This window comes from Bidens hawaiensis, unplaced genomic scaffold (genome assembly GCF_021521415.1).
Source record: "Bidens hawaiensis isolate Kalapana, Puna unplaced genomic scaffold, B.hawaiensis_p1.1 tig00015564_1, whole genome shotgun sequence".
Taxonomy (NCBI): domain Eukaryota; kingdom Viridiplantae; phylum Streptophyta; class Magnoliopsida; order Asterales; family Asteraceae; genus Bidens; species Bidens hawaiensis.
The window spans coordinates 472,764-544,496 of NW_027492395.1; the positions used below are offsets into that span (position 1 = coordinate 472,764).

The 71,733-nt window shown below is 38.5% G+C and overlaps 5 protein-coding genes and 2 pseudogenes across 9 annotated transcripts; all 7 read left to right on the plus strand.

The window, feature by feature from the left end:
* Positions 1 to 855, plus strand: part of LOC143549451 (peroxidase 60 pseudogene) — a 2,512-nt pseudogene extending 1,657 nt beyond the window's left edge.
* A 7,339-nt stretch (positions 856 to 8,194) lies between these two features.
* On the plus strand, positions 8,195 to 8,706 carry LOC143549452 (putative germin-like protein 9-2). Its single transcript, XM_077040348.1, has 2 exons — positions 8,195 to 8,357; positions 8,453 to 8,706. The coding sequence occupies exons 1-2, from the start codon at positions 8,195 to 8,197 to the stop codon at positions 8,704 to 8,706; spliced, it is 417 nt and encodes a 138-aa protein (XP_076896463.1).
* A 2,585-nt stretch (positions 8,707 to 11,291) lies between these two features.
* On the plus strand, positions 11,292 to 12,894 carry LOC143549441 (NAC domain-containing protein 90-like). The gene is made up of 3 exons (XM_077040339.1): positions 11,292 to 11,583; positions 11,833 to 12,128; positions 12,503 to 12,894. Exons 1-3 carry the CDS (start codon positions 11,397 to 11,399, stop codon positions 12,701 to 12,703), a joined length of 684 nt encoding a protein of 227 aa, XP_076896454.1. The 5' UTR covers positions 11,292 to 11,396; the 3' UTR covers positions 12,704 to 12,894.
* Positions 12,895 to 33,570: 20,676 nt separating this feature from the next.
* Positions 33,571 to 35,244, plus strand: LOC143549443 (capsanthin/capsorubin synthase, chromoplastic-like). Its single transcript, XM_077040341.1, has one exon. It carries the CDS (start codon positions 33,750 to 33,752, stop codon positions 35,238 to 35,240), a length of 1,491 nt encoding a protein of 496 aa, XP_076896456.1. The 5' UTR covers positions 33,571 to 33,749; the 3' UTR covers positions 35,241 to 35,244.
* A 1,227-nt stretch (positions 35,245 to 36,471) lies between these two features.
* LOC143549444 (casparian strip membrane protein 1-like) lies at positions 36,472 to 37,467 on the plus strand (annotated as a pseudogene). The gene is made up of 3 exons (XR_013138139.1): positions 36,472 to 36,805; positions 36,886 to 37,009; positions 37,188 to 37,467. The product of XR_013138139.1 is annotated as a casparian strip membrane protein 1-like (transcript).
* A 3,179-nt stretch (positions 37,468 to 40,646) lies between these two features.
* LOC143549459 (OVARIAN TUMOR DOMAIN-containing deubiquitinating enzyme 6-like) lies at positions 40,647 to 45,400 on the plus strand. Of its 4 annotated transcripts, none has more exons than XM_077040359.1 (9): positions 40,647 to 40,771; positions 40,909 to 41,627; positions 41,705 to 41,866; positions 42,938 to 43,015; positions 43,178 to 43,256; positions 43,341 to 43,486; positions 43,570 to 43,635; positions 43,708 to 43,882; positions 45,019 to 45,400. In XM_077040359.1, exons 2-9 carry the CDS (start codon positions 41,073 to 41,075, stop codon positions 45,210 to 45,212), a joined length of 1,455 nt encoding a protein of 484 aa, XP_076896474.1. In that variant the 5' UTR covers positions 40,647 to 40,771; positions 40,909 to 41,072; the 3' UTR covers positions 45,213 to 45,400. The 4 variants fall into 4 exon arrangements, with proteins under 4 accessions (XP_076896474.1, XP_076896475.1, XP_076896476.1 ...); XM_077040360.1 differs by having other exon boundaries at positions 40,657 to 40,771; positions 40,897 to 41,627; XM_077040361.1 differs by having other exon boundaries at positions 40,657 to 40,771; positions 41,044 to 41,627.
* Positions 45,401 to 46,610: 1,210 nt separating this feature from the next.
* Positions 46,611 to 48,821, plus strand: LOC143549445 (aquaporin SIP1-2-like). The gene is made up of 3 exons (XM_077040342.1): positions 46,611 to 47,041; positions 47,849 to 48,121; positions 48,571 to 48,821. The coding sequence occupies exons 1-3, from the start codon at positions 46,751 to 46,753 to the stop codon at positions 48,715 to 48,717; spliced, it is 711 nt and encodes a 236-aa protein (XP_076896457.1). The 5' UTR covers positions 46,611 to 46,750; the 3' UTR covers positions 48,718 to 48,821.
* The last annotated feature ends 22,912 nt before the right edge of the window (positions 48,822 to 71,733 follow it).

Consider the following 71,733-nt stretch of genomic DNA (forward strand, 5'->3'; position numbering starts at 1 on the left):
TGGTAATGAACAAGTATTCATCAATAGTTATTGCTAGATTGGTAATAGTATAAACGGGTTGGATGAGCTGAATAGCTTGTCAAAATGGGGTTGGGTAGAAACATATTATAAACTAAGACGTGTCAAAATAGGTTGGGACGTCGGTTTGGCTGACTTAAAACTCTTTGTTATCTGGTTTTATGTTATTTAAAACCTAAAAAGTTATATATAACGAAAAAACTATATAATTACAATGAAAAAAAATAAAATTTTCAACAAAAAAGATGTAGAAGGCTGTTAAATGGCTCAATAACTTTTCTTGACTCGTTTGAGATGAAACACATACAATTAATGTTGACTTATTTATATATAAACAGATTAACGTTGTCGCCTTTGTTTGTACATAATATTTTGTTAACATTTATTTTCTATATAGGTGGTCACTCAATCGGAGTCGCTCACTGTTCTTTATTTAAAGATCGTCTTTACAACTTCCAGAACACTGGGAAACCAGACCCGACCATGGACTTAGGCCTACTAATATGGCTTAGATTTACATGTGCTAAAAATGCAACCGTTGATCGCACCGCAAACTTGGATCAAAACCCTTTTAGCTCTTCAATTGTGGACAAATCTTTCTATAGTCAGATTTTGTTGCATAGGGGAGTTCTTCAAATTGATCAAGAATTAGCATTAGACAATTTGAGCAAGAACACGGTTGCAACCATCGCACATTCTTACGATTTTAACACCAAGTTTGGTCAAGCCATGGTTAAGATGGGTGCGATCCAAGTTCTCACAGGGACACAAGGGGAGATTAGGAAGTCATGCCGAGCAATTAACCCTAAGCTAACTTTGACTTCTTTAATTAATTGATTAAAAAAGTATTAATTTGGGTTTATTTCTTAATTTTCTTATGTCATTTTTATTTGAGGGTGTGAAGTGTTGTCAATTTGTTGACACATTCCAAATAATCTATTTATTTTTATTAGGTAAAATGTACTTGTTGCAGTTTTGTTTGTAAGGTTTGAAATTTGACAATGAAGAGTTGTTCTTGATGATTTAATAACATCATATGACATTTTTTTTAAAATCAACAATAAGTATTTTAAATAATTCTTACTTATTAGATACAAATGCAGATTATGTATATAGAAAATGGTTCAAATAAGAATAAGAAGTTTCTAAAAATGGTAAAAACCAACAAAATTTTGACATTTGACATTACAAATGATGGTGAAAGAACAATTCTAGGAAACTATGTCGGTTATAATGATAAAAGAGTAATTCTAGGAAACTATGTCGGTTATTGGTAATTTAAATCTCAACCATTTATTAACATGATTTAATGGCTTAGATTTATTCTTACTCTTCCTAGAATATTATTTCTTTTTATTATAACCCATCCCATATATATATATATATATATATATATATATATATATATATATATAGGGTGCAGTTACTGTACGCTAATGCTTAACGTACGGTATGTACGCGAGATGCTCAAAGGCAAAAAACAAAGGCAAAAACCTAAAACGCTCAGAAAACGTTCACAAAATCTTAAACGCTCATTAAACGCTCAAAAACCGTCTTTGTGAAAAAAAGTGAAAAATTGATCGATTAACCATTCAATACTTTTTTTTTCGGTGAAGTAATGATTGATTGGATATGTATTGACGATTCCGAGATGTTTGGATGTGATTTCATGGATCGATTCGTGAAAAACGAAATTTGCGTACGTATTTGTACGATAAGCATTAGTGTATTGGATCTTATATATATATATAAATATATATATATACACTTCAAACAAATTTACATATATGTATGTTATAAATAGGAATACATTCATATTTAAAAAAAAATTCACAAGAGATAATTTAATATTGAATTTCAACTATTTTCTTATAGTTTAGATGTTTTAAAGTTAAAAAAAATAAATAGTTTATTTCATGTCACATATTCTCGCAATATATAACGTTCTACAAAGATTGGCCCCTTATCGGTAATATATACCGTTCTATAAGTTATATGTATGAACGAAACATGTTCATATATTTTTTCACAAGTGATGAATTAATATTGAATTTGAACTATCATCTTATATTTTAAAATTGAAAAAAAAATGACTAATTAATTTTATGTCACGTGTTCTCGCAATATATAACGTTATCGGCTAGGTTCATTACGATACCGAAACCACACTCAAAAAATGAAGGAAAAAAAAGACCACGGCCGTTGCGGAGACGAGTCAATACAAATCAATTACTAATTAGCTTATTCGAGTTTGGGTCGGGTCGGGTTCGGGTATTTTGAACACCCCTAGTTGTACTAGTTATATTACTGAGGATTTATGCTAAAAGCCCAAGTCCACCTGGCACCTACAATACAAATCAATTACTATAATGATCACAGAAACTCCAGATATCCAACCGTTGCCGCTTGCTCAATTTTTAAACTAAGAAAAAGGTAGCCTTGTCTTGCTAATGAAAGATAGTCAGTTTCCAACTGTTTTTGAATGTTTGTCATATATTAATACCGGTTCCTGTTAACACCAAGTGATATTTCACACAACTTGCTAGGTATGAAGTTTGTTGCTGTTTTTATTATACAAACAGTGTCTACTGTCAATATGCAGGGTATTGTATTGACTTATAATATTAGTCAACAATGTGTTTTCTTATTTTAGGTACATTATTCACATAATCACATTTCACACATAGATTGACACACATAGGTTCTGTGTTACATGTGAGCGTGATGAGAAGGTGTTTGAAACAAGTGTACCCTTACCTTGGTGATATCACGGGTCATGAAATACACATATAGATTAAAATACTTGGGTTATCTTAGTTAGGTAGTTGTGTTTATCGAATTAAGCTCAAAATGAAGAATAATCCGACCAACCTGACCAGACTAACCAAAAACTAAAAACCCATTGTTTAAATCCCCGGTTTTCGCATACAATAACATCAAGTAACAGTTTTCGCATAATAAATCGGTTATTTTAAGAAAACTTGTTGGATTTAATCATTAAATTTCATAGTCTAAGGGATTAGTATAAAATGTTTTATTTATTTAAGTTTACTTGTGGGTCATAGTTTATAATTTTTTTAATTAATTTAAAGTTTGCTTTCTTGTCTACAAAACTTCCATGCGGTAGCTAGCCTCAAAAGTTAACACAACTTTCTTTTTCATTTTTATTTTTATTTTGCTTGTTCTTAACAAGTTGAAGTTGTTTACTCTTGATCAAGGTTTTTGATATCTATTAACACTAACAACCATCTAAAGTCGGTAAAAATATATGTTTTAATTAAAAGATAAGAGAGAAAAAATAATCTAAATGAAATTCAAAAACTAATTAAACCACTCAACTATTCATATAATTTTGCTCTAAAAAATATTTATTTGATGTAGTAAAAAAATTGTTCTAAAAAATAAAAAAAACTTTATCCATTTTATTATTTCAAAAGCAATTTTAAAAATTTGGCTTCACAAAACAGATGGTTGTGAATCATGTAGCTGCTGAAGTGTTGAGTGAATCATATGGATATATCGTTATGCCGGACCGTTTTATCAATATACAACAACAAGATGAAGAAAACGCAAAATCACACCAATAATTATTACATAAAATATTTAAGGTTCAAGAACTTCAAAAAAGAAATAACACAACATCACACCATAAATTATTACATGCTAAACTAAAGGTTCTTAAACTTCAAACATGCAGAATAAGACACAAACACACAGATTAACCTAAAACACATAGATCTATGAAACACAACCTTCAGTGGTGCTTCTTATGCATCTTCTTGTGCAGAAAAGTTGCAAGAATATCCACCATAATAATGAGGATTGCGATCACAAAGCCAACAAATGTACCACATGGAGATTTTCACTGTCCCTTGCGGAAGGCACAGATAAACATGATAAAGGAATCCCAAGAAGAGCCAGTCAAGAGTATCCTTGATCAAGAGCCCATCGGCTAACACGAAGATTGGGTATAGGATAAGGGACGTTGCTGCGGTCATACTGACCCTCCTAAAAATAATAAAAAGTGAAAAAATTAGATGAAGATTAAAGATCAGGTTAATTATATTATAATGAGTTATGAAAGATGAAGATTAAAGATCAGGTTAATTATAATGAGTTATGAAACATTATTTTGATTCACCTCAATTATTTCAATTCGCCTCAACTTTCCAGCAAACTGCGTGCTGGGTGAGTTACCTTCGACATTCATTTTTTGTGTTGTGTTGTGTGAACTAAATTTACGTGTCTGTGAACTGTGAATGGTGTTATATCACCAAGCCTATTAATATAGGGAAGTAAGTGTACTTTCTTGGTAAGTTAGAAAATATTTATGGTTTACCTGATTCGATCGGAGTAAGTGTTATTCAAATTGGACTACCCTCATATGACATTCTTCCATACATGTGATCCTTAACAGAGGTCTGCATGCTATGTCTAATTGTCACTATAACTATCCATTTTTATAAACTATATGTAATGGACCCTACATACAGTCACAAAAATGGATCGAGTTACAGTAACAATTAGCCATAACATGCAGACATCTGTTGAGGATCACATGCATGGAAAAGTGTCACATGAGGATAGTCCAATTTAAATAACAACACTCCCTTCGGTCGGGCCGGGTAAACCATATATCTTTTCTAACTTATCAAGAAAGTACACTTACTTTCATATATTAATAGGCAAGGTGGTATAACACAGTTCACACACACACGTAAATTTAGTTCACACAACACAAAAAAATAATGTCGAAAGTAACTCACCCAGCGGGCAGTTTGCTGGAGAGTTGAGGTGAATCAAAATAGTGCTTCATAACTCACTATAATTAACTTGATTTTTAATCTTCATCTAATTTTTTCACTTTTTATTATTTTTAGGATGGTCAGTATGACCGCAGCAAAGTCCCTTATCCTCTACCCAATCTTCGTGTCAGCCGATGGGCTATTGATCAAGGATACTATTGACTGGCTCTTCTTGGGATCCTTTATCGTGTTTATATGTGCCTTCCTAACTGGTGTATTGAGTTTCTACTTGAAAGTGTCCGCAGGGGATAGTGGAAATCTCCGTGTTGGCTTTGTGATAGCAATCCTCGTGATTATGGTGGATGTTCTGGTGACTTTTCTGAACAAGAGGATGCACAAGAAGCACCACTGAAAGTTGTGTTTGATTGATCTGTGGGTTTTAGGTTCATCTGTTTGTTTGTGTCTTACTCTGCATGTTTGAAGTTCAAGAACCTTTAGTTTCTGAAGGTTTACCATACCAAGAAAACGTGGAAGATAAATTGATTCCAAATATAAAATCCCACGAAAATCATATGAGCAGAATAATGCAGTTCGTATAACCTTAGAAGAGGTTACATGTATAACTATGTAAGAGGTTATTGATATAATGTTCGAGTCGAGATAAATGTCCTAAAAGAGACCATTATATTTTTAGAAGTAAATAATAAAACCCCGGAAGAGGTAAATGCCCCAGAAGAGACTAATGTGATTTTCAAAGTTCTAGAAGAACCACCCGTATTGAATTGATATGAGCTCTCTATAAATTATGTACATAATAGTACAAATGGAACCGAAGTTAAACACGCGTATATACAAATATATGCATATGCTATAGAAATAGAGGTAATCGATGAGAAGATTACGTATCTAAAACTCTGTAAGAGTCTATACACAGAGATGACTGCCAAAAATGGCAAAATGCCTTTAAGGCTAAATAAATTGAATATGACAAGCAAAACGTTTTCAGACCTGTATTCCGAACGCCCATAGACGTCAAACCAGCAGGTTATAAATGGGTGTCTTTATATATATAAAAAGAAACGAAAAGAATGAGAGTTGCGGTGTATGGCACGGCTTGTAACACAATGGTTCTTTTCCCAAATCCCGGTAGTAGGTTATGAGGAAACGTATTCCCTTGTAGTGGATGCGATAACCATCAAATGTTTTAATCGGCCTCGCAATCTCAGAAGGATTTCAGATAAAAGTTATGGGTATTGTCACCGTATGGTTGTATGGAACAGTTGAACATTGCATTTACATGAATATCCTTGTATGGATAAAAATGCATGAAGCATTAAAAACAACACCCCGATTTATGTTTTATGAATCTCAAGATTCTTATATGGTACAAACGACTATGTAGACATCATAATAGAGGGTATAAGTTTGGTGAACAAGTCATATGTATTTATCAAAATTTCACTCTTAAAAGTTCATATAATCGCAGTTTACAGTGATGATGTCCTACATCATCGAGAGACTTTGTCGAACTATTTATGAGAAAATATGAAATAACTTGAGGTAACTAAATTATTTCTCGATCAGTAGTTCAAGTAATGTGTAATTGCATATTTGTTCAAATTACATCTAGAAGATGTTAACATAATTTATACGAGAAAATCTGATTTACTAGGCACACTCATTATTGGTTGATCGCTAGATATACATATGGATCCTTACTGCCCCCAAGAAGAGAGTGAAGACGTACTTGGTCCAAAATTACCATGGTTAAACATCAATGCCCTAATGCATCTATAGATATCACGAGATTGAATATTGTTTTATTAATATATGTGCTAGTGAAATTTGATTATATTCAAACATGTAGCACTCTTTTTCCCTTCACAAAGTTTTGTCCTAAGAGGTTTTCTTAGTAAGGTTTTTAATGAGGCAACATAACTTATCCAGTAGCATCAGTTAATCATATAGGTCCCGAAGTACCGATTTAACATCATCCTGAAGCATGTTGTTTATTATTTTAAATACGCGATGCAAGTCTTTTTCCCTTAGCAATGGTTTTGTCCCACCGGATTTTCCTAGCAAGGTTTTTAACGATGCGTCATCATTAAGCGTACAAAATGGTATGTTAATATCTTTAAGGACTCATAACATGGATTTGTTCCATAAAGAAAATGCAGAGTCCCGTGTTATGTTTATGCAGGATATCCATCAAATTTGCACTGAGCTCGACTTCAAATATGTTCACTTATAAAGGTTAATGATCCAACACTTACAAGTGGTAAGCGGTTTTGACCAAATTATGAAGAACCCAAAGGATATACGAAGACAATATAAATTGCATAGTTTTGATTGGAGACGACTACAACAAAATCAAGTCAAGCAACATCGATAGAAGATTAATATCTATAGACTTAGAGATAATGTTCAATTGAGGGGGAGAAATACACACCCTTTACTCTTTTTCTCTAACTAAGTTTTGTCCCACTGGGTTTTCTTAGTAAGGTTTTAACAAGACAGTTGGTAGCATAACTAATCATGTAGTATTAGTTAATATCTGTCTAGAAGAACTGAGCCGACATTATCCAGTAGTATAATGTTGACAGTGTATAATAATTTATCTGAGCGGTGGTGTTATAAACCATATATACAATACCATACATAACTATATATGACGGTTATATTCTTGTATATATATTCTGATGTACTGAACATTTGGGATTGATCTTATTCAATACTATACAAAGTCTCTCTGAATTCTCTGGTTTATTTTACTAATTAATGTTATGTTACGTGTTCTCGCAATATATTTATAATGTTACATTATAAGGATCCCCTTATCGGTTTTATATTATAAAAAAACAATCCCTTTAAACGACTTTATTTCTTTATTTTTAGTAGCGTATGGAACTATTTCAAATATACTTGAGTTAGTCTTTCTTAAATTAGATATCAACTGTTCATACTGATTTTAACATTTCAGGTTTGACTAACCCAAGAACACTGGTCATCGAGAAGGAAACTCAAGTGGTTCAACCATACTGAGTCGGTTTTCATACCTGAAACCATATAAGATCTCAGGTCTTAACTATAACAATAATCATTTATCATTTTTCTAATGATATTTTCTCTACTTACATAAACTCACAACATATTTTGTATGTAAATCAATTTTGATATCAAATACATTAAATAGTCTTAACAATTTTCATCACCTATCGAGCAAAGCCAGACAGCTGGTCGTTAAATCCCATATATTGTTGCCTTTGGTTCTTGTTAATTCGGTAACTTTGAGGCTTATTTATATATTAATTAGAGTTGTCAACTAAGGGCATGTTTTCCTTTCTTCCTTCCTATTAATACTCCTCAACATATTCATCAAACAAATCCAAACTGAAAAAGACATAACAAACTTATAAATTGTATAGGAAACTATGTCAACACAAGTTATATTTTCGGTTGGTGTCATGTTCGCGTTCGCAGGGCTCGTTCAAGCCAGCGATCCGGACATACTCTTCGACTACATTGTCCCCTCTAACGTGACCGTTGCAGACGGGAATTTCTTCACTTACACCAAATTCCAAACTTTCTTTGACGGTCCAAATTTAACCGAGACTTAATCAATGCTACCCAGCATGGCAGAATTCCCCGCTTTAAATGGTCAAAGCGTTTCACTCTCCCTTTTACGCTAGGCCCTGGTGGGGTCAGTGCACCACACGCACGACCCCACGCCACTGGCCTGTTTTTCGTGTTGGGTGGACGATTTGAGGTCGGATTTGTTGACTCGACTAACAAGTTGTACACTCAAACCCTAGAAACCGGAGATATGTTTATTTTTCCTAAAGGACTTGTTCATTATCAGTATAATGCGGATCGTAAGGAACCCGCGGTGGCTATTGCTGCATTCGGTAGTGCGAGTGCTTCTACGGTTAATTTAAAACGGTAGTGCGAGTGCTTGGACTACATTGTCCCTTCTACGGTAGCGCGGTGGCTATTGCTGCATTATCAGTATAATACGGATTGTATGTTGAAAGTGGATTGATTGTACCATATGCTAAAGTAGGAACTTCGTGTTAATTTAAAACTAAAGTCCACGGAATGAATGAAATTCCAGATTTACTTAATTTGAGAAAGTTATTATTATTATTATTATTATTAGAGGCCAAATATCTTGATATCAAAACATGAAAAACCTAGCAAGCTAGTAACTAGGATCCCAACCAAACAAACAAGAGAAGTCCAATAAACACACAAAAACAAAACAAAGAACGTACAAAACCACAATTACACCAACTCTCCCAATCCGCATTTGACCTTTTGCTTTGATGTTTCACCCAAATAAAGTAAGAAGCATTGATTTCACGAACCACGTCTTATATTGTACTTATCCCTCGCCCTGCGAATATTATATAGCATAAAAATCACTGGAAATTGTTTAGCGTTGAGAAAAGAAAATGGGAAAACATATCGAGCTTGGCGGACAGTGGGTGGTGGTGGTGGTGGCGGATGGTGGTGGTGAACAGTGGGTGTTGGTAGGTGGTGGTGTTTAACTCTTTGCAGACATTAAAAGATCTTACAATAGATGAGCCAAGTTTGTACCAAAAATAGTTCGTGCAGACGTTTTTTTAATGAAACGTTTTTGAAAAAACAAACAATCTGCAAATTACAATGTCTGCACGTGGTATGTGCGGCGCAGACAAAAGAGCATGCACATACTTTTTTAGAAAAACAAACAACATCTACGTGTCGATTGCGAAATAGCTAAGATGTAACCCCAAATTTGGATGCTCAAATGGAATTTGAAGCAATTCAAAAACTTGGAGATCCAACTACAAGAATACAAGTTGTCTTATAAAACATTGTATTAAGACTACTAAAAAAAAACTAGCTTCAAATCACTATGAATATATCATTTTGATATCATACTTGATTGGATTCAACTATGTGTCATGTGTGAGTTCTTTACTATTTCTACTGTTATTATTGTTAATTGACTGTCAATTAACCGTTAAACACGACATCCATATCCCAACAATGCTCAATTGCAATTATTGATAAGTACTATGTTAATGTTCATATTCGTGCCTACTTTTCTTAACGACACAAATTGTGTTAAAGAAAATTAAAACATATGACAAGAAGCTAAAAAAAAAGGAGTGCACTCAGAAATAGTTAACTAGTTTAGTTTAGTAAACAATTGTATTCTTTTTCTAGTAAAATGTTTTCCTTCAACGTTTTCATACCTTTAATTTCTGTTTTCTTTTAATTCTTATTTATTTAACTTATCATAACTGTAGCTCATCTATAACTCTATGCGTGTTTACTAATTAATCATATGGATTGTTTATTTTGGATGGTCTATACTAATTTGTCGATATATCAGGTAACGAATACATCCTCGCCAACACCTTCCTATCTCCATATTATTTTAAACTTATATAATTTTTCGAATAACAAATCGTAACACGTAACACGTGTGTATACTAGTTAAAGTAAATAGTTATATTGTATCCATATAATTTTGAACTTATATAAATTTGTTATGTTAAAGGTATAAAATTCCAAAGGCAATTCCCAGAGCCAGACAACAATGTGTAAATTTACGTAAGACCACTCCCATTAGCAAATCACACATGGTTTGTCTTACTATTTGAAATTAAAAAAAATAAAAATTAAAGAAATGGGTCAAACCGGTTCACCACAACAAACTAATTTGTAAACTCACTCACTGCCACATGTCAATATTTTATTGGACTTCTATTTAATTTGTTTTTTTCTTTTCTTTACACACTAATTAGTTTTATTGCTTTTTATAATAACTTTTAATAACTAAGTTTAAAAAAAATCTAAAAACACAGTCTTGTTCAGTTTATTTTTGTTAAAACACCGGTACATATTTTATTAAAAACAGAGTCTATAAAAATTATATATTTTTTAATACAAAGTAAATATTGACCGACAACAAGAAGCTAAAGTAAAGATGAAAAAACATTTCAATATTCTACGCAATAGAGAAGCTCACATTGCTTTAAAAAACGATTTGGTTGAGCATATATATTTTTTAAATTTTTTATAAATATTTTAAATTAAATATATTATACATTTATTAAAAATTTATTTTTATATTTCTAGTCACTTTCAATAAAAAAAGAGTAATTATAAATTATATTTATTTAATAAAAAATAATTAAGGTAGGGTTACTAATGAGTATGACAAGTTGGATAGGTTGAAGTGAGATAAATTAATTTTATAATAAAAATTGAGTTGAATTAGTTGTGAATTTAGCATGTCCTTTAACCAACAGATGTTAAGTGACAACACCAATGAATCACGGATCGACTTGATTGTAACACAATAATTCAAAAGTGTATACAAAGTGCAAAAAAAATAGAATTTTTTTTAAATAATAATAAAAATAAAGTTTCTAAAAGAGGTAGTTCTGTAAATCAATTAGGGTACCAAAAGTCTTGACTACTTCAACATAGCAAGCCATAGTGGACATTGTAGCTTGAAGGTCTGGCAATATGACTTATTCAAGAAACTCGTTTTTCCATTTTCACTCGGAAACCATCTCTTTCACTAGCCTTGATATAAATACACAGTTTTGAATTCATGCTCATATCACCAACAACAATATGGCTGATCATGAATACGAAGACCGCGTCCCCGACAACGTGCACACCGTCTATCGATTCTACCCAACTGAAGAAGAGCTCGTTTCGTTCTATCTCTCGAACAAGCTCCTAAACCATCGAACACATGATCTCCATCGTGTAATCCCGGTTGTTAATGTTTATGAACACAATCCTAGCCATTTTCCTAGTAAGAATCATATTAATGGCAATTAATATCACATTCTTTTTTGCCATTTTAGGGTTTTTTAAGTCATAGGGTTTAAAATTAAAATAATGAGTGTTATACTATTTAATTTCGTAGCAGCTTTATAGAGGAAATGTTTGTCCTCGTCACACAGTCACATCCTGACACCCTCCACAAACTATACTAATGAGATTTTACTGGTTACGTTTGTTTTTTAATTGTATATATATTGTTTATAATTTTTGTGTGTAGAGTTAGCTGGAGAATTATGCCAAAGGGACACTGAACAATGGTTCTTTTTTGTGCCTAGACAAGAAAGGGAGGCACAAGGAGGAAGACCAAGCCGGACTACGTCACTGGGCTACTGGAAAGCAACAGGTTCCCCGACTTATGTCTACTCGTCGGATAATAAAGTGATCGGGGTGAAGAAGACAATGGTGTTTTACGAAGGGAAGTCGCGCATGGTGAAGAAAACCGAATGGAAGATGAATGAATATAGAGCCATTAAACTAGAGGCGGATGGGACCAATACTTTCCCTGTTCCAAAGGTAACATATATATCTACATGCTCATGATCATTAATATATGTTTTATTAAGTTTCCAATATTTATATATATATATATATATATATATTAAGTATGAACAAATCCAGACTATGAACAACTTAGTTTAATATAAACAAGTTAATTTGTTCATATATATAAGCTTCATTAAGTTTCAAATTTATAAATTAAGTATGAATAAATCCAGACTGTGAACAACTTGAAACGATTTTATTGGTTTAATATCGACGTGCTAATTCGTTCATATAAGTTTAATTAAGTTTCAAATGTATAAGTTAAGTATGAACAAATTCAGACTGTGAACAACTCGTATGGATTTCATTAGTTTATTATTTAACTATAGTTTAAATTTCTACAGTTACGACACGAATGGAGCCTATGCAGGGTGTATGTGGTATCGGGAACCACACGAGCATTCGATAGAAGGCCTTTCGGAATAGGACCAACAACTGAAGCGAGTAGAGGTGCGTCATCATCTTCGGGAAACATCATCACTTCCAAGTGTTCATGTCCTCAAAGCTCATGCCCATATGATCATGAAATGCTTAGTGAAGAATGAAGTACTTGTTCCTCAACATGATATGAATGGCAACATATCTTTTTGGTTAGATACAAAGTAACATTACAATAAATAAATTATACAAGTAACACTTTTGGATTACTAGATTGATAATGAGTTAATGACAAATTGTTGTTAGATAAAAAGTTTGTAAATTTAATATTTGTGGTAGTGCTAACCGTACCATGGTTATACATTATAATATGTGCGCATATATGAATTTATGCTTATAATGATGAAAAATAGAGATGGGCATGTCATGTTTGGATGTGACTTAACTAGAATATATCATGATTATTAAAAAATATAATTTATATACGTCAAACTCAATGAATATTAATTATATACAAGTTTTATTAAGTTATTGTTTTGAATTTACCTTTGTATTTGTCAAAAAAGCTTAACACGTGAGCAAATGTATCTATTGTTGGAACATATATTAATGTTCTTATGGAAGATATAAGTCTATAACGACTTCACTTTTTTAATATATGGTAGAGACACTTTTTGATATATGGTCAACAGTAGAAAGACTTTTTGATATATGGTCAACTATAATTTTAAATTAAGTTATAAAAATAGTTTTAGCAATTCTCATAAGTCATAGTTGATATTAAAAGATATATAGCTGGTGTGTTGATGTCTTTCAGAAAATTTTAATCATAGACGAAATGTTTATGTTTTGTGTTTCTGAAGATGGGAGAAAAGATAAAACTAAAATAAACCGGATTTTTAATTCAAACTTGAGGTTTAAGTTTGAAACTCATTTTATTAACTTCTTTTTCGTTAACACGAAAAAATGCGATAGATCTACGATAAATCTTATCCAGTTAGATACGGTAGATTCAAATGAGATAATGGGATACAAAAAAAGTTAGACATGAGTTAAGCTTATCTCCTTAGAATGAAATGTTAAGTTTCATGAACATCTGAGTTTTGCATTTATGAAATATTGAATATTTGAGATTATGGGTATGTTTGGTTGAGAGCTTTTATGAGCTTTTAGGACCTTCTAAATGAGTTTTTTTTTTTAAAAAAAAAAACACATACTTAATTAAAAGTTTTGTTTGGTTCAATGAGCTTTAAGCTTTTAGGTTAGAAGAAAAATATAGCGTTTAGAAAAAACTATAAACTTTTAGTATTTTAAATTACTTAAAAAATCTTCCAAAATAAATATATTTACTATTATCTTTTTTAGTTATGTTCATTTTGGTCAGTGTGTACATTTTATGAAAAGTTTCAGCTACTCTGCCAAACATCTAAATATATTTTAAAAGCTACAGCTACTAGATCAATCTATCAGCCACCAGCTTCCAGCTAGTTTTGCCAAACATACTCTGTATATGCATAATAGCACAAGCAACAATATTATTGAAATTAGTTAATGTCCCAATGGTATTAAAACTATGTCATTTTACTTGAATACAAACAATTAAATACATTTCATAAGTCTATTTTCAACACTCATTTTCGGTATATAAGTTTAATAGAATCCATTGTTTTAGTCACTATTAGATGGTTTTCAAATTGATTTTGTTTTCCATTTCCTATTTAATTGGATTTGAAAAAGGTCGGACTATACAACAAAATCCATGACATAAGTTGGAAAATGGAGGTGTAAGATATTTAATTGAGTTTTAAGTGTTTAATGAATTCAGAAAGTTATAATGTCTGTAGAAAAGAGAATTAATGATTTTTGTTTATAGGTGATCAGTCATTTTTGAATGATAGATTTAAAAGTTGTACATGTGTTGTCAGCTCTTGTTTGGTATCATGGAAACTTTGTATGTGTTTCGTCATTTGAAATGGCAGAAACTAGTTTGAATAGTCCAGGATTCGTCATTTGAAATAACGTATCTTGTATCATACTCGTCAGACGAGTACAGATTTTATGTAACGACTTTTTTCATGTGATCCGCTGTTTCAATATAACAGATCATAATATATTCAAACTAGTTCTGTCATTTGAAATGGCTTAACAGCGACTAAACTTTAATATCACCATATAACCAACACTTGTACAACTTTTATGATCCGTCATTTGAAATGACGGATCGAATTACCTGGAAACATTATTTAGTTATTTACGCAAGAAGTTTTGAGGCACATTATATTAAAAGCTATATTAATACCTAATACCTTGTGTGAAACATTATAAAGTTTAACTAACCATACGTGAAAAAACAAATTAATATCATGTCAACTATGAAAAATATATAACTATATCATTATCTTATTGATTTTTAAATGATTCAATCTCACACGCTACTTAAAAAAATCCAACATATTGTTGATTATTATTCCATGCCGATTAAGAACAAAAAAAGAGTTAGGCCTTAGAAAATGATGGCATGTGTGCAATTAGTCACATTGTTGTTTGTTGAAGACCTATAGCTATTACTATATCTAGACATGAACATTGAACACCATAGTTTAGCTCTATGTTGGAATTATAGCACCTCAAACGGTTGGCATATATATTTTTTACAGCGTTTGAAATTACTTTCAATATCTGAGTGAGTCTTTCTGTGACAGAATGTTAACTGATCGTACCGATTTTGACGCTTCATATTTAACTCACCCATAAACCCCATCGAGTTGTTTGGACATTGTTAGCTGGAATGATGGCAACTCAAGCTTTGGCGTATATATTTTTTCAACAGTGTTTGTAATTACTTTCAATAACCAAGTGAGTCTGCTTAAGACGGAATGTCAACAGTCCATACTGATTTTGACACCCCAAGTTAACTCATCTAGGAACACCGTTAAGTTGTTGACATGTTGTTAGTTGGAATGATAGCAACTCAAGGTGTTGGCATATATCCAACAATATTGGAATAATGGCAAGTCAAGTACAACTAAAATAAATACTCCATAATCTTAATTTGATAAGGATGATGAATTGTCAAAGGTCTCGTTGCTAATTTCCGAATTGGCTGAATCTAATAATGGTAAAGCAGGATTCAGTGGATCGATATAATTAAACCAAGATACTTCAAGGAAATTAAAACCCTACCGACTCAAAAGTCAAAACCCTACAAATATATATTTTATTATTGAGAATATCTCAGAGAATAGTAACCAAATTTTAAAAGCGTTTCAATTAGTTCACTCATGCATATTTTTCTTAAATTGGGTCACTAAATCTTCAAATCGAGTTTCACCAATTTTTGTGTGCGTCAAGAAAGAAATGGAGGATAAGATGCGGGGGTCGGAATTTGCAATATATATAGTTATATTTAAAACAAATTAAAAAAACGTTAATTATTTTAATATATACTACCTAATACGTTTTGTAAAGCTTATCATAATAGTAATATTAATTATTTTTTTGTAAAACTTTTTTTTTATTTTATCTTTTATGTTTATTATTTATCGTAATAATATTATTTTTATCATTATAAAATATATTGAAAGAAATAATGATATAATATCTTTATAAAAACGATAAAACGATTTGAATATTTTAATCTTATTATATGTTTCCCGGCCGACAAAAATAATCCTTTGAATATATTTTGTTGTGTTCAGGTGTATAAGATTATTGTTACATTATAAAATTATTAAAAAAATGTTAGCTATTTTTAAAAATTATTAAAAAAAACATACTCTAAAGTATTAAAACACTTATAAAACTGTTTTTTTTTCTTTTTAGATAAAAAAATGTTTTTACATAAACAATTTTCTTTATCATTAAAAAAACAAAAAAAAGTTTTAAAATAATAATGATTACAAAAGCTAACAAATTGTAAAGAAAAAACAAAAGGGTTTAAATCATATTAATGCAAAACTTGTGAGATATGGTACGTTTAACATCATCCTTATAATTAGCTCCGTTAATTTGCAAATCGTTGTGTATAACCAAAATATACATGTGAGGAGGGGCTAGGGTAGTATATGTGAATTTTTTGAAATTTCGAGGCTCAGGACAAGTAAAATATTAAAAAATTGGCTCATGCAATCACGTTTTTAGTTATGTGATAAATAATTTGTCAATTTTTATTAATTAGTTGCATTTCTGAAGCCCAATACTAAATAAAACAAAATTAAAAAATAATAAACAAATCACTAAAATGACTAATATAAAACACAAAGAAACGTTTTTTTCTATATAAAAAAACACTCTTAGGAACAATTGAATCCATCGCATCTAGTTCCATGGACTAGCACTTTATTCATCGCATCAAGGAATTATTTTGTAAACTTTTATTTAAAAACAAAATTATATATGTGTGTGTATACAATTATGGGCCTCTCTCGAGACTGGAGTAGGTCACCCTCCCCTTGGGCCGGCCGTCATAAGGGCCTTCTATACACTATTTGAGGTAGTTTTCCGTCCGTAAAAACTTTGAACATGAAGAGATGATCCCAAATAAAATGTTACCATAACCGAAGCTCATAGTTGAATAGCAATATTATCTTGAACATAACAATAATCTTATATAAAGTGAACATATATGAAAAATGTTCTTCACATTTATGCCTTTACAATGTTTGATAAAATCTTTTATGCATGAAGTAGAGTTCGAACATAAATATGATACGCTTCTTTTTTTTACATGAAAATAATACAAGCAAGCCTCGGAGAACAATCCCTAGTTTTTTTTTATACATAAAATCTAACTTTACTCGTAAATTATCACACTATTATAATTACAACGGGGACTTAAATCTTCACCTCTTGAAAAGGCAAAATCTTATCTAACATATGCGTATAGTAAGATGATGTGAGCTTAACACACAATACTCAATGAATCGAACAACACACAACATATTTATCTAAGCATTAATGATAATCAAACTATATATCATTTCGCAATGACAAAATGTAGAACATAGCAAATACTAAGGAATTCTAACATATTATAATTAGGAATTTTATCATTGAGCAGAAACATAATAAACTTATCATATGTGCATAGAGGTTGCTATCTTAGCCTATCTATGTACCTTGTATGAAGTAGGGTGTGAACAAAACATCTTGATCCTAAGATCGATTTATACATCGTTTTCAACCTATGGCCAAAATAATATAGTATAGAGATCTCGTGGCCAAGTCAGTACCACAAAGGCACAAATATCGTCGATGTTACAATATTGCGTGTGTGGAATCTGCACCGGCTCTCTTGTGTATGAGAGTCCAAATGAAACCTACGCCAAGTCACACATGCAATTACTTTATATCGTAGTAAAAATGTAACACACGAGTTGTATAAAGAAAATATTAAATATATAGTAATAAAAATTTAAGAATTATAAAATAATATTTGAGATCATATATAGATTAAATTTACAAATAAATCTTAATATCTTATATATAATATATGTGTAGATTTGCCTAAAACAATATGGGCTGAATATAGTCCATCAACTTTTTATTGTAGTCTGGCCCAATAACAGAATCTGAAAATAAAAAGACTCAAATCATCTCATGGGCAGTATGCCAGTATATAGTATATACTATATTAGCATAGTAAAAAAATTAAAAATAAAAAAAAATCAAGTCCCGCATTTCGTAAACTCATTTATTAAACGAGCTCGAGACTAAATTTGACAAGCTACGTGGGTCTAAACGAGTCTATTACTTGTATAAATATAATAATATATATTTTATGTATATATATACACATATATATATTATATAGAGGTGAGTTAACGTACAATAATAACGTATCATACATTAGGTACGCGACATTCCAGAGCGTTTGATTAAAAAACGCGCGGTAGCAATTTCGTAAATAATCCAACAGTAGTTCGCGATCAAAATTCGTCGATTACAAATCAACTCTGATCCAAATTCGGAACTTGTCGCTCAATCTAATCCAATTTCTAAAATCTAATCACAACTTAAATTATGAATCTCTGAAGTCAAAAACCAAAATTGAAATAGAACGTCCCTGAACATTAAAAATCTTTAAATTAATCAAAAATTGATGATTTAATCAATCGAATTGATGTGTAATGGGCTTTAGAATCATCAATCGATTATGAAAATACAAATTAACACACTTAATTGAGCTGTGATTAGGGTTCATGTTTAAACGTTCTGCTCAAAGTTTAAACGTTCTGACCAAAATAAACACAAAAATTGATGATTTAATCAATCGAATTGATGTGTAAGAGGCTTTAGAATCATCAATCGATTATGGAATTGCAGAAATAACGCATTCAATCGAGCTCTGATTATGGTTCAAAATATTATGTTTAAACGTTCTGAAACAAAACTGAAGAGCTTTAAACGTTCTGACCAAAAAAGAGCAACTTTAAACGTTCTAATACGTTCAATGAAGTTCTGGGTGTTCAAAAAACAATGAACATCTTTAAACGTTCTAAGAAGTTCAGGTTGGTAAAAAAAAGTTTAGAAGTTCTAAGAAGTTCTGGGTGTTAAAAAAAGTTTAGAAGTTTTAAGAAGTTCTAGGTGTTCAGAACTTCTAAAACTAACAAAAAAAAACTAAACACCTGTAAACATGAAATTGAACACTAAAATCACTTCATATAATCTCATAATCATCAAACAATCGTCAATCCATCGTTAATTTGATCATTGATTCGATCATATGAACAAATTTTGAAACGTCTGCAACTGGGTTTCTACAAATGGCGCTTAAAACTTTAAACATTCAGTTAAAACCCATAACTCAAAACTCAAAATTGATCAATTGAAACTTCAAATTGATGATTAATTGGACCAATTTCAAAGTTTAATTGGTCAATTAGTTCAACAATTTCAATTCCAATTGGTCAATTTTATCAACAAGTCGTGACGGAGGAAGATGGTGTACGGTGGACGGTGGACGGTGGACAGGATCGTTGGATGGTGACGGATTGCTGAACGGACATGTTGAAGGTGGACGGAATCGATGGGAGCAACGATTTGATGAATATTACAATATTGCCACCGCGTGTTATTTGAAATCAACGGGGATGCGAGTCGCGTACGTAATGTACGATTAGGGATTATTGTATTGGATCCTTTATCTCTCTCTCTCTCTCTCTATATATATATATATATATATATATATAGGGTAAGGATCCTAAGAGAACCCTTTGCAAATTGAGAACTTTGAGAACCATTTTGTACCACTAAAAACACTTTTAAAAAAATATTTAAAAAAATCATAAAACAAAAATAACAATAATTTTAAAAAAGTAAAAAAACCAAAATTCTTATATTTCATTCCGGTTTCATTAAAAAAAATACAAAAAAAATAAAAAAAAACGTCGTATTATACACATATGTATAATTTTATATAATCTTTAGTTACGTAATATACAGATATGTACAGTATCATTTATCTTAAATTATACACATGTTTACAAAAAAACATGTAAATATACATATATGTATATATTATACATATGTGTATATAATTTAGCTAAACATAGTTTTTTTTATGAAACCGGGATGATAAAATAAGAATTTTGGTTTTTATACTTTTTTGATTTTTGTGTTTTTTTTTATTTTATGATTTTTTTTTTATTTTTGGGTTTTTTGTGGTCCAAAATTGTTCTCATAGTTCTCAATTTCAAAAAGGTTATCTTATGATCCTGATCCTATATATATATATTTTATTTTTGGGTTTTCTGTGGTCCAAAATGGTTCTCATAGTTCTCAATTTCAAAAAGGTTCTCTCATGATCCTGATCATATATATATATATATATATATATATATATATATATATATATATATATATATATATATATTGGATTACATAACAATTATTATTGTAAAAAATAATAATAAAATAACTAGTTAATATATATTGTATATTATATGTACACATGAGGTCCCCTAAGGCCTAAGCATCACACATGCTTACTATCCATATTATACCTTTTTGTGTGTATATATATATATACTAGTTTTTATCCCTCGTATTACGGTGGTTGTTTTATATTGTTTGTTCTAATATTTATTTATTTTTTGAATTTATATTTTTTTATTGTATGAAAGTTAATAATATACTTATGGTTGATGATAAATTGTTTCACAAATAAACGAGATGTTATAACCCGGTTTAAAAGTTATATGGTTTTGATGAGACCCAATACCCGTTTATTTCTTTACTATAAAACTGGCTTTTTTAATTATAAATAATATTTATGAAAGTTAATAATATACTTATGGTTTGATGAGACCCAAGAACCGTTTATTTTTTTTACTATAAAGTTGGTTTTTTAATTTAAGTAATATATATATATATATATTTTAAAATAATATACTTATGGTTTGATGAGTCCCAAGAACCGTTTATTTTTTTTTACTAAAAAGTTGGTTTTTTTAATTTAAGTATATATATTTATATATCTTTTTTAAAATAATTAAGATATTAATTTTTAGTATATCCTATATTATAGGATTTTTACATCAATAATTTGGTGAGAATAATTTTTAATTTAATGAGATGTTATAACCCGTTTGAGAAATATCTGGGTTTGGTAAGACCCATACCCGTGAATTCAGGTCAAATGCATGAGAAACCACCATTTAAAAATCAAGCAAATTTGGTTTAGGAAATTTTGTAATTTGCCTTTGATTTTCGTACCGTAATTTGTGAATTTGCATATATGCAGTGGCGTAAAATGTGTAATATATATGTTGCTAATGTTTATTGGTTTTTGTACAGTATGGCTTTGTGTGCATACGTAGTGCGAGAGTTCCCCCATATTACGGGGACTGTTTTACACTATTCATTCATTCGTTTTTAATGTTTATATACTTTTTAAAGTTCAATTTTATTTATTGTAAGAAAAATTATATTAGAGTTTGATAATAAAAGGGCTTAACAAATAACTAAGATTTTATAACCCGGTTTAAAAGTTATTTGGGTTTGGTGAGACCCAAGACCCGCTTATTTTTTACTATAAAATTGTTTCTTAATTATAAATAATATTTTTTTTTTAAAAAATCATATAATAATATTTAGTATATCCTATTTTATAGGATTTTCCCATCAATAATTTGGTGAAAATAATTTTTAATTTAAAGAGATGTTATAACCCGTTTAAGGATAATATGGGTTTGGTAAGACCCATACCCGTGAATTCGGGTCAAATGCATGAGAAGCCTCCATTTAAAAATCAAGCAAATCTGGTGACTCCAAAAAGAAGGGGAGCGACCACATCGCGACACGTAGGATTTTTATGTCTTCGTTTATATATATATATATATATATATATATATATATATATATATATATATATATAAATAAGATTACCTAACAAATATTATTATAAAAATTTGTAAATACCTAAATAATATATATTCTTATATTTTATGTACACATGAGGTCCCCTAAATCAAACAATTCTCATAATTATAAAAGCATCACGCATGCTTAATAAATCATATATACTAATGTATGCATGTATTGAAAATGATAAGTGAAGAAACACTAACCAGACCCCGGGCAGATTACTGGTAACCTGGGGGTTGGAGAGCTGTTTCCCACGAGGGGTTAGACCCTTGGAAGATGGTTCTTCTGATAACCTGCAAAATAGACACCGTGAGCTCGTCACTGAGAAGGGGGGGTTCCTCCTTGTGACCACCCTCCGGCGTGAGAATCAGACTGGATTGCTCTTTAAATATAAAAGTATATTAAGAGATTGCTAGAGCAGATATCAGGTATATATGATAAGATAAGATGTTCCAAGATGATCATACCATTGGGGTATTTATAGCCGAAGGTAGGTTTCCAAGGGGTTTAGCCGGCCCAACACGCTACCAACTGTAACCTATGCACGTGCCTTGCCTGTGAGTGGTGGATAGGTAGCGGCTGACACAGAGCAGGCGTGTCGTGCACTCTTCCTCTTCTGCCAACTACAGGCTAGGCACGTGGTATGGCAGGAGTTGGTGGGTAGGCGGCGGCTATTGGTCACAGTGCTGTGGCGTGCTGTCTGCCATGCTGCTGTCAGTGAGCTGTCGCATTCTTGGTCAGATCTTTTGTCTGTACCTCGTCAGGTATCACACAAAAGATCCTCCATCATACGGACTGGCTCATTTAGGCGGGAGTTTTCCCCCTCCCGCATTTGCTCATTCCTTCAGGTGACACTGGGGAGAGTTAAGTGCCTTGTGCGTGTAGCCATGCTGCGCGGGTGGCCTTCCCTAATGGCTTGTATCCGAGGCTGCGGGGACAGGCGGAGTCCTTCACCATTGGGAGGCATTTCCTGCGGGACCAGCTTGCGTACTGCGCGTAAGGACGTTACGTCTCTGAGCATGGTTGGTCCTGCGGATCCTGTTGGTCTCTGCGCAGACGTCCCTGTTTAAGGTGAGTCTTGCGGGTCCAACTGGGCTCTGCTGGGACCTACCTCTTCAAGTCCCCCCAGTCCAATGTTCTTCTCATGAGTGTTTAATAAAATGAGGTGAACTTTTGGACTTGAGCAAAGGGTTTTGAAAAGGGGTTTCGTAAGGTTTTCCATGGGGATTTTTTCCGCGGAAGTCCTTGTCACTTGCAGAAATGCCCGAGTTTCCTGCTTGGTCTTTGGGTATGATGCGGGTAGGTCTGTAACCTCCTCGCAAGTCAGGAGCATTGAGTCCCAGTTGTATGTATTTTCCATGAGGTTTTGGTAGTTTTGAACATAGTGATCAATTATGTTAAGACCACCAACTCCATCTTGGAGCTTCAAACAACGTAGTTCTCGACGTTCCCGCTATGCGGGGATGTTATTTCCGTTTCCGCAAGCATTGCCCAGAAGATCCTTCTTGGTTTCAATTCCCAGCGGAGCGCTAGGTATGTGAAGGGTTTTGCCTTAACACTGTACCTGTGCTCGTCTTACGGTTACTTTACTTCCAAGGTATTCCTGGCGTCAATTCCCTGCGGGTGTTAAGTATGTGAAGGGTTTTGCCTTTACACTGTACCCGCACCCGTCTTATAGTTACTTGGTTGCCGAGGTACTTGGCTTCAATTCCCTGCGGGTGCTAGGTATGTGAAGGGTTTTGCCTTAACACTGTACCCGCTTCCGTCTTACGGTTACTTGTTCACTAAGGTTTTCTTGGCTTCAATTCCCTGCGGGTGTTAGGTATGTGAAGGGTTTTGCCTTAACACTGTACCCACAGCCGTCTTACGGTTATTTGTTTGCCAAGGTTTATTTGGCTTCAATTCCCTGCGGGTGCTAGGTATGTGAAGGGTTTTGCCTTTACACTGTACCCGCATCCGTCTTACGGTTACTTGCTTGCCAAGGGGTAAGGGGTATTTTCCCGCTTACTTTTTAATATTTTCGAATTTTGAATTTTGAAATTCGAAGAGTTGGTGAAAAGATAAGTCCAAACCTCTGAAACGTCGTGCGACGGTTTCTTCTGACTGTGTCAGGACGTGCAGGGAGTTATGGTGACGTGACAGAACAGGGTCATTCCAGTTGCTTTTTCAGGCGCGTGGGCACGGGATTTCGGGCGCGTAGCCGCGAAATCTCTGGCATACGTCCTTGTGACAGATGTTGCCAGCTTGCTTTTGCCACGCGTCATAGTTTCATTGCACCTTTGATTTCTCTCTCTTCCGTATTAAATTCATCGCATTAATTGCGATTACTATATAAAGGGGGAGAGGGTTATTTGCAATTCACACTTTTCACTTTCATCTCTTCTTCTCAAGTAATTTCCGGCGAATTTTTCTGTTCAGTAAAGCATTACCCTGAAATCTCTTTTCATCTTTCTTCCACCATGTCTTCTCATGATGCTGATGACCAGAAGACTGCTGGCGAATGCCAGTGCTCTCTTCCTGTCGATCTGTACCAGTATATCGTCAGGAAGTTCATGCTCGAGTCTCTCGAGCCTGAGTTTCCTGAACCCCACCATACTGTGTACGATGCCCCTAGTGGCAAGATCGGGGTTTATGCTGCATTCTTTGTCTACGGAAACCTTAGGTTTCCGTTGACAAAGTTTGTGTACCGTGTCCTGGAGAGGCACGGTGTGCACCTGACAGAGGTGCACCCCATGGCCATTGCCAAGGTCCGGCACTTTGAGTGGGTGTGCCGGATACTGGGCCTTGAGCCCCTCGTTGACCGTCTGATGACCTTCTACACTTGGAGGTGCATCCAGGGGTGGTACACTCTTACAACCCGTATCAAGGGTTTAAAGATTTGTACCACCGAGCGGAGTCTTCGCTCATGGAGAAGAGAGTTCTTCTTCATATCCGCTCGCGCCATCCCTATCGCCATGAAGTTCAAGAATGGCCAGGCGCTTCCGAACCTTCCCGCCCTCAACTACGAGGAGGCGGAATGGTTCTCGAAGATATCCCGGGTCCAGTCCCCGGTTTTCCGTTTTCCGGAGTCGGCGATGGTGATGCTGGGGATGAGCCGGGTGTGGAAGGCGGCGAATGCGGATAAGGTTCCGATCGTCCTTGAATATGGTTCGAACTCTGTCCCTTATGGTACGTCTTGTTTCATTTTGCTGACTTCGATTTTTTCTAACTTTCTTGTTGATTTCAGAGGGGAACGATCTTCAGTCGCTCCTGAACCCGCGGGAGGAAGATGGTCCCGCGCGGATGGGTACTCGTGCTCTGGACGAGAACGAGTTGCCCATCTTAGAGCAGACCGCGGGTCGGTTCGTGGAGGTTTACCCGCCAGGCCAAGAGATCCTGAGCCACCGACGGCCAGGTAAGCCTATCTTCTACCCTGAACCTCTCAATGCTGTGCCTGCTGCTGGAGTTGACATTTCTTCTTCTGAGGAATCCGCAGAAGGTCCTCCACTGGTGCGGAAGAAAAAGGCTGCCGTCGGGAAAGGCAAGGAGAAGGTGGCCTCTACGGCCGACCCGGTAGTCCTATCTGACTCGGAGTCAGATAGTGCAGAGGTGGCGGGGAAGCCCGGTGGTGAGGAGACCACCGCTCCGGAGGCTGTAGCTGTTACCTCCGGGGAGGCAGCGACGACGACGGTTACCGGTGTCAAGAGGCCGGCTCCGTCGGGTTCGCCCCCGCTCGTCCGTACGTTCAAACTCAAGAAACCCCGTAAGTACCCCCATAATTCTTGTCTAGATTTGTTGTTTCAAATAAATTTTTCTAACACTTTTGCTTGTGCAGGTGTGGATGTTGACGCATTCCATGGTGGAGTTGGAGCAAGTATTCCCCCGCCAATGAGGGAAGGCTCGGTCAGCCTTCCCGAGGCGTCGACCCAGGCGTCTGCGCCTGCTTCCGTTGGTTCCAGCCTTCCTGAGGCTGTTCCAGCTGAGAAGGTGTCTCCGCCGGCCGTGAGTGCAATTTTTACAGCATCTTTCACGGAGCCGGCGGTTACTGTTGCTGAGGAGGCGACGCCAACAATGGCTACCACAGCGGCTGCCACTATACCTGCGCCACCGGCACCGACGGCCGGACCATCAGGTACGCGCCGGGCTTCCCGCCGATCTATGCCACCTTCCCATCTGCCTGACCTGTTGGATGGATTTCCTTTAGGTTCAGGTGATGGGTTTGGCGGCTATCGGCCTGTTATTGACCCTACAGGTACGTAGGGTTCTTTTTCCTTTGTATATTTTTGTCATCTTTTCCTAACTGCCTTTGTTTCTTTTGCAGTGTCGGATTCCAATGAAGTGTATGTTCCAAGATGGAACATACGCCGAGGAACAACCCTTCGCACCCCTGTGGAGTGCGTGGATTGGGCTCGCCACGCTGCTCCTCATGGTGCGTTGGGGGAAGCCATGGCTAGCTACCAGGAGGGTAGGCTAACCAATGAGCTTCGGGTTCTCCAAGCCCGGATGCAGCCCCGCGTCGAGCTGCTTTGTCGTGAAAACGACAAGTTAAAAGCAGCTCGCGCCAAAGAAATATCTGAGACGCGGGCTCTGCGGGAGGAGAACCGGCAGTTGGCCGCTGTCGCCGCCGAGAAGGAGAGAGCATTCAAGGCCCTCGAGGTTGAAGTCCAGGCGCGACTCGAGGCCCGCTCCAAGGCTGCCCAAGCTGTGAATGAACAGCTTCGGCTGGCTAAGGAGACTGCGCGAAACTCAACTGAGAGGGCTGTCAAGGCTGAAGCTGTTGCTGAGCCGCTTCGCGAAGAGAATGAGCAGCTTAAATGCAAATTAAAGGCTCTTCAGCATGCTCATGACGCCTTGGCAATGGAAGATGCCAAGAAGCTGCAGGAGATCCTTGACCAGAGGGGGGTGCTTGACCGCACTGAAAGGAAACTCAAAAGCGTCGAAGAGGCTGCCGCCAAGGAAGTTCAACTTGCCAACCTTGATAAAAGCGGAGCCGAACGTGCTTACAAAGAAAGTCAAGCTACCCTCCAATGGCTGCTTCGAGAAGCGTTGCCTCAGGTATCTTTATCTTTTTCTTTACGCTTTCCGCTCGTAATTAGAAATTGTTCTAACTTGTATTCTTTTGTAGGTTGTGCGTCGGGTCCTTTCAGAGACCTCTTATGACGATGCGATGAGCGCAGCCCTCAACGCTTCTCATGAGGATGGGGAGAAGACTGGCTTCCTGCTTGGTCTTGGGTTTGCTGAGAGAGGCTTTCCGCCCTCCAACTTCCCTTTATTCAATGTTAATACTGAAGCTGCTTATGACCAAGCTGTGAACCAGTACGCTGCCTTCCCGCATCCAGTGGTGGAGAAGGTGAATGAAGCTGCTGCTGCTGATGATGGGCTAAACATCCTTAAGGCTTTCCTTGGGCAGCCGCTCTCCGACGGTGCTGGTCCAAGCGGAGGTGGCCCTGAAGCCTGATCCTGAAGATCCCTTCCCACTGCTAGGGTAGACTTAGCTTTGTATAGATTTCTTTTAGGCGGGTAGTTACCCGGCCACTGTTGTAATATATCATTGAAATATACGATTGTTATTCCTTTCATTGGATTCTTTGCTTTATAAACTTATGACTTGCATACTTAGTTTAAAATAGCAATTTTCCAAGTGTTTAGAATAAGAACCTTTGAACGTGGTTGATAGTGGGTTAAAGTTTCGCTTCCTCCTTCGTGATTGTGCGGGTAGAACCGTCACTTGCACTTGGTAGGATGGCTAAACTTTAACATTTATCTAACCTGCGTGTAGGTTTTTCTTACTTTTTGAGGATAAGTTAACCTTTGAACGTGGTTGATAATAGGTGTGAAGTTTTGCTTCCTCTTTCGTGATTGCGCGGGTAGAACCGTCACTTGCACTTAGTAGGATGGCAAAACTTTACCCATACCTGACCTGCGTGTAGGTTTTTCTTACCTTTTTAAGAATTTTGTTTTGAACCGTTCGACGCGCGGTTGTCGATAGGTTAGTGTTCATCTTCCTTTCATGATTCGTGCGGATAGACCGGCACTTTCATTTAATGGAATAATTGAACTCTTCTCCTTCAACTGACCTGCGTGAAGGTTTGCCATGTTATTGGGTTCGTGCGGGTAAGACCGCCTTCCCACGCAACGACTTCACGTAATGTGAATGCCGTCACCAGTGTTGGATAGTTTTAACCGTTCGACGCGCGGTTGTTGATAGGTTAGTGTTCATTTTCCTTTCATGATTCATGCGGATAGACCGGCACTTTCATTTAATGGAATAATTGAACTCCTCCTTCAACTGACCTGCGTGAAGGTTTGCCTGTTGAGGATAAGTTAACCTTTGAACGTGGCTGATAATAGGTGTGAAGTTTTGCTTCCTCTTTCGTGATTGTGCGGGTAGACCCGTCATTTGCACTTAGGATGGCATAACTTTACCCATATCTGACCTGCGTATAGGTTTACCTTTTCCTCTTAAGAATTTTGAACCGTCCCACGCGCGGTTGTTGATAGGTTGGTGCAGTTCCCTCGAATGATTCATGCGGATAGACCAGCACTTTCATATGGTAACTTTTTTTTCCCCTTCAACTGACCTGCGTGAAGGTTTATCATGCTTTTTGGGTTCGTGCGGGTAGGACCGCCTTCCCATGCAATGACGTTTTTTGTAATTATGCGGTGAAAACCGGCATATTAGTGTGTACAAAAGTATAAATGTAAATCATCAGCTTCGACGTTTGAAAGAGAATCATTTCCATTAGAAGTGGCTCTTGGCCTTTTCTGTACAAATTGGAATTGATTACATGCAAACTGTGTAATTGAACTCCCTTCCATGTTGGGACAGGAGTGCCATCGAGCCGACACGCACCTGTTTCGGGATCTCGTTCTTTACGCAGCATGTAGTCTCCATATTGAAGCTGATTTTTTATTCATGTTTACCCCAGCCATGGTTCCACACGCACCTGCCTGCCTGCTTAGCTTTTATTTCGCCACGAGGTGTGCGAGCGTCCCATCTCTGACGAATGTTTCGACCATGTCTTTTACGTCTATGCATTCTTCAGTGTTGTGGCCTTTTGTTCTGTGATAGTCACAGTACTTGCTCCGATCAGCATCGTGACGATGTCGGATTACTGGAGGCTTTGGCCATGGGAGCTCTTCAGTAGCAAATATGTCAGTGACGCTTTTGGTAAGTGGCGTCCATCTGGAGTTCCGGTGCAGCTTTACATTATCCCTTTCACCCAATCGGTGCTGTAAGCCGGATGAGGTGTCAAAGTTTACCCTTGACTGCCAAATGCCTTGCTTCCGTTTTTTGTTCAATCGGGCGGTGAGGACGTTGTCCTCTCTCGTCCTCTGGGTGTAAAGGTTTGTGCTCTGCGGAAGGTCTCTACCCAGTTGCTTCTCCGTTTCCGCATAGCGTTTGGCTGCTGTCATGATGCCATCCCATGTGGATGGCATTCCATCTTTACCCGTTAGGGTGCGGATAAGCTCTGGGTCCTGCGCGCCCTGGATGAAGGCTGCGCGAACAAGATCCTCGCTGATATTGCCCAAACTTAACTTCTTTGAGTTGAAGCGAGTGATGAAGTTTGGCAGAGATTCATCTTTTTCCCGTATGCATTTGAGGATTGTCCATTGCTCCTCGGTATACTTTCGCTGCTGGCTGAAGTGTTGGCTAAACTTCTGCTGGAAGTCTGCCCAGTCGTAAATGTGGTTAACCGGTAAACGATCAAACCAAACCCTAGCAGCCCCCACCAGCGTCATTTGAAACATGTAACACCACGTGGGTTCCGTCCAGTTGCTGACGGTTGCCCCTGCTATGAACCTGTTCAAATGGTCGTCTGGGTCGGACATACCATCATAAGTGCCTATGTTGGGCATTTGTTTGGCACTTTTTGGGGCAATTGCTTCCGCGATGTCCCTTGCAAATTTGGACGTTCCCGCATTTGCAACGTTCGGTCTGAACGTTTTGGAGAAGTCTCGTGAACTTCCACCTGTGCTTTTTGGTTTGAAGGCTTGTCCAAAATGCCTTCTCGGTTGGGAGTCCGTTTCCTTACGCTTCCCTTTTGCCCTATGGCGAGGGTTCGCGTCGGAGTCGGATTCCTCCGAGTCATTGTCCAAGTATTCTTCGAATTCGTCGGCCTGTTGGACGGAACGCAAGCGTTCGTCCAACTCAGCTTGGAATTCCTTTTGTCGTGCCTCCGCCCATGCCTTAACTTCATCGAGAGTTTGGCGGGGGAGTCTTGTTCGTTTTTTAAACTGGGTATCGGTGAATCCCAGTGGGCGATTATTTACTGCACTTGCCCCAGCTTGGGTAACTGGGGTAGTGTTCGTAAAATTTACTTCACTTGCCCCGGCTTGGGTAACCGGGGTAGTGTTTGTAAAAACTGTGTTGCCGGTATTCCCTCCAGTAGCTGGGGTTGTGGTTACCGGAGTTTCTTTAACCATCTTTCTAGAAGTTTGAAAAAACTGGAGAAAAATGTAGTTCTAGCTTTATGCACGGATGGCGCCAATGAAGAAACACTAACCAGACCCCGGGCAGATTACTGGTAACCTGGGGGTTGGAGAGCTGTTTCCCACGAGGGGTTAGACCCTTGGAAGATGGTTCTTCTGATAACCTGCAAAATAGACACCGTGAGCTCGTCACTGAGAAGGGGGGGTTCCTCCTTGTGACCACCCTCCGGCGTGAGAATCAGACTAGATTGCTCTTTAAATATAAAAGTATATTAAGAGATTGCTAGAGCAGATATCAGGTATATATGATAAGATAAGATGTTCCAAGATGATCATACCATTGGGGTATTTATAGCCGAAGGTAGGTTTCCAAGGGGTTTAGCCGGCCCAACACGCTACCAACTGTAACCTATGCACGTGCCTTGCCTGTGAGTGGTGGATAGGTAGCGGCTGACACAGAGCAGGCGTGTCGTGCACTCTTCCTCTTCTGCCAACTACAGGCTAGGCACGTGGTATGGCAGGAGTTGGTGGGTAGGCGGCGGCTATTGGTCACAGTGCTGTGGCGTGCTGTCTGCCATGCTGCTGTCAGTGAGCTGTCGCATTCTTGGTCAGATCTTTTGTCTGTACCTCGTCAGGTATCACACAAAAGATCCTCCATCATACGGACTGGCTCATTTAGGCGGGAGTTTTCCCCCTCCCGCCTTTGCTCATTCCTTCAGGTGACACTGGGGAGAGTTAAGTGCCTTGTGCGTGTAGCCATGCTGCGCGGGTGGCCTTCCCTAATGGCTTGTATCCGAGGCTGCGGGGACAGGCGGAGTCCTTCACCATTGGGAGGCATTTCCTGCGGGACCAGCTTGCGTACTGCGCGTAAGGACGTTACGTCTCTGAGCATGGTTGGTCCTGCGGATCCAGTTGGTCTCTGCGCAGACGTCCCTGTTTAAGGTGAGTCTTGCGGGTCCAACTGGGCTCTGCTGGGACCTACCTCTTCAATAAGTGAAACCTTAGCTTCAAAAAAATGAAAGTATTTGCAAGCTTATCTTTCAAAATGTGTTAATAACAAAAACAATAATTACAATCAATTGATATTCACCTAATTGTTCTCATTTAATTCGTAGCGAAAATAAAGTAACACGTAATAACTATCTAGATGAAAGAATGTTATATGATAACAAAATAGATGCATGAAGCTAACATTGACACTTTAAAATTCGACATGAATTTATCGAATATCAAATATACAAATTGATAATCTACGAATAAAACTAAATGCTAACATAAACGTATGAATTAAATAAATCTATGACTTACATGTCTTTACATTAGCGTTCATCAATAAAAATACTAAACCAAGGGAAAAGGGTCAAAGAGAAAATTACAACTACGACAAAAGAAGTTTGTGCCCTAAGGCAAAGTGTGCTGGGAGACAAATATTGGGAGACGGGGGCGATAAGGGGCGCGAACACCGCCTCCTGGGCGATTTTTAGGGCGAGAAGGGGGGAGGGGATTACTCGCCTGGTTGTGTGTGTGTGTGTGTTACTACAACATCATCACACACCAAAAACAAAAACACATCATTTGCTGACTAAGCGCCACATGACGCAAATCGCCTCATTTTGTAACTCATTCACTACACATAGTCTAATGTTGGGACGAACTACCTATGGAATTTGTCATAACGTTCATCCTGTTTAAACAATTTCTTTCATATCTTATGGCCCCATATTATTTCATAGGAATAACGAGTTATACATGTTTTGAGTTTCGCCTTTTGTAGCAAGTTTTGCACTTGAATAACTAGAATACATAATACCAGCCGGTTTTAAAATAGAAACGAATATACGAAGGGTAGGTTGGCCCCGTGGGTCCCACGTACCAAACCCATTTGTTGTCCACGTCCCCACCACTAGGGCTTTTTATATAATACAAATTAAAATTCATCATAAAGTACAAATTATAATTGTAAATAGAGTATTTGATATTAATGTTATCTTCAAATAATATAATCAAAAGATTTGTATTTGCCAAAAAAAAACACTTACTTGTTTCTAGGACATAAGTTATGGGAGGTGTGGAATATGAGGAATGTGAGTTTGATATGTTGGAGACACATAAACAATGGAGTTTTCACATTTATATAAGAAATATGTGTTATGGTGGGGTGAATTGTGAAATGTGGTTGTGTGCCAAATTACGGTGAGCTGATTGGCTATAGTATTAATTAGATTCAAAAAACAATTGGCTTACCAAGGCCCTTTTCGCCCACTTGTTGAAGTGGTGGGGCTTTTGTGCCCTTTTCAAGTTGTCCGTAGCACGTAACCTTAGTTCAGTTTGTCCATAACACATAGTCTTAATTCAAATTGTCCATAACATAGTCGCTTGATGAACGTTGGTGTAGATTTGAAAGTAGGTTTATAAAGTACGTGAGTTAGTTATTAAAAAAAAAGAACAAAAGAAAACCAAAACATTGTTTTTAATAAAAGTATTCACACCCCACATGGACCAAGGCTAGAACATAACACCGGTTCAGATCAGAAAGCATTGTGTTGATTCAATCAAAAGGCAAGACATGGTTCATTTTTCTATTCTTTTATTCACAATTGTGTTTCATTTTTCAAACTCTATATATAGCAAGTATAACTGTATTCTATTCTTTATAGTCATAGTTCATTTTTTCTAATAGTTTATTCACGACAATTAGTTCTATATATAGATAGTATAACAAAATTCTATTTTCTATAGTCATATATAGTTCACTTTTCTAATCGTCTATATAGTCCTGATCGAGTCTAAATTTGAGCTCAACTCGTTTAATTTACCATAACTCAAGCATGAGTTCGGCTTGTTTCAAGCCCTAATTCTATAGCTTGAGCTCAATTCATAAGCAATTGCTTAAGATTGAACTCCACTCAGGCCACTCGCGTGTTAATATTTATTTTATATACATTTATAATAAATAACTATTAATCATATTATAATACGTGTTAATTTGTTTGCTATAAATTTATATGTAATTTAAATAGACTCGCTTATACTCACAAGCCTACACAAGCTCAATAAGTAAAACATGAACTCTAGCTCGAGCTTAAACTCGTATTAGCTTGGCTCGATGAGCTGATATCGAGTAGCTCACTAAAGCCTTTTGTAGATGGACAGCCTTAACTCAAAACATTATTTATTTATACAATATGATTTCATGAAACAAGGATTAATAGTTTAAACTTTAAAGAAAACCTAAAACTTAACAAACTAAAAAACTATAACCTAACAACCTATCTTGAGAATCTGACAACACATCATTCCTCATTAAGGTTAAAAGAGCATCAGTTTCATAGTATTCAACAAAGATCCACTTTTGTCTTGTCTTCCTTATAAACATCACCTTGTATACTCTCTCTCTCTCTACAACACTTTCTCTCTCATCATCTTCAACCTCTAATGGAAGCTCTAACCACTCCATTAACACCACTTTCACTTACACATAAACCTTATTATTATTATTCATCTTCTCCACCATTAACAACTTGTCCATTCATATTTCAAAAAACCCATAAACATATTAATCATAAACTCCATGTCAGCAAATATGGCAACTTTCTTGACTTGATCCCAGAAAACAAATCAACACCAATCAAATTCGACATCGATTGGCTCGACCCAAAACACAAAGCTCGAGTGGACGTCATAATTATCGGGACTGGTCCTGCTGGGCTTTGCCTGGCAGAACGCGTGTCCCGATATGGGGTCCAGGTCTGCTGTGTAGACCCGGACCCACTTTCCATGTGGCCGAATAATTACGGCGCGTGGGTTGATGAGTTGTCAAGTTTAGGACTTGAGTCTTGTTTTGATAAAACATGGCCTATGGCTTGTGTTCATGTTAATGATGATAAAACCAAGTTTCTTGATCGCGCTTATGGTAGGATTAACCGGAAGGTTTTGAAGATGGAGTTGATTAGTGGGTGTGTGAGAAATGGTGTTAAGTTTCATAAAGGGAAAGTTTGGAAGGTTAATCATCAAGAGTTTGAGTCTTTTGTGGTTTGTGATGATGGGAGTGAGTTGAAAGCAAGTTTGATAGTGGATGCAAGTGGTTTTGCAAGTTCTTTTGTGGAGTATGATAAGCCTAGAAACCATGGGTACCAAATTGCTCATGGGATTTTAGCTGAAGTTGAAGAACACCCTTTTGATCTTGACAAGATGTTGTTAATGGATTGGAGAGATTCCCACTTGGGAAATGAGCCCGATTTGCGGGCCCGGAATTTAAAAATCCCAACTTTTTTGTACGCGATGCCATTTGACTCTAATATGGTGTTTCTTGAAGAGACGTCGCTGGTTAGTCGTCCGGTTTTATCTTACAAAGAGATTAAATCAAGAATGGCGGCAAGATTAAGACATATGGGGATTAAGGTAACAAGAGTTATCGAGAGTGAAAAGTGTCTGATCCCGATGGGTGGGCCACTGCCAGTGATTCCCCAGCCTGTGATGGGGATTGGTGGGACTGCTGGCCTGGCCCACCCATCGACTGGGTACATGGTGGCCAGGACACTTGTCCTGGCTCCAGTACTGGCTCAGGTGATTGTCGAGTGTTTGGGCTCGAACAGGATGGTTAGAGGTCAACCGCTTTATCATAGGGTGTGGAATGGGTTGTGGCCTGTCGAAAGAAGGTTAACTAGAGAGTATTATACGTTTGGGATGGAGACGCTTTTGAAGCTTGATTTGAAAGGAACAAGAAGCTTTTTCGACGCGTTTTTTGATTTGAATCCGGAATATTGGCATGGGTTTTTGTCATCAAGATTGTCACTTATGGAACTTGCTATGTTAAGCATGAGATTATTTGGGCATGCATCAAATGCAACAAGATATGATATTGTTACAAAGTGTCCTGTTCCTTTAGTCAAGATGATAGGTAATCTAGTTGTGGAATCCATTTGATTTTGGACCAGTTTTATATTTTTATAAATGATTATTACAGATCTTTGTTATCTAACTTGTAATACAAATTATGAATTTGTTCTTCTGTGTTACAATTTTTATTTATTATTATTATTTTTTTTGTTGACAATGATTCATCAGTTCCCCAAAAAGCTGAAATTTATCAATATTTTCATTATATATGTTTAAAGAATTTGGAAAATCTTGACACATTGTGTTTTGTCTCTAACGGGTCAAAAATGAAAAGGTTAAAAACTTTGCTAAAATAGAAAACGGGCCAAACAGGTTAACGGGCCAAAGAGGAAAAGTTTAAAAACTTCGTTAAAATCGAAAATGGGTCAAATAGGGTAAAGGGTAAAAGAGGAAAGTTTATAAAACTTTGCTAAAATAGAAAACGGGCAAAATAGGTTAACGGGTCAAAAGAAAAATGTTAAAAGCTTCGCTAAGATAGAAAACAGGCCACATAGGTTAACAGGCCAAAGAGCAAAAATTTTAAAAACTTTGCTAAAACAGAAAACGGGCCAAGTAGGTTAACGAGTCAAAGTGGAAAGATTTAAAAACTTTATTAAAAAGAAAACGGGCCAAGTAGGTTAACAGGTCAAAGAGAAAAATGTTAAACACTTCGCTAAACCAAAAAACGGGTCATAAAGGTTAACGAGTCAAAGTGGAAAGATTAAAAAACTTTTTTAAAAATAAAACGGGCCAAGTAGGTTAACGGGTTAAAGAGAAAATGTTAAAAACTTCGCTAAACCAGAAAACGGGTCATAAAGGTTAACGGGTCAAAGTGGAAAGATTTAAAAACTTTGCTAAAAAGAAACGGGCCAAACAGGTTAACGAGTCAAAGTGGAAAGATTTAAAAACTTCGCTAAAGTAGAAAACGGGTCAAATACGTTAACAGGTCAAAGTTGACAAGTTTAGAAAAAAACTTCGCTAAAATAAAAAACGAGTCAAATAGATTAAAAGATTTTCTAACATCCATCCAAAACAACAAATTTGTGACAATATGATAATATTAATCAATGGTTTAGTTGCCAAATGGTTTAGTTATCAGTCAGTATGGACCGTATGTTTAATTCGGGTTTGTGAATGTATGTAACCGAAATTGAACCAGTTATCTAATTCATATTTTTTCAGTTTTACACAATGAATATGAAATACTGAAGTGGAGCAAGTTGCCAACAACTCCTTTGATATATTATTATGTAACAAATCCATAATATCTAATTCTCTATACATGCATAAATAGTAACACATTCCAATTCCCTTAGCCACACCTTTCAATGGATTCAAGTCATTCAACCAAAGAAAGTGGTGATATCCCGATCCGGATGACCGATTCCAAGTCATCAAAGGCGGTATCTCCTCCGGTATCCATCAAGAAAACCACAAAACAGACGTTCGTGTCACGCTGGAAAAGATGCCTTGGTGTTTTTGACTTCATTGATATGTGCCATTGCAGCCGCCTTAGCGGCTGCTACCGCTATGGCCACCACCAGCCAACAACTCCCATTTTTCACTCAGTTTTTTCAGTTCAAATCCGACTACGACGACCTCCCCGCTTTCACGTAATCCCATGGGTAGTTTGGTAATTTCACGCATCGTTTTACGTTTTCTTGACAAAGATATTTTTATCGTTGTTTTATAGGTTTTTCGTGATTGCAAATGCTATGGCGGGTGCTTACTTGGTACTCTCGTTACCTTTCTCGATCGTTTGCATTGTCCGTCCACATATTATAGGAGCTAGGTTGATGCTCCTTATTTTCGACACTGTGCGTCACATTAAATATTTCTTATACAGTATTGCTACATCGTTTGTCAGGGTTAAACCCTTGAGTATGTGGACCATATTTAGACTATTGGTCCCATTCGGGCCCACATGCTCTACAGACAAACGATGTATCAACATAAAAAAAAATATTGATTAGTTTTATTTTTGTGAAAAAATAGATTGCGGTGGCATTGGTGACTGCTGGTGCGTCTGCGGCTACATCAATAGTCTGCTTGGCACACAATGGCAACTCAGACGCGAACTGGGTGGCGATTTGTCGACAGTTTGATGACTTCTGCCAGCGTGTTAGTGGCGCTGTGGTGGCTTCCTTTATTACAGCTCTCATTTTTGTGGTCTTGGTCGCGGTATCCGTGGTGGCTCTAAGGAGGAAGTGATTGTAACTTTTTGTGCAGTTACTTCTGTTAATGTTGTTTTATATCATGTTTTTGTGATCAAGAATTGTTATGCTGGTTCTGTAATTTATATCATCCTATGTATCTGTAGTAAGTAGTTTTGTTTTTTGTTTTTTGTTTTTTGTAATATATATTAAGGGAAGGTTTATGTACATTTTAATGTTAACATGAGAACGTAGGAAATAATACTAATTTATAAAAAAATGAGAACGTAAGAAACAATACCAACTACAATACCAATATACATAAACAATGATTTGTAATAACAAAGAAAAAAACCTAAAAATTACAATAAAAGAATCAAAATCAAGAACAAAATAATAACTGCAAATACCAACAAATACTTATAACAACAAAAGAAAAAATATAATAATAACAACAAAATATAAATTAACAAATACTTATAACGTCTCATAATTAAAAAAAATAGCAAATACGAAAAAAATAACAAAAAACAACTATAAAAATAAACCTAATAATAACAACAAATTGGTTCTCACTGTTTTCATGTTAAAAATAAAATGTATTTGATCATGTTTCTATATATTAATACATCTTCTATAAGGTTTAGATTATTAGTTACTGAATGCACTTTTGAGTTTAAGGAGTTGATATGAAATGCAAAGTTTGCTCATATTTAATAAAAAATCAAAATAAATATAACTAGGGTTGTTCATTAAACCAAGACCTTTTAAAATCTATGTAAATTAATATTTTGTTTTTGGTTCTTTTTCAATCGATACCGAGTTTGGTAATTGGTTTTGGTTTTAATACATCCAATTCGATTAAACCAAAAAACCCGAAAACCAAACTGAAAAACACCCTCCTTGTCAAAATAGGGTTTTTCAGTTTGAAACGAAACAAACCGACTTAAAACTACATGTTCGATTCGGTTTTGAACACAGGAAAGTTTTGTTTTCGCTTTCGATTGTAAAAATTTCAAATCGAGAAATTGAAACCCAACTTATTCAACGCCCTCAGATTAAAGAATTTATAACGCTCATTAATGTTAAGGACCAAACACATTGCTTGGTGACAAATAGTTATCACCAAATCCATACTTTCTAAATAAATATATTTTATAGCTCCAACATGTCGTATAGCTTATTAATGATACTTTTGTAGTTTTGTCTTTTTCATCAGACAATTCAGATCCTATAATAGACACATTAGGTTCTAACATTTATAGCTTGCGAGGCTATAATGACTCCAAATTTAAAAGTCTACATAGCAAGCGAGTGTCAACTATCACACTCAATGCGGGTATGGACCATATGGTGGTTTATCTTCCATAATTCTATTAACACAGTTACTCAAAAATCCAATCGATAATAAATGGTGGACAAAACGCATATAAGACTTCTATTTCGTAGGGACTTTTGTGGGGATACAAAGTTTTTATCACAGTATACATCTAAGTGTTTTCAAGTGCATAAAGAAATTCTATGTGTACTACTAGAGGATGACTCGTGTTGATTTGTGGCTCAAAATCATGGATTGTGGGCCTAAGAGTCTAACAGGACGCTTATCTGAACAAATAGTAATGAATATCGTGCAACAAACTTCAGATCTGGGCTAGCCAAAACAAAGTGGAATAAACGATACCAGTAAATGTAATGAGAGATTGGTAGTTGAATATCATTCAATGTCGTCTTAGATAGGAGAAAATTCCTTTTATATAGAGAGTTAAAATATTAACATTAAAAACATTACATGATAACGTTGAGACTGAACCTCTGATTAATAATCTGTAAACTTATTGATCAACGGACTAGTTGGTACGTTATTTGTCAAGCAATGCCCAAGCATATCATTATGTCATATTACAATCTTGTACATTAAGCAGTTAGGTGAGGACTATCCCAGATGTTTGTTTTGAGTCTTTAGCTCCGGTTGGACCTTTTTATAACCTTTTAGCTCCGGCTGGAAACCTCTAGTTGTCGAGCATATTTAGCCCGCGACGATGGGCATGTATTCCAATCAGCAAAATTGGATGAGGTTACTTTGATATTGAATTGTGGGTTCTTTTACTAAATACTTGGTTTTTATTAACTTATTTTTTTAATGGTAAGGGTAACCATTAAACATACAGTTAATTAGAATACTTATCCTCCATCCATATTAAAGAGCATGAGTGTTAACTATTTCATAGTACTAGAGAACATACTTACGCTTTGAAAAAGATGGGAACATGCATGCAACTCACACAAACTGATTTTTGTATTCTTAAAAACGAGCATCCGGGTAATTAACTTAAGACCATGTAGTGTGAGGAGGGGGAAGCACCTCCTCCTTTATGACCCCTCGTAGTGGGAACGCTTTGGCCACTCAAAAAGCACCAGAGCGTCCAGAAACACCGCCCCTGGGACACTATGAGACGTTTTGGGTTTCAATTCATTTCTTAGCGTTTTGTACGAAACGTCCAAAAATTTTGATGATTGGGCCATGTTAGACCAAGTGTAGTGGGAGGAGGGGGGACCACCCCCTCCTTTAATTCTATTGGTCCACTATTTACATGGCCCCACCATTAAAATTTTTGAGCGTTTTGTACAAAGCGCTAGGAGATGAATTGAAACCCAAAACGTCTCATAGTGTTTCAGGGGCAGTGTTTCTGGACGCTCTGGTGCTTTTTGAGTGACCAAAACGTGCCACTACAAGGTTCTAAAAGATATATAAATTTTAAGATATTGTATATGCGTTTTGTCCTATATTTGTTTGGGGGAGATTTTAATTAAGAACCCTTTTGAGTTTTAAGAACTTGAAAGAACTCAGGGTAACGATTTTTTTTTTCGAAATTTTTTTACACATGCGTAATATGTAAGTTACATACACGTAAAAAAATTACAGATTTTTTTACGCATCGAGTCGACTTTTTACACATGTGTAACAGACGTAAAAGTTAGTGTAACCACTTACATATTTATTCTCTCTCCTACTTTGACTTTTTTGTCAGATTTAATCTCAACCACATATTTTAATCTATTTAATTAAATGTGTGGCCTAAAATTGAGTTCTTAAATTCTTAAAACTTAACATGATTCTCAAAATATCCTATTTAACCAAAGTGATCTTAAAAACTTAAACCATGTCTTAGCTTCTCATCTCACAACTAGTGACTCAACCTTATACGCACGTGCTTCCCAACCTCCTGCCACGTGTCCACCTTCCCATTTTCACTTCACATACATATATCATCACTCCAATACATATATACATATACATACATACATACATCAAACACCTTATCAGTTTCTGCTCCACAAAACCCTTACCAAATCACTTCCCACCTTCAATTCACACTCCACACATCACCATTTGCTCCAATCATTAAAGGGTTTCTTCAATCGAAGGTAAATCGCTATTATATCCAATCAATTTTGAAATCCAATACAATTTGAATAAAAATTAGAAATTAGGGTTTGAATTTTAGGGTTACAATTAGGGTTTGATTGTTGTTGTTCTTCAATCTCATGAGGGCAATGCACAGATCGTTTCAGCTACAACAAATTGACCGTAAATCATTAATCGGAGTCTCATCTCCTAAAGCTCGAACTCGTGATAAATCCAAAATTAGGGTTTTGTGAAAAAAAATCAAGAAAAATTTGATCTTTTTCGGTTTTAGGGGTTCCGAATTGCGAAAACGGCGAAAATATGACTCGGGTTTTTGTTCAAAGAGGCAGTGGATCTTCATCTTCATCTAGTAATAATAATAATAATAATAATACAAATAGGAGTGCACAAGTTGCAGGAGATGATGTTGTTATTGTTCAAGAACAAGTTGTATGTGAAGATCTTCCAGTTGATAATATCGAAACCGTCGAAAAGAGTGAGAAAACGGATAAAAGTGATGAACTTGATGTGAGTGTTAATGAGAAAGTTGAGAATGAGGTGGCGGAAAAGACGGGTGCTTTGAGGGTGATTGAGGAAGAAGAAGAAGAGAAGGATGGATTGGAAAAGGATGAGTATCGGGGTTCGGATGTTGGTGGGAGTGTGTATCCGCCGCCACCGCCGGCTCCGCCGCCGAAACCGTCGTCGACGAGTTTGAGTTCCAGGAGGTTTGGGAATTCGTCTAGACCGGCCACTGCGTGGCCGGTTGTTTCTACGGTGGAGGGACGGTCTTCGTCGCCGAGGTCGCATTGTGAGAATGATGGATATAATAGTGCTGATGAGCAGAACCCTTGTTATGGATCGTCTTACGGTGATGCTGTGAGTTATAGCTCTTTTTATACACCGTTAAATTGTTAGTTTTGTTGCATTTAGTTAAATAAAGTTTGTGTTTTTAGGAAAGGGAACGTCAATTTGAGCTTGATATTAGACGCACGAAAGGTTATGAAGTTAAACGAATGTTGGAAGATGGAAATTGTTTGTTTCGTGCTGTTGCAGATCAAGTTTACGGGGATTCTGAAGCGTATGATTTGGCTAGACAAATGTGCATAGATTACATGGTATGTTAGTTTCTTCTATGTATCTTATATTTCAAGTGAATTCTAAATTATGAGTGTTTCGGTTTTTGTAATGTATTGGAACGCATAGTTATTATTTATTTAGAGGTCAATGATTGGTTTTTGGTTAATTGGCGTCATACTAGCTGCAGTAAGACTATACGTAACGAAGAATTTTGGGCGCTAACATTGCTATGTGGCTGCCAAGTTTTTGTTAAACACCACTACAGCACTTTCTTTTTCTTCACCATCACCAATGTACGCCAAGTCCTTAACGGGCTTTATTTGGTGATGACATTAATAACATTTAATATATGACCGTTGGGGGAGATTTTCCACACCCCTCTAACGGCTCATTTATTTAAAAAAAGGATTTTATCTATGTACATCGATGCGATTTTTCTTTTCCTGAAAATGACTTATCTCATTTACTACCCAAATATTGTGTTATATCCGAGCGTAAAGGATAACAAAATCCGTGATAAATATCGTGCCAACAAGCAGTCGTTTTTTGCATAATAAAAAATATTCTAGTATCTTTTCTTATATCGTTTTTTTTCCCTCTTATTTCAAGTATCCTTTTTTTTCCTTGTGTGCTTGCAACTTTTATTTTATTAAAAATTATACTATTTTATTGTGTGGTTTTATTATTTAATTATTATGTTTATTGAATAATAAAATGTGAAGTAAATAAAAAAATGATCTGAATAATAATTGCAATTAGTTAAAATCACTACTCTTGATTTAAAAGGGCATTTAGTGAATTCATTTTTGTCTACATGGCGCCTAAGTGGCATTTTAAGTTTTTAGCTAAACAATTAGCTAAAACTACTACACACAGCCTAAGTTTGATAAAGTAACGGTGAGATAAAATTACTATATTCCCAAATTGCTGTTTTTAGTTGTTATATCCGTTTTAAGTAATCAGAGTTTGCCAAAACGGCCACATGAACATTTGTCACATATCCGTTTTAAGTTTCTTGAGTTCGTATATATCAAATAATAACGTTGTTATCTGTATTCTTTAAAGTAGTGTTTGAGTCTAAATAACTTACTAAGTCGTTGTTCATCCAGGAACGGGAAAGAGACCACTTTTCTCAGTTTATAACCGAAGGCTTCACTTCTTATTGCAAGAGGAAAAGAAGGGATAAAGTATGTAATTTTGCAAAATTATCGAATGGTACCAGTTTATAACCGAAGGCTTCACTTCTTATTGCAAGAGGAAAAGAAGGGATAAAGTATGTAATTTTGCAAAATTATCGATTTGTACCATACGACACAAGATAGCTATAATTATATTATTTATGAGTGCAGGTTTATGGGAACAATGTTGAGATCCAAGCATTATCTGAAATGTACAACCGGCCTATTCATATATATTCATATAGCACTGGTATATATATATTATCAGTTCATCATCTTATATTGTTTTCTTAAGTACTTTGACTTTTTTGACTTTTTGCTATTTGACTTGCAGAGCCGATTAACATATTCCATGGGAGCTATAATACGGACACACCTCCTATCAGGTTAAGTTATCATCATGGCAACCACTACAATTCTCTTGTTGATCCGCGTAGGTTGACCATTGGTGCCGGGCTCGGTTTTAGCTCCCTGCAAGGGGTATGTTCACTTCACTGACAATTAAATAATATAACTTTGTGTATCTTATTATTTATTTATTTTTTTTATTTTTTTGTTTTTAGGCAAATGTTGATAAAGATCAAGTAAAGGCGGCAATTAAAGCTCAACAAGATCAACAGATTGATAATGTAACGATACTGCATATTAATCTTAACGATCTTCATGATCAGATCATGTTCTAATTAGTTGATTTAAAACAGCTTCTTTTAGCGGAGGCCCGGTTTTGCTCTGATGTGGAGTTAACTGAGAAAGAAATTGAGCGTATGGTGATGGAAGCTTCACGGGCTGAATATATGGCGAATGATAAGTTTAGACAGCAACTCGGTCTAAGAGAGTCTTCATCGTCTGATGCTGAACCGTCATCTTCTGGAGGCAGTAAGGATCTTTTCTTTTCTCCCGTTTAAAATGGATTCTTGTGTTGCCATGGGTTTAGAGGTAGCAAAACGGCGGGTCTGGTAATGGGTTCATGTCAAAATGAATGATTTTTTATTATTTTTTGTTTGCGGGTTGAAGGTTGGCCCGTTCACTTTCTTGTCCAACATTTGAAATCTTTTATGAGTAATATGTTCCGAGAAAAAGGTTGTAGATAATGATGATGGTATTTGGGTAATTTTACAATATATTTTGGGCCACTGTTTTCTTGACCCTTTTTTAGAAAAACTTAAATGGTTGAAAAATGATGAAGGTATTTTGGTCATTTTTCAATACATTTGGGCTGCTTTCTTGACTCAAATAAATCAAGAAAAACTTAAAAAGTTGAAGATGATGAGGGTAATTTGGTCATTTGTCACTTAGTTTTGGGCCACCTTTTTGACCCGAATATTTCAGGGGAAAAAAAAACCTAAAAGGTTAAAGTCGCTGGGTGTATTTTGCTCTTTTTCTAATACATTTGAACCCCTTACTTGACCCGAATGTTTCAAGAAAAACTTAAAAGGTTGAAGATGATTAGGGTATTCATTTTCCGATACATTTTGGACCACCTTCTTGACCTCGATTATTCAAGAAACACTTAAAAAGGTTGAAGATGATGAGGGTATTTTGGTCATTTTCTAATACATTTTTGTCCAAGATTACTTTCTTGTTCAACATTTGAAATCTTTTTAAGCTAAAAGGATTAAGATGATTGGGGTATTTTGGTCATTTTACAACATTATCTATTTAAAAAACAAGGATAGTTTTTTAAATAAAATGTTGGCCATTTTCCAATAGATTTTGGACTACTTTCTAGACCTGAATACTTAAAAGAAAAACGAAAAACTTAGGTGAAGATGATGAGCGTATTTTGGTCATTTTCCAATAAATTTCGGACCACTTTCTTGACCCGGATACTTAACAAAGGTTGAAGATGATGAGAGTATTTTGGTCATTTTTAAAATTTCAATTACATTTTTGTCCCGAATTACTTTCTTGTTCAACAATTGAAATCTTTTTTAACTTAAAAGGTTTGAAGGTGACGAGGGTATTTTTGTCATTTCGCCTATACATTTTTATTAATAAAATGAATTTTGCAGGGCCATCAGGAAGCGAAAGCACGGGCGGTTCAGAAGGATCAGTATTATGCAACAGTATGCAAATGGTGCTGTCAATGGGGTTCAGTTATGTGCAGGCAATGGAAGCTTACATCATATTCGGTGACGACGTCGATTCAATGGTTTGTTACCTTCTTGAAACCAGCAGCAGGCGCAAAGGCAAGGCTACCGAATAAGACACCAACGCGTACATGTTCGTGTAATAACAAACAGCAGTCATCAGTATTATTATTATTATTATCATTATGTTTATAGGGAGAACTTTTAGTGGTATTAACAAATAATATGAGTATTGCAAAGTTGTTGAAATAATGCCTTTGTGTGGGTTGGTTGGTTGAATCTTGGAATATTGTGTTTTTTTTTTCTTCGTGTATGTTATGTGTCTAATCCTACCCATCACTAGAATTAGACTTCAAGGCCTATATATTATTTTAAAATGAATTTTTTGTAGTCTTTAGTGAGCAGTCTAGAGGTGCACGAACAGGGTATTATTAGGAACCGGTTAGGGGTGTAAATGAGCCGACTAGGCTCGAGCTCGGCTCGTTTAACTTATGCGGAGCTCGAGCTCGATCTCGGCTCGTTTTGATCTTTAATTATAAAGTTCGAGCTCGACTCGTTTCGTAGTTTTTCGAGCTGGGCTATTATTTAGTTATTTTTTTTATTAAATTATATATATCCATTAATAATTATTAGATATATATGTATTTTTTAATATATATTTATAAAAAAATATATAAATGACAGGCTGGTTTAGGCTCGCGAGCGGGCTCGAGCTCGATAAGTGAAGCCCAGGCTTGGGCTCGTTTATTATACGAGCTTTCTTTTAGGCTCGAGCTCGGGCTCAGGCTCGTTTAAGCTCGACTCGATCGAGCTATTTCGCGAGCCGATCTCGAGTAGCTCGCGAGCAGCTTGGCTCGTTTGCACCCCTAGAACCGGTCCTTGGTATGGTTAACAAAAGTAAAAACCGGGTCGGGTAGGAACCGGTTCCGGGTATAGTCGGGTATTTGATCGGGTTTAGTTTTGACTTGGTGAAAGTGGAATTGGTTTCAGTGGGTTCAGGTCGGGTCTGATTTCGGGTACAGGTCTAGGGAGAAACTTAATACCATGTGGTACTCGTGGGTCGTGCACGGGTAGGAACCGGTTCTGGGTATGGTCAACAAAAGTCAAAACCGTCAGTAGGAACCGGTTTCGGGTATAGTCGAGTATTTGATTGGGTTTTTTTCGGGTTTCGGGTCGGGTCGGGTTTTGATAGAGTAAAGTTGGAAATGGTTCTAGTGGGTCCAGGTTGGGTCTGGTTCCGGGTACAGGTTTGGGGAGAAACCTAATACCAGGTCGTACCCGCGGGCCAGGTACGAGTAGGAACCGATTCCAGGTCAGGTCTGGAACCATATTTTTTTCAGGTTTCAGAGAGAGGAGGGTTGGGTTTTGACCGAGTAAAGTTGGAAATGGTTCTGGCGGGTCCAGGTCGTATCTGCTGGTCAGGTACGGTAGTAACTGATTCTGGGTCGGGTCCGGAACGAGGTATTTTGTGCATCTCTATTGAGAACCAAACTTTTACCTCAAACTCTTACCAAACTTTTAGATTCATAGTAGTTGGTTCATCACACATATATGACATAATCATCATGTTATTAAATAAATTTTATATTGAAATTGTTTGCATATAATTGCTTCTCTTTGAAAGAGATTTCTTAGTATTGGAAAAAAAACTGATATGGGTTTAATTAAGGTGGCGGTTGGCGACAGTGTGTTGACGTTTTTGTGGGTGTTTTGTGCTTCGTGTCTTGGCGCTGCTACTTCCGTCATTGCTAAAGCTATCGGTATCCAAGGGATGGCGTCGCTTTTTATCACAATGTCTCTCGTGTTTATACTTTTGTTCGTGTTTGGTTTCGTTGGGGCAGTATTAGGTGGCGCTAGTTTTAATCCGACTGGTACTGCTGCCTTTTATGCCGTTGGCGTAGGTGGTGATTCTCTCATTTCAGCTGCTGTTCGGTTTCCTGCTCAGGTGATTAATGGGAGTTGTAATGGGTGTAGACTGAATACGAGTTTCGATCCTTGAGTTTGTCGTTTGTTAAATCTCGAAAGTCAAATTTCAATCGTATGGTTTGACTTTTGAGGTCAAATCAGATCAAGTTTGAACTTGAACCATAAATTGACATGGATTTTGTTTGACTTTTAAGGTCAACGCATATATTATTGAGTCAAGAGCAAACCGCGACATTATTCGTTTGAAACTGAAACCGAACTGAAATGAACCGATTAGAACCAAACTGAAATACGGATTCGGTTTTAAATCAAAACTAAAATGGTAATTTGGTTTTCGGTTTGCCCAATTTTAAATTTGGTTTAAACCGAGTAACCCAAATAAACAGAATAACAAAATAAAGTTCTTTAATTTTTGTCATTTTTTTTTGTCTAGATGTTACACTCCACATGAATTGAACCCTTCACATACTATTCTATGGCTTAACAAATATTGGTAAAAACTTTAAAAATTGGTAAAAACTTTAAAAAAAAGTTTATAAAAAATAATATATTCAGTTTATTTGGTAGAAGAAATTGAAAAACTGATCCGAACTCAAATTCGGTTCGGTTCGGTTTATTTATTAGAATCATATAAACTCCTAAACTGAATAACCTGAAAACCAAACCGAGGAATGACTGGCCTCATATATCACAAATACATTTCACTCGGGTACCGAAAATAAATCTCTTAGCTCCTCATGCGCAAGCAAACAATATCGGTTGATACAAAAGTCATATGTAACACAAATAACAAACATGATCCCAACTATACTCGTTTTCTTGACAGGCAGTTGGCGCAGTTGGGGGTGCATTTGCGGCTCTCGAACTCATGCCATCGAAATACAAATACACACTAGGAGGACCTTCTTTAAAAGTAGATATGCATACAGGTGCACTTGCTGAAAGCATATTGACTTTCACAAGTACCATGTGTGTCCTCTACATTATCCTTAGGGGACCTAAAAGCATTATTATGAAAAATTGGTTGCTTTCGATGTCGATGATGACACTTGTGTTTTTCGGTCGAGGTTATACGGGTCCTTCAATGAATCCCGCCAATGTAAGTAATACGGATTTGTTAGAATGTTGCAAATGTACCATGTAAAAGACGTGTTAGTTGATTGTTAAAGTTGTTTATCTGCTTATTGCTTACACAAATAAATGCCCATTAACCCCTTTACTACTCTATTATGACCTCGGTGGGCCTCAGTCAACAAGTTTTGGTTCTGTCACGGGCCCACGACACACAACCAATATCTAAGGATGTGTGAAGGATATATTAGTCATTTTCATTACAAATTTCGTTACTAATTCTAATAATGCAAGCATACTACATACAATATGTGTTTAAAATATGCACTTTTTAGTTGAAAATTATTTAACAACGACAATATTCAACTAGAAAAGGGTGATTTTACATTTGTTTGTTTTTTTTGGGTAGTAAAGGGTAATTTTAGTCTTTTTTACATTGTCGATCTTGATTTGATCGGTTTCATGTCTTTTATGTAGGCATTTGGATGGGCATACGTAAACAACCGGCACAACACATGGGAGCAATTTTATGTTTACTGGATTTCTCCATTTGTAGGGGCAATTTCGGCAGCATGGATTTTTCGTTTCGTCTTTCCACCACCTTCAAAGGTGAAATCAGCCTGAAAAGTGAAAACGAGCCGGATTCTGGCTCAAGGGTCACATAAAAAGTATTTATGCCTTTGTACCCCTAGCACCATATACATGACACTGATTTATATAAGATTAAACTAATCTCATTCTTATAACGTATTACACTCATTTTATAATTGTTAGTACATGGTTATCATTCGTTTAACCTCGCAAAAATTGAAAAATAAATATATTATGAACAATTTGAATCTTTTAATGAAGGTTTATAAAATTGGTAATTTAAATTGGATTTAAATAATTATTATATTGTGCTTACAATTATATAAATAAATAAAAATGTGACGTATATTATAGGTTTTCATAAATGGTTTTTAACACAACTTGTCACGTGGTCAAACATGTTTCCCAATCGTGAGTTGTACCATAACACAACTTGTGTGTCGGCTGTAACATGTAACAAAATGTGTCCACGCGCACTTAATATTATAATGTTTACACACTTAACCTTTGGTCATATTTAATCTTGTTATTTTCTTATCATTTTACATGAAAACGAAATTTATTCACTTTAGATGTTATAGGTGAATTGAGTTGTATACGGAATTACATTCTTATCAAAAGATGAGAACATGATTTTTAGACCGCTATATCTTTTAGGGAACATTACTGTTTATAAGATCAGTTTTATTCTATTTTTTCTTTAGGTCTAACTACTAGTTGGTCTCTCGTTGCCTTATCTTAGACGACGCTAAATAAGTTTACGTGGATTTTAATAAAAAGTTTTATTATGTAACAGAAAACTAATAAATAACTTCAATATTAAACTATTTGAGAAAAAGTTAACAAGATTGGTAGTTAAATTATCAAGGTGAGAATAATAGGTAGATGCTTTCAACTTAACAAAAGACGAGAAGTGTGCGCACCAGCGTCATGTTCAACGAAATGTTAACAAATAATGTACATTCCGTTGTAATGTATGTTCGGTTGGATTAGAGTGTTACTTTAACGACAACAAAGTGCAATTTAAGGAGAAGAGAAGGATTGGTCACAAGTGTCGTTCTCTTTGATATTTTCGTATAATGCGGTCATTAACAATGGTACTCAAACTCTAACCACCGGATAAGAGCATTAAATCGGGATATGCCCCATTTTTTGCCACGTGTTTTGAGTACTTGTAGTTCTCGCGGTGTACAAATCATGTTCTCATCTTTTGATAAGTTTATACATAACAAATCATTCACACACGGCGAGTTTCTTTCTATACGTGTTTAAATAAGTATCTATGTTTTAGTCATACAATGTTCACCGACAATTTTCCATGCCCTTAAAAATCAAACCACAAAGGAATTGATTTTGAAACTAAAGTTAATAGGGAGATGAAGAAACACTAAGTGACCCGGTGCAGATTATAGATAATCTGGGGGTTAAGTAATGTTTCCCACGAGAATGAGGTCCAACAGAGACGGTTGTTCTTCAGGGGACCTGCAAAACAAACACCGTAAGCTCGTCACTGAGAAGGGGGGGTTCCTCCTTGTGACCACCCTCCGGCGTGAGAATCAGACTAGATTGCTCTGAATATAATTGTATATTAAGAGATTGCTAGATAACTGGATCACAGATGATCTTACCATTCCAAGATGTTGGAGTATTTATAGCCGAAGGTAGGTTTCCTAGAAGGTACAGCCGGCTGAATAGTATTCCTGTTCTACCAACAGTGGACTATGCACAGGCCATACTGGTTGGTGGATAGGTTACGGCCAACAGTAACAAAGTCGGCTGCACTATTCCACCAACTGTAGATTATGCACGTCCCACCTACTGTGGATTATACGCAGGCCATGCTGGTTGGTGAATAGGTTACGGCCAACAGTAACACTATTCTACCAACTGTAGGCTGCGCACGCCCCTCAGTAAGGGTTGGTGAGTAGGCAGCGGCTAATAGTGACAAACAGTACTAGAGGGTGCTCCTCCTCGTACTGTTGTCGGTGAGCTGTCACCCTGTGATTGGCTCATGGGCTGTTCTGGTCAGATTGTCTGTCCTATCCATACCTTGGTAGGTATAGTACAAAAGATCTTTCAGAATCATACGGACTGGCTCATTTTGGCGGGATTGTTCCCGCCTTGCTCATTCCTTCATGTGACTACTGAAGTAGCTATTGTCTTGTGCGTGTAGCCCTGCTGTCTGCGGGTAGCCTTCCCTGATGGCTTGTATCCGCAACTGCGGGAACAGGCGGGGTACTTCACCATTGGGAGGCTTTCCCTGCGTGTACAGCTTGCGTACTGCGCGTAAGGTTCTCTGAGCATGGTGGGTCCTGCGGGAGCAGATGGCCTTTGCGCAGACGTCCCTGTTCAAGGTGAGTCTTGCGGGACCAACTGGGCTCTGCTGGGACCTACCTCTTCAAGTCCCCCCAGTCCAATGTTCTTCTCATGAATGTTTAATAAAGTGAGGTGAACTTTTGGACTTTAAGCAAGGGGTTTTGAAAAAGGTTTTTAGTTTTAAGGTTCTCCGTGGGGATTCTTCCCGCGGGTTTCCTAATGTCACTTGCAAAAATTCCCGATTTTTTTGCTTGATCTTTGGGTATGATGCGGGTAGGTATGTAACCTCCTCGCAAGTCAGGAGCGTTGAGTCCCACTTGTGTGGATTCTCCCTGAGGTTTTGGTAGTTTTGAACATAGTGATCAATTATGTTAAAACCACCAATTCCATCCTGGAGCCTCAAACAATGTAGTTCTCGACGTTCCCGCTATGCGGGGATGTTATTTCCGTTTCCGCAAGCATTGCCCAGAAGATCCTTCTTGGTTTCAATTCCCTGCGGAGCGCTAGGTATGTGAAGGGTTTTGCCTTAACACTGTACCCGCGCTCGTCTTACGGTTACTTTACTTTCAAGGTACCCCTGGCGTCAATTCCCTGCGGGTGCTAGGTATGTGAAGGGTTTTGCCTTAACACTGTACCCGCACCCGTCTTATAGTTACTTTGTTGCCGGGGTATTCTTGGCTTCAATTCCCTGCGGGTGCTAGGTATGTGAAGGGTTTTGCCTTAACACTGTACCCGCACCCGGCTTATGGTTACTTGGTTGCCAAGGTATTCTTGGCTTTCAATTCCCTGCGGGTGCTAGGTATGTGAAGGGTTTTGCCTTAACACTGTACCCGCACCCGTCTTACGGTTACTTGTTTGCCAAGGTAAGGGGTGTTTTCCCGCTTACTTTTGAATCTTTTTTGAATTTTGAATTTCGAAATTCGAAGAGTTGGTGGAAAGATAGGAACAGTCCAAACATCTGAAACGTCGTGCGACGGTTTCTTCTGACTGTGTCAGGACGTGCAGGAAGTTATGGTGACGTGACAGTACATGGTCATTCCAGACGCTTTTTCAGGCGCGTGGGCGCGATTTTTCGGGCGCGTGGCCGCGAAATTAATGGTACGCGTCCTGTCAACAGCTGTTGCCAGCCTGCTTTTTGCCACGTGTCATAGTTTCATTGCACCTTCGATTTCTCTCTCCTCCGCATTAAATTCATCGCATTAATTGCGATTAGTATATAAAGGGGGAGAGGGCTCTTTGCAATCCACACCTTCACCCTTCTCTTCTTCTTCTTAGCGATTTCCGGCAAATACTCCCCTTTTCAGGCAAGCATTTTCCCGAAATCGCTTTCTTTCTGCAAAATGTCTTCTCGTGATCTTGAGTCTTCGGCCGATGACAAGAGTACTGCTGGTGAGTGCCAGTGTGCTCTGCCCGGCGATCAGTACCGGTATGTTGTTAGGAAGTTCATGCTCGATCCTTTCGAGCCTGAGTTTCCTGAACCCCATCAGACCGTGTACGATGCCCCCAGAGGCAAGATCGGGGTTTATGCAGCATTCTTTGTCTATGGGAATCTTAGGTTCCCATTGACAAAGTTTGTTTACCGTGTCCTTGAGAGGCATGGTGTTCATCTGACCGAGTTGCACCCCATGGCGATCGCCAAGATTCGCCATTTCGAGTGGGTGTGCCGGATTCTGGGCATTGAGCCCTATGTGGACCGCCTGATGACCTTCTATACTTGGAGGTGCATCCAGGGGTGGTACACCCTGACAACCCGGATCAAGGGTTTGAAGATTTGCGCGACCGAGCGCAGTCTCCGATCGTGGAAGCGGGAGTTCTTCTACATTTCTGCCCGCGCCATCCCCATTGCCATGAAGTTTAAAAATGGCCAAGCAATTCTGAGCCACCACGCCACCAACTACCAGGAGGCGGAATGGTTTGCGAAGATATCCCGGGTCCAATCTCCGGTTTACCGGTTTGCGGAGTCCGGGATGGTGATGCTGGGGATGAGCCGGGTATGGAAGGAGGCGTCTCAGGTTCCCATCCTTCTCGAATACGGTTTGAACTCTACTCCTTATGGTATGTCTTGTCTTTCTTGCTGATATGAGTTTGTCTTCTAACTGTTTCTTTTCTTTCAGAGGGGAACGATTTGGAGTCGCTCCTGTACCCGCGGGAAGCTGACGGTCCCGTGCGGGTGGGTACTCGTGCTCTTGACGAGAACGAGTTGCCCATCCTGGAGCAAACAGCGGATCGGTTTGTGGAGGTCTATCCGCTGGGCCACGAGATCCTGAGCCACCGGCGGCCAGGTAAGGCGTTATTCTCTCCTCCACCCCTCAGTGCTGTACCCGCTGCTGGAATTCCTGACATCCTGTCTTCTTCTGAGGAATCCGCAGATGGTCCTCCGTTAGTGCGGAAGAAGAGGGCTGCCGGCGGGAAAGGGAAGGAGAAGGCGGCCTCCACAGCCGATCCAGTGCTCCTATCTGACACTGAGTCAGGTAGTGAAGAGGTGGCAGGGAACCCCGGTGGTGAGAAGACCACTGTTCCGGAGGCTACGACTGTTACCTCCGGAGAACCAATGACGACGACGGTGACCGGCATCAAGAGACCGGCTCCATCGGGTTCGTCCCCGCCCGTCCGTACGTTCAAGCTCAAGAAAACCCGTAAGTACAACTCTCTTAGCTTTCATCTTCGTAGTTTAATCCTTGTCTTTTAACACTTTTCTTCTTTACGCAGGCGTGGATGTTGGCGCATTCCAGGGTCAGGGGCCGAGTATTACCTCTCCGCCAATGACGGTAGGCTTGGTCAGCCTACCTGAGGCGTCGACCCAGGCGCCTGCGCCTGCTTCCGCTGGTTCAGTTGCTCACTCCTTTGAGCCGACTGTTCCAGCCGAGATGACGTCGCCGCCGGCTGTGAGGGCGATTTTTACAGCATCCTTCACAGAGCCGGCGGTTACTGTTGCCGCGGATTCTGCGGCAGCGACCGCGGCGGCGACCACGGCGGCTGCTACCATGCCCCCGTCATCGGCAACGACGGCCGGTCCCTTAGGTACGCGTGGGGCTTCTCGCATCTTTCCGCCACCTTCCCATCTGCCTGACCTATTGGATGGATTTCCATTGGGTTCAGGTGATGGGTTCGGCGGCTATCGGCCTGTAATTGACCCTACAGGTGCGTAGGGTTCTTTTGGCCCATTTTTCTATATATATTTTATCATTTTTTCCTAACTGCTTTTTGTTTTCTGCAGTGTCGGATTCCAATGAAGTGTATGTTCCGCGATGGAACATACGCCGAGGAACAACCCTTCGTACCCCTGTGGAGTGCGTGGAATGGGCTCGCCACGCTGCTCCCCATGGTGCGTTGGGGGAAGCCATGGCTAGCTACCAGGAGGGTAGGCTAACCAACGAGCTTCGGGTTCTCCAAGCCCGGATGCAGCCGCGCGTCGAGCTGCTTTGTCGTGAAAACGACAAGTTGAAAGCAGCTGGCGCCAAGGAAGTATCTCAAGCGCGGGCTCTTCGGGAGGAGAACCAAAAGCTGTCCGCAGCTGCTGCGGAGAAGGAGAAGGCCTTCAAGGCCCTCGAGGTTGAGGTTCAAGCGCGACTCGAGGCCCGCTCCAAGGCTGCCCAAGCTGTTAACGAACAGCTTCGGCTGGCTAAGGAGACTGCGAGGAACGCAACCGAGAGGGCCACCAAGGCTGAAGCCGTTGCTGAGCCTTTGCGTGTGGAGAATGAGGAGCTCAAGGCTAAATTAGAGGCTCTCTAACGCGCTCATGATGCCTTGGCGATGGAAGATGCCAAGAAGCTCCAGGAGATCTTGGACCAGAGGGGCGTGCTTGACCATACCGAGCGGAAGCTTAAGGGCGTCGAAGAGGCTGCCGCAAAGGAAGTTCTACTTGCCAACCTTAACAAAAGCGAAGCCGAACGCGCCTGCACCCAAGCTCAAGCCGCCCTTCAAGAAGCTCTGGTTGCCAAGGAATGGCTTCTTCGAGAAGCGTTGTCTCAGGTAAGTCTATCTTCATGTCTTCACGCTTTTCTTTGTAAATAGGGTGTTGACACTTGTATATTTCTTATGTAGGTTGTGCATCGGGTCTTCTCAGAGACATCCTACGACGATGCTATGAGCGCAGCCCTCAACGCTTCTCACGAGGATGGGGAACGGGTCGGCTTTCTGCTTGGTCTAGGGTTTGTTGAGAAAGGCGTCCCGCCATCCAACTTCCCTTTGTACAATGTAGATACTGAAGCCATATATGACCAAGCAGTAAATCAATACGCCGCCTTCCCGCATCCGGTGGTGGAGAAGGTGAATGAAATTGCTGCTGCTGATGATGGGCTGCCTATCCTTAAGGCTTTCCTTGAACAGCCACGCTCTACTGACGGCGCTGGTCCAAGTGGAAGTGGCCCTGAAGCCTGATCATGAAGATCCCTTCCCGCTGTAGGATAGATTTAGTTTGTATAGATTTACTTTCTTGTAGGCGGGTAGTTACCCGGCCATTCTTGTAACGAATATTTATGAAATGTAAATCTTTGTGCGGCTAAGACCGCTTGATTCATTGGATTCCTTGCTTTATAAACTTTATATGACTTGCATACTTTAGTTTAAATTAGCAATTTTCCAAGTGTTTAGGATAAGTTAACCTTTGAACGTGGTAGATAGGTGTGAAGTTTTGCTTCCTCTTCCGTGATTGTGCGGGTAGGACCGTCACTTGCACGTAGTAGGATGGCTAAACTTTACCATCTGACCTGCGTGTAGGTTTTCCTCATCTTTGAGGATAAGTTAACCTTTGAACGTGGTAGATAATCGGTGTGAAGTTTTGCTTCCTCCTTCGTGATTGTGCGGGTATGACCGTCACTTGCACTTAGTAGGATGGCTAAACTTTACCCATATCTGACCTGCGTGTAGGTTTTCCTTATCTTTTTTTTTTTTTTTTTTTTTTTTTTTTAGGATAACCTTTGAACGTGGTAGATGATAGGTTGAAGTTTTGCTTCCTTGTTCATGATTGTGCGGGTAAGACCGTCACTTGCACTTACAAGGATGGCTAAACTTTGCTTACATCCTACCTGCGTGTAGGTTTCCCTTAACGTTGTGTTTATGCGGGTTTTGCCGCCTTCCACACGTAACGACTTACTTCTTCCCGTTTATGCGGTGAATACCGGTACCAGTGGGAAGTTCATAAGTATAAAGGTAAACACATTATGAAAGGAGAATCATTTCCATTAGAAGTGGCTCTAGGCCTTTTCTTTACAAGTTTTGGAATTGATCTACATATAACATTTGCGTAATTGAGCTCCATTCCATGTTCTTGGGATGGGAGTGCCATCGAGCCTTTCGAGCCGGTATGCGCCCTTTCCCAGGACTTCTTTGATAATGTATGGCCCTTCCCAGACCTGGGCCAGCTTTCCCGGGCGCTCTTGGTTTGAAGCCTCGTTGTTACGCAGTATGTAGTCTCCTATATTGAAGTTGCAGAGTTTTACCCGCGTGTTGTAGTACTTTTGCATTTGTCGTTTGTAGTTCTCTTCACGCACTGCGGCTAAGTCTCTGCGTTCCTCGGTTAGCATAAGATCCAACCGTCTTTCCGCATCATTGTCTTCCGGCTGAATCAAGACCCTTGGTGAGGGTAGACCAATTTCGACTGGGACCATGGCTTCAGTGCCATAAGTGAGGCTGAACGGGGTTTCTCCCGTACTGGCCTTCTTCAGCGTTCTGTTTGCCCAAAGGACGTGCGGAAGCTCGTCCACCCAGCCGGATCTGTGTTCCGATAGTCTCTTCTTGATGCCTTCGACGATGCTCTTGTTTGCTCTTTCCACCTCACCATTACCTTGCGGGTGTGCCACTGAGGTAAAGGTGTGGGTGATTTGAAGTTCTTTTAGCCACTGTTGTAGCTTCTTGTCAGCAAAGTTGGTGCCGTTATCGCTCACCAAATTCTGTGGAAGTCCAAAACGACAAATAATAAATTCCCAAATAAATTTTTTGATATGTTTCGCGGTTGTTTGGGCTAAAGGTTTTGCTTCAATCCACTTGGTGAAGTAGTCGATGGCTACCACTAGGAACCGAACGTTTCCTGCTGCTGTAGGAAATGGGCCTGTCACATCGATGGCCCACTTCTGAAATGGCCATGAAGAAGTGACTGGAACCAGTTCATTCTTCGGGCGGTGCGTGTTGGGTGCGTAAAGCTGGCAAGACCTGCATTTTCTGATGTATGCCAGTGCATCCGTATGCATCCCCGGCCAAAAGTATCCCGCGTTGTTTTGCTTGGCTACAACAGCGCGGGGACCTGCGTGTACTCCACAGATGCCTTCGTGTACTTCCCTTAGGAGGTAGTCAGCATCTTGGTTGTCCACGCATCTTAAGAGTGGGCCAAGAAAGTTACGTCTGTAAAGGATGTCATTGACGAGTTGATAATTCAGTGCTTTACAGCGTAGTTTTCTTGCCTGTGTTTTTGACTCTGGTAGTGTTCCTGCTGCAAGGTAATTTATTATTGGTGTCATCCACGTTTCTGTACCGGTTTGTATGACACAAATTTCCTTGTGCGGGACTGATGGTGCTTCGAGGAGTTCAATGCGGATGTCCTTTCCCAAGTGGGTGAAGGCTAGTGATGCAAGCTTGCTTAACGCATCCGCAGATTTGTTTTCGCTGCGCTTGACGTGTATGACTTTACAATCATTAAAATCACGCATAAGGGTTTTTGCCTGGGCGAGGTACAGGGCCATTGTGTCGTTCACAGCCGTGTACGTCCCATTTATTTGGTTGGCCACCAGCATGGAATCCACGTGGGCTTCCAAGTTTTTCACTCCCATCTTACGCGCAATTCTCAATCCGGCCAAGAATGCTTCATATTCGGCTTCGTTATTCGTACTTGGAAAATCCAACCGAATAGCGTAAGTATATTCTTGGCCTGCTGGGTTGGTTAATTTTAACCCTGCGCCTGAACCCTCGTTACTGGCTGCTCCATCAGTGTAGAGTCGCCAGACATCATTGATGTCCTGTGCTGGGGAAGGTTGAGCCTCCTCCTGGCACTCTTTCTCCCGCGAAGCGGGGACTTCTGCAATAAAATCGGCCAGGACCTGGCCTTTTATGGCTGGTCTTGGCTTGTACTTAATTGCATATTCTCCCAATTCAATTGCCCATTTGGCTAGACGTCCCGATTGTTGGGTTTTATACAAGGTTATCAAAGTTTCAAGTTAACCATTTTAACATGAAAACGCAACGGAAGCTTAGATTTTAAAACTTGTTATGAACATACCATTATGTTAAAACTAAAACCCAAAGAACAAGGATCAATATTACAAGAACAAGATGCTCACAAAAGTAAATTGTACCTTCTTATACCTTATGAGAAGATGTAGGTGGATGAAGAAGATAATGTCTTCAAATGGCAAGGTTGCAAAGGAGAAACCCTCAAGCTTTTGATACCCCAAGCTTTTAAACAACAACACCAACTTGTTGCTAGGATTAGAACACTTGAATCAAGCTCACAAAACACCCCCTTTCTTTGGCCAAAGTGGCCGTGAGTTTTGGAGAGGAAGAGAGAGATATTTTTGCACTTGAAATTCAAAATGGACAAGACACAAATGCATGTGAGTTGAATGGAGGATCAAAAAGAGAGCCCTTGTTAATATGCAAAGAGCATCTAAATTTTGATTGGGTAAAACCACCACCCCCACATGGGTGGCCGGTTTTGTTTGTTTTTCTTTTTTTTTTTTTTTTTTTGTATTTTGTTTTAACCATTTAAAACATCTCCATTCATTTTATAAAACTCATTTTTATAAAATGTACATACATTTATATAATTATTTAACCAATTAAATAATTAATTTATATAAACAAATTATCCAGATAATTTATTTAAATCCTCAAGTGTGTTTGTTTAGAAAACCAATTTTCTAAACACGTAGTGTTCGGTATTCGTTTAAATGATCAAATCATTAAAGGAATACATTTGGTGTCGTCTAGCTTGTTATTGGGTATGACCCGACTTGGATCAAACACAGTTAGCCACATTAGTATAAGTATGTGTCTCGGGTATACGTAATTCCAACAATCTCCCACTTGCACGAGATACATAGAAAATTAATGCAAGTGGTGAATACCGCCTAACAACAGTTCACCACCCCTAATGTGTTTGACGAAGTGCCATTCAATAACATCATCCCTTCAAGTCCCTTACTTGATATGGTTTAGGTGAATCTATCATTATATCCCTTTGTTACTAGATGTCATGTTGGATCTAAGAGACATAGGCGATCATTCTCTTTACAATTCAACTTTATCAGGCCTTAGACATCTAAACTCTCAACACATAAGAGGAACAAATTCCATCTTGACTGTATACGCCTCTCACTATCACTTTATACTCCACCTGAGCTCATCCTTATGTACCATATTTTACGAATAGCGAAGGGGAGAGTCAAAGTGTAATACTTGGTGAAAATCAAGACCCAGTATACATCTCAGGTCTAAGGATAATATGAAATTCTCCTTTACTCAAAATTACTAATGATCAGGTCCATTGACTCCATGTAGTAATATTGAGAGCGGGTCAGTCCAATATTCGTATCCCACAAATATCTATGAACCTTGGCAGCAAACCTATGCTCCATATTCATTCCTTATGAATATCCACCAATCCTAGTTCATAATAGTCTTGCTTCATATTTGTTCCCACAAATGTGATCGACTACGGACTTTTAGAATAAGATAACTTATTCATGGATTAAACATGCAAAATTAGAATTTAACTCAAGATTCCATAATCATATAAAAGAGTTAAATTACAAAAGTTTTTTTTTTAAACGTAAATACAAAATAGATCAAATCCAATTACTAGAATATCGGAGTCCTAAGCCACTCGCATGACGCTCATGTTTCGGTCTTTCTAGGAGCTTCGTGAATGGATCCGCAAGATTTTGATCAGTTCCAACTTTGCGAATACATATCTTTCCTTTTTCAACTTCATCCCTTATGTAGTTGAATCTCCGCTCTATGTGCCTTGTCTTTTGGTGCGAACGAGGTTCCTTGATTTGTGCAATCGCACCCTCGTTGTCACAAAAGATTTCTAGGGGGTCTTGAATGGAAGAGACCACCCCTAGATCAGTAATGAATTTCTTCAACCATGCAGCTTCCTGAGCTGCCAATGAAGCGGCGATGTATTCTGATTCTGTAGTGGACAATGCTACCACTTCCTGTTTTGAGCTCTTCCAAGAGACAGCTCCTCCATTAAGAGTGAACACATACCCAGACTGTGATCGAGAATCATCTCGATCAGTTTGGAAGCTCGCATCCGTGTAACCTTTTATAGCGAGTTCCTCCTCACCAGATCCATATATCAGAAACATATCCTTAGTTCTCCTAAGGTATTTCAATATGTTCTTAACAGCCATCCAATGACTGTTTCCTGGATTCTGTTGGTATCTGCTTGTCATGCTCAAAGCGCATGACACATCCGGTCTAGTACATATCATCGCATACATAATGGATCCTATAGCAGAAGCATATGGGATTTGTTTCATCATCTCTTGCTCATCCTTTGAGCTTGGACATTGAGCTAAACTCAATATGGTCCCTCTTTGAATAGGTACAAAACCTTTCTTGGAGTTTTCCATCTTGAACCTTTTCAAGATCTTATCAATGTATGTACTTTGGTTCAAACCTATCAAGCGCCTTGACCTATCCCTATAGATCTTTATTCCCAAAATATAGGCAGCTTCACCAAGATCCTTGATGGAAAATCTACTTCCAAGCCAAGCCTTAACGCTTTCCATGGTTGGAATGTCATTTCCAAATAGTAGAATGTCATCGACATACAATACTAAGAAGGTAATTATACTCCCACTAGCTTTCTTATACACACAAGCCTCATCAGCATTCTTGATGAATCCAAAATTTTTGATTTCTTCATCAAAACGATGATTCCAAGTTCTAGATGCTTGTTTCAATCCATAGATTGATTTCTTTAACTTGCATACTTTATTAGGATGTTTCGGATCGACAAAACCTTCAGGCTGAACCATATAGACATCTTCCTCAAGATATCCATTTAGGAAAGCGGTCTTGACATCCATTTGCCAAATTTCATAATCATAATGTGCAGCTATGGCAAATAATATCCTAATAGACTTTAGCATTGCCACAGGCGAAAAAGTTTCATCATAATCAACCCCTTGAGTTTGAGTGAAACCCTTAGCTACAAGTCTTGCTTTATAAGTATCCAAGTTTCCATGCATATCAGTTTTTCTTTTGAAAACCCACTTACTTCCAACAGCTTTGGAGTTGAGTGGTAGTTCAACCAATTCCCAAACTTGGTTGTCATACATGGATTGCATCTCAACGTTCATGGCTTCAAGCCATTTGTCACAATCATTCTTGGACATTGCATCACGGTATGTGGTTGGTTCATCCGAATCTACCACGTAGCAACCTTCTATAAAAAATCCATATCTTTCAGGTGGATTGCTAACTCTACCAGATCTGCGAACGTTTTGTGTGTTTTGATCAACCACTTGATCACTTTCAACAACCTCTTGTTGAGTGCTAGTATCAACCAATTGTGTATCATCTTGTGGTTCTTGATCCTCATCAAGTTTCACTATTCTACTATTAGTTCCTTCCTTAAGGAACTTAGTTTCCAAGAACTTACCCTTTCGAGCAATAATAACATTTTGCTCACTAGGATCATAAAAGTAATATCCTAAATCATCTTTAGGATAACCTATAAAGATACACTTAGTGGATCGGACTTCTAATTTGTTTGGGGTGTATTGCTTTACATAAGCTTCACAACCCCAAACTCTTAAGAATGATAGCGATGGAGCCTTTCCATGCCATACTTCAAAAGGTGTCTTCTCCACTTTCTTGGTTGGAGCCATATTCAATATGCGAACAGCGGAAAGTAAAGCATAGCCCCAAAATGATAGAGGTAAAGTGCTTCTAGCCATCATCGATCGAACCATATCTAATAGGGTACGATTTCTCCTTTCAGACACACCATTATGTTGTGGTGTTCCAGGTGGAGTAAGTTGTGAGATAATTCCACAACTCTTAAGATGATCTTGAAAAACACCACTTAGGTATTCACCTCCTCTATCACTACGAAGTACTTTGATTGTGGTCTTGAGTTGTCTTTCTACTTCAGTTTTGAAGTCTTTGAACATTTCAAAAGCTTCATCTTTGTGTTTCATTAAGTACACATAACCATATCGACTATAATCGTCAATAAAGGTAATGAAGTATCTTTCACCATTCCTAGTCATTGGTCTAAAAGGACCACATACATCCGAATGTATGATACCCAATAATTCTTTTGACCTTTCAAAAGTTTTATTAAAGGGTTGCTTTGTCATTTTGCCTTGTAAACAAGATTCACATACATCAAATGAATCATACTCATTTGTTTCTAGAATACCATTCTTGCGAAGAGTTTGCATGCGATTCTTGCTTATATGTCCAAGGCGACAATGCCAAAGATAGGAATCACCCAAGTCCTTCTTGAGTTTCTTGGTGTTGACATTGTACATTGAACTACTATGTGACGCACCAATTTGATCTATTTCATATATACCATTTATGGGTATAGCTTTAAAATAAAATATGCCATTCATCAAAACATGAATATCATAATCAATAAACTTAAGATCAAAGCCACATTGTTTTAAAAGAGACACGGAAATAATGTTTCTCCTTAACTTAGGAGCATACAAAACATTCTTCAAAATTACTTCCAAACCACTTGGAAGCTTTAACAAGTAGTCTCCTTGGGCTTGGACTTCAACTCTTGCTCCATTGCCCATAAAGAGACTAATGTCCCCTTTGTTGAGTTGTTTACTTCTTTTGAACCCCTGCAACAAATTGCAAATGTGAGTTCCACATCCGGTATCAAGTACCCATGTATTTGAAGAAATAACATTTAGTTCAATATGTATAGTAAAGATAATACCTGAGGTATGCCCCGCATCCCTCTTATCTTTTAACGCATTGAGATAGGTCGGACAATTCCTTTTCCAATGACCTATCTCTCCACACTCAAAGCATGGATCTTGCGCCGCAACCTTTTGCTTCTTTTCCTTCGGTTTGATGGGCGTGATGGCTTTCCTTTTTCCCTTTCCTTGGACGTGGCCCTTGCCCTTAGCAACACTTGCTTTGGGGTTGGAGTTATGTCCCCTTTTTCTTTCATTGATTGTTAGAACGGGTAAAACCTTTTTACCCATTCCCGCTTCGGCCGTTCTTAGCATTGCGTGAAGCTCACCAATGCTTTTGTCCCATCCATTCATGTTATAATTCATGACAAAGGTTTCAAACCTTTTGGTCAAAGAGTTGAGGATCAAATCCGTAGCCAACTCATTAGATACGGGACAATTCAACCTACGAAGCTTTTCGATGTAGCTTTTCATCTTTAGGACATAAGATGAGACGCTTTGGGTTTCCTCCATACGACATGCATGAAACGCTCGAACCGTTTCGAAACGTTCCGCTCTAGCTTGTTGAAGGAACATTTCCTTCAATTGAGTTATCATGTCGTATGCCCCATGATGCTCGAAATCCTTTTGGATTTCGGGAATCATAGTCCCTAACATGAGGCAAGAGGCTTGCACCGAATCTTTGGTGTACTTGACCCAATCGTTATAAGCCTCCTCATCTTCCACGTTAGGCTCGTCGGGAATGGGATCGTCTAAGACATATGATATCTCTTCTTGTTTGAGAACTATTCTCAAGTTGCGATACCAATCCATAAAGTTATTATGGTTTAGACGATCCTTTTCAAGGATGGTTCTTAAGGATAGGTTACGGGTGTTATGGGTAGAGGTGTTTGCATTGTTAGCGGCCATCTACAAAATTTAACAAAGTTTTATTTTAGTATTATAAACAATTTAATTATTAATACCCTTTTATTCCAGATTTTAAAAAAATAATTAAATTCTAGAATCCAACGATAAATCAAATTTCGGTTAGGTGACCTTTATCCCGTTATTTGATTTAACAAGGTAGTCAACCTTGACAATTGCAACCCTTTGCAACTTCTAGAGGTATGGGACCATTCGAAATCCTTATTTCGTGTTGGCATGTTTATCCCATCAACACCATTGGATCCCATGCTTAGGTGACCTTTATCACATGGTTTCCAATTCAAGTCGTCCTACTTGTATAAACATGTAAGATTAACATACAAGTGGTTAGGTGACCTTTATCCCACAAATATGTTAATATTACCCTAAGTATATTAGTTTGCTCAAAATGGTTAGGTGACCTTTATCCCATTAAAAGTTTCCTAATACGTTAAGTGTCATACAAAAGGATGGTGTTAGACTTGTTTCTTTGGTAATTATGAAAAAAAGGATTTTAAATTTTTCAAATATTCTAGTTGAAAAACATTATGCCATATCCTAACATGCATTTAGAAATATGGCGATTTTGAAAACCAATTTTCAAAGTTCTAGTTATAATAAAACCAATTTTATTATAGGTGAGTGATCGCTTAGTTTTAATAAACCCATTTAATTAAACTAATTGACGCGATATTACCAAAAATATATTAGAACCCGTTTTATGCTTGTTGTCGTTCCTATGTGACGGTTTGGATATCCTAATATCTATCAACCACACATTACATTAAGTAAAACAAACAACCAAGCATACACATGCAAAATATAGTCATAACCGAAAACCGCTAAATTTGACCATACTTGTTAGCCGAAACAAGTATAGGTCATAAGTCACACCTAAGGGACAAAACATGACACAAGGATGGAATGTTGACTCCCACTTGACCTTGCATCCAAATGCTTCAAGTATCCTCTCCAAGTTGTTGTGTTCTTGTTGGGCTTGTTAATGGGCTCCAAACTTCCAAAAGTCTTCTTGGGCCCAAGAGTGAAATTTATGGGCCTAATGGGCTTGAATCCCATGATGGGCCGGTGAGGCCCAACAAGCCCAAAATTTCGGTCCAAGGCCCAAATCCACCAATTCTTGCATCTTCAATTTTTACAAAATGTATCCTAATACATATTTTTCTAAAAAAAAGGAAAATGCAACTAATCTATTTATTACATACCAATTTATGAATAAATAAATTACACAAGCCTAAGATTATGAATTATTACAACCATATTGAATAATAAACATAATCAACATACACAAACAACAATCAACACATCCAAGGTCTAGGTTTCGGTTATGACACAATCAAACATACCAAATGTTCTAAGCATGCAACCTAAGCAACCAATGCCTAAATTTCATCAAAAAAACGGCCCCCCCCCCAAGAGGCTACGGCCACCATCCCCAAAATATTACAATTTTGATATTTCATCATCCAAATGATAAATGGTTTCCTAAGATCTTTCCATGCATGTCAAGATCTTACAAAACCATGAGGGGTAAAATCCACTAAATTTTCGGACCTCCCTTTTCACCCATGAAAAATCCGAAATTTATGAACACAAAAGAAGCATAAGTCCTTGTAACCGGCTCTTGATGCCATTGTTGGGTTTTATACAAGGTTATCAAAGTTTCAAGTTAACCATTTTAACATGAAAACGCAACGGAAGCTTAGATTTTAAAACTTGTTATGAACATACCATTATGTTAAAACTAAAACCCAAAGAACAAGGATCAATATTACAAGAACAAGATGCTCACAAAAGTAAATTGTACCTTCTTATACCTTATGAGAAGATGTAGGTGGATGAAGAAGATAATGTCTTCAAATGGCAAGGTTGCAAAGGAGAAACCCTCAAGCTTTTGATACCCCAAGCTTTTAAACAACAACACCAACTTGTTGCTAGGATTAGAACACTTGAATCAAGCTCACAAAACACCCCCTTTCTTTGGCCAAAGTGGCCGTGAGTTTTGGAGAGGAAGAGAGAGATATTTTTGCACTTGAAATTCAAAATGGACAAGACACAAATGCATGTGAGTTGAATGGAGGATCAAAAAGAGAGCCCTTGTTAATATGCAAAGAGCATCTAAATTTTGATTGGGTAAAACCACCACCCCCACATGGGTGGCCGGTTTTGTTTGTTTTTCTTTTTTTTTTTTTTTTTTTTGTATTTTGTTTTAACCATTTAAAACATCTCCATTCATTTTATAAAACTCATTTTTATAAAATGTACATACATTTATATAATTATTTAACCAATTAAATAATTAATTTATATAAACAAATTATCCAGATAATTTATTTAAATCCTCAAGTGTGTTTGTTTAGAAAACCAATTTTCTAAACACGTAGTGTTCGGTATTCGTTTAAATGATCAAATCATTAAAGGAATACATTTGGTGTCGTCTAGCTTGTTATTGGGTATGACCCGACTTGGATCAAACACAGTTAGCCACATTAGTATAAGTATGTGTCTCGGGTATACGTAATTCCAACACCGATAATTCGGGTTTGCCTAGAACGTTTGGGAGTTTGAAGTTGGTGAGAATGGTGATTGGGTGGCCCTGGAAATATCGTCTTAACCTGCGTGAAGCGTGTATAAGTGCTAAGACCAATTTTTCGAGGGTAGAGTACCGGGTTTCTACGTCTGTTAGTACACGGCTAACATAATAGATTGGCATCTGGATGCCTTTTCGTTCTATTAGCAGGACTGCCCCGGTTGCTCTATCTGTTGCGGAAAGGTATAGGATTAACTCCTCTCCCGCTTGTGGTGCTGTAAGTGTTGGGAGTTCGATCAGGCGTGACCGAATCTCCTAAAAAGCTGCTTCCGCTTCTGGTGTCCAGCGGAAGTGCGTTTTCTTTAAGCAGTTTCTCAATGTTGACACGAAAGGAAACGACTTATCCGCATGGTTTGCCAAAAAGCGATTAAGTGCGACTAGTCGTCCATTCAGTGTCTGAGCCTGTTTGATGGTGGTAGGTGATTCCATTTAACAATGGCTTCGACCTTTTCAGGGTTCGCTCTGAAGCCATCTTTAGTAACAATGACTCCCAAGAACTTCCCTTCTTCCATCCCAAATGAACACTTGCTCGGGTTGAGTTTCATGTTTATCTTTCTGAGCGTGTTGAAAGTTTCTTCAATGTCTTTCAACATCGCTTCTGGCTCGGGGCTTTTGATGACCAAATCATCCATATAGACTTCCAAGTTTCTCCCGATTTGGGCGTGAAACTCTTTGTCCATCAGTCGTTGGTACGTGGACCCTGCATTCTTAAGTCCGAATGTCATCATTTTATAACAAAATGTACCATCGGGCGTCCGAAATGCGGTTTTGTCCTGGTCATCTACGGCCATGTGGATTTGATGGTACCCCTTATACGCATCCAAGAAGCATTTAAGGCGAAATGGTGCCAACGAATCCACCTTAAGATCAATTTCTGGTAACGGATAACAATCTTTGGGGCATGCTTTGTTTAAATCTTTGAAATCTATGCACATGCGCCATTGTTTGTCATTCTTCGGTACCATTACGGGATTTGCAACCCATGTTTGATATCTACTAACGCGTACGATGCCTGCGTCTAGGAGTTCCTTGACTTGGGTTCTACATGCGTTAGTTTGTTCAGGCCCCATTACTCTGCGCTTTTGTACGATTGGCGTAACAGTCGGATCGCACTTGAGCTTATGCTCCGCCTTACTTCGGGGTACACCAGTCATGTCAGCTGGTGCCCACGCAAAGATGTCAGCGTTTTTCTGCAGTAAGCGTTTGAGTAGGGTGCGGGTGGGATCAACGATTGTTGGTCCAATGGTAACGGCCTGGTCGGGGTATTTGCCATTGAAGGCCCATTTTTCCGGTTCGGTGATGGTTGGTTTAGCCATTTTCGGTTTGGGTTTAGATGAGACAGATGCGATGCATACATGGGGAATGCCAGTGATCATCGCTACACCCTCAGCTGTTGGCCATCCCATCATGCCGTGGACTGAAGATACCACGGCGTTGAATCTTGCCATCCCGTCTCTTCCGAATAGGATGTCGTACGTGTGGTGTGGCTTTCTCATCACGACAAAATCCACGTCTTCTGTGCGTGAATGATTCCCATCGGTAAGAGTAACGGGGAAAGATAGGATACCCAGGGGGGTTTCTGTGCTGCCGTCAAACCCTTCCATTGAAGCGTAAACCGTTTCCAAGCGTTCTTTGTCTTCATCATCCAGCTTGTCAAAGAACTGCCTGTACATCACTGTCGACGAAGCGCCGTTGTCAACAAGAGTGCGGGAAGTGATGTAATGCCCCAGCTGGCTTTTGATGACGATGGGGCCTTCTTTGCTGGGGCCTCCTGGAACTCGCGGGAAGCGCACCTCAGCTTCCTTCCACGCGCATGGTTCTGTCACTCGTCTTTTTCTTCCTCCGACCTTGCCATGAACCATGTTGATGCTGATGTCGACGGGCTTTCGTCCGTTACCTCTGTACCGGTTGTCATTCCTTCCTCCCTTCCTGATTGATGCCACGAGATGTGCAAGTCTTCCATCCTTGACAAATGTCTCAACAATATCCTTCAAGGATGTGCACTCTTCAGTACCATGACCCTTTGTCCCGTGGAAATCACAGGATTTGCTTTGATCCGCATTAGGTTTCTGCCGGATCAATGGGGCTTTTGGCCATGGCAATTTTTCCGTGGCAAATATCTCCGTGACGCTCTTGGTGAGTGGCGTCCACCGGTGTTTTTGGTTTGAAGGGTGTGTGTTGTCCCTTCCGCCAACAAGAGGGCGAGAGCTGGATGAGGTGTCAAAGTTTACCCTTGACTGCCAAATACCTAGCCGCCTCTTTTTGTTCTGCCGAGCGGTCCTAACGTTGTTCTCCCTTGTCCTCTGCGTGTAGAGGTGTGTACTCTGGGGAAGATCTCTTCCCAGCTGCTTCTCCGTCTCGGAAAAGCGCTTGGCTGCCGTCATGATGGCATCCCATGTGGATGGCATGCCGTCCTTACCCGTCAATGTGCAGATAAGCTCTGGGTACTCGGCGCCCTGGATGAAAGCGGCGCGAACAAGATCTTCACTTATGTTGCCCAGACTCAGCTTCTTGGAGTTGAAGCGGGTGATGAAGTCTAGTAAAGATTCATCCTCCTCTCTCACGCAGTTGAGGATCGTCCACTGCTCTTCAGTGTACTTCCTCTGTTGGCTGAAGTGCTGGCTGAACTTGTTCTGAAAGTCCGCCCAGTCATATATGTGGTGGATCGGTAAACGATCGAACCATGCCCTGGCCGCTCCAACCAGAGTCATCTGGAACATGTAGCACCACGTGGGTTCCGTCCAGTTGCTGACGGTAGCCCCCGCAATGAACCTGTTCAAATGGTCGTCTGGGTCGGATAGACCATCATAAGTGCCAATGTTGGACATCTGTTTGGCACTTCTCGGGGCGATTGCTTCCGCAATGTCCCTTGCGAATTTTGACTTTCCTGCATTTGTAGCAGTTGGTCTAAAGGTTTAGAAGTCACGCGGGTTTCTCTCCGCAGTTGGTTTAAAAGCTTCCCCAAAATTCCTTTTTGGTTGGACGTCAGTCTCCTTACGCTTCCCTTTCGCCTTATGGCGAGGGTTTGCGTCGGTATCGGACTCCCTCTCGTCGTCTGAGTACTCGCACTCACTGCTCATATTGAGGTGTTGGCGAGTACTGCCGAATTCGTCAGCCTGTTGGGCTGAACGCAAGCGTTCATCCAATTCGGCTTGGAATTCTCTTTGACGTGCCTCGGCCCACGCCTTCACTTGATCTAGTGTTTGGCGAGGGGCCCTTGTTCGTTTTTCCAACTGGGTGTCAGTGAACCCTAGTGGAATATTTACTGCACTTGCCCCGGCTTGGGTAGTCGAGGTAGTGTTCGTAAGATTTGTGTAACCGCCGGTGTTCCCCCAGTTGCTGGGGTTGTGGTTACCGGGGTTTCTTGGTCGGTTACTGGCCTTTGGACCGGAGTAACGTTAACCATTTCTTCAGAAATTTTGAAAAAACTAAAATAGTTCTAGCTTTTATGCACGGATGGCGCCAATGAAGAAACACTAAGTGACCCGGTGCAGATTATAGATAATCTGGGGGTTAAGTAATGTTTCCCACGAGAATGAGGTCCAACAGAGACGGTTGTTCTTCAGGGGACCTGCAAAACAAACACCGTAAGCTCGTCACTGAGAAGGGGGGGGGGGGTTCCTCCTTGTGACCACCCTCCGGCGTGAGAATCAGACTAGATTGCTCTGAATATAAGTGTATATTAAGAGATTGCTAGATAACTGGATCACAGATGATCTTACCATTCCAAGATGTTGGAGTATTTATAGCCGAAGGTAGGTTTCCTAGAAGGTACAGCCGGCTGAATAGTATTCCTGTTCTACCAACAGTGGACTATGCACATGCCATACTGGTTGGTGGATAGGTTACGGCCAACAGTAACAAAGTCGGCTGCACTATTCCACCAACTGTAGATTATGCACGTCCCACCTACTGTGGATTATACGCAGGCCATGCTGGTTGGTGAATAGGTTACGGCCAACAGTAACACTATTCTACCAACTGTAGGCTGCGCACGCCCCTCAGTAAGGGTTGGTGAGTAGGCAGCGGCTAATAGTGACAAACAGTACTAGAGGGTGCTCCTCCTCGTACTGTTGTCGGTGATCTGGCACCCTGTGATTGGCTCATGGGCTGTTCTGGTCAGATTGTCTGTCCTATCCATACCTTGGTAGGTATAGTACAAAAGATCTTTCAGAATCATACGGACTGGCTCATTTTGGCGGGATTGTTCCCGCCTTGCTCATTCCTTCATGTGACTACTGAAGTAGCTATTGTCTTGTGCGTGTAGCCCTGCTGTCTGCGGGTAGCCTTCCCTGATGGCTTGTATCCGCAACTGCGGGAACAGGCAGGGTACTTCACCATTGGGAGGCTTTCCCTGCGTGTACAGCTTGCGTACTGCGCGTAAGGTTCTCTGAGCATGGTGGGTCCTGCGGGAGCAGATGGCCTTTGCGCAGACGTCCCTGTTCAAGGTGAGTCTTGCGGGACCAACTGGGCTCTGCTGGGACCTACCTCTTCAGGAGATGAAAGAAAATATGAACAATTAAAATGAAAGTAACCCATGTATAACACATAGTATAAACAAGTCAGCCCAGCTTAAGCTCAGGTCATTCCAAGCTTTATGTTTCAAACCCGAGCTCACGCTGTGACTAAGCTTCAAATTCGAGCTCAACTATATAATATTAGTATATTAAAAATATTGTTTACTTATTTTTGTTATAATTATATCATGAAGCTAAACGAGCTTGGAATGTGAAATTTGGTCTCAATTTTAATATCATTAAGCTCAACTTTATTTCAAAGTTTTTAGCAAACAAATCTCAAAGTGCTTAGTATTTCTTAGACTAGTTTAAACTCTAATTACTAATTACAGGTGCAACTGAGTTGAGTTGCTCGCGAGCTTCTCGAGCTTGGTTCGATAAAAATCTTGAAATGAGCCAAGCTTTTTCGAGCTCAGGCTTGGATAAAAAGCACGCTTAGTTATTGAGGCCATGCTCGGCTTTGTATGAGAAGCTCATTTAAGCTTGTTTAAATTTTTCTGTAAATATATAAAAAAATAATTAACAATGTATACAGACTAATTAATAAATGATAAACGAGCCTTCCCTAGTCTCTACCCCTATCGACTTGTCGCCGAGTAATCCCCATTTGTCTAAAACCGGTCAAAACTGAAAATTTTACACCTAAAATAAATTTTGGAATTTTTTTCATTTTATGCATATTTAAAAACTTATATATAAATTCCAATCCGATTAATCGCCAGTCCCTACCCACCACCTTACGTTTTCTACAACACTGCATAGCTCAAAATAAACCGACCTGAAGCCTAGTTGAGCTAAGGCTCAGCTCTATCGGCTCATAATA

Coding starts and splice junctions, on each gene's coding strand:
- LOC143549452 (XM_077040348.1), top strand. CDS start 8,195: ATGTCAACACAAGTTATATTTTCGGTTGGTGTCATGTTCGCGTTCGCA. Junction 8,358..8,452: donor ATTCCAAACTTTCTTTGACG/GTCCAAATTTAA, acceptor CTTTTACGCTAG/GCCCTGGTGGGGTCAGTGCA.
- LOC143549441 (XM_077040339.1), top strand. CDS start 11,397: ATGGCTGATCATGAATACGAAGACCGCGTCCCCGACAACGTGCACACC. Junction 11,584..11,832: donor CAATCCTAGCCATTTTCCTA/GTAAGAATCATA, acceptor TTTTGTGTGTAG/AGTTAGCTGGAGAATTATGC. Junction 12,129..12,502: donor ATACTTTCCCTGTTCCAAAG/GTAACATATATA, acceptor AAATTTCTACAG/TTACGACACGAATGGAGCCT.
- LOC143549443 (XM_077040341.1), top strand. CDS start 33,750: ATGGAAGCTCTAACCACTCCATTAACACCACTTTCACTTACACATAAA.
- LOC143549459 (XM_077040359.1), top strand. CDS start 41,073: ATGACTCGGGTTTTTGTTCAAAGAGGCAGTGGATCTTCATCTTCATCT. Junction 41,628..41,704: donor GATCGTCTTACGGTGATGCT/GTGAGTTATAGC, acceptor TTGTGTTTTTAG/GAAAGGGAACGTCAATTTGA. Junction 43,636..43,707: donor AAGATCAACAGATTGATAAT/GTAACGATACTG, acceptor GATTTAAAACAG/CTTCTTTTAGCGGAGGCCCG.
- LOC143549445 (XM_077040342.1), top strand. CDS start 46,751: ATGGGTTTAATTAAGGTGGCGGTTGGCGACAGTGTGTTGACGTTTTTG. Junction 47,042..47,848: donor CTGTTCGGTTTCCTGCTCAG/GTGATTAATGGG, acceptor TTTTCTTGACAG/GCAGTTGGCGCAGTTGGGGG. Junction 48,122..48,570: donor CTTCAATGAATCCCGCCAAT/GTAAGTAATACG, acceptor TCTTTTATGTAG/GCATTTGGATGGGCATACGT.